This window comes from Aplidium turbinatum, chromosome 7 (genome assembly GCF_918807975.1).
Source record: "Aplidium turbinatum chromosome 7, kaAplTurb1.1, whole genome shotgun sequence".
NCBI lineage: Eukaryota > Metazoa > Chordata > Ascidiacea > Aplousobranchia > Polyclinidae > Aplidium > Aplidium turbinatum.
The window spans coordinates 7,710,765-7,782,853 of NC_137478.1; the positions used below are offsets into that span (position 1 = coordinate 7,710,765).

Genomic DNA, 72,089 nt, shown 5'->3' on the forward strand with positions numbered 1-72,089 from the left:
GGTTGACTTCCGAAGATATCACGATATCTGGTTTAGAGTTTAGACCTTATAAACTAATCCATTGCCTTTCAGCCCTTCAAGGTGTTCAGACTTCGTGCGTATAGTCACATAGCCTATCGTTACGTTGAATTAAGAGAACCTTTTTAGAATCCGTTTAATGTTTATAGAGATATTCAATGATAATAATTGAGGGGGGATCAGGATAATAATCACGGAGGGCTTGGGGGAGCAATCGCCCCCATAAAATTTTATATTGATCTTTCCTATCCCAAAAAATTGGTTTTTAATACTATTACAATACAACGTTTTCATGACAGTGTATTACAAGTTGAATGTTAGTAAGTAGTCTGTAACCTATCAACAAAAAGTTGAATAACGTTTCACAATATTTTTAAACAAACTTTATAGCTTATTTCAAATATTAAATATTTGCTTTCCAACAGTTGCTTTTGCCACAAAAAATGGTCTTTCACAGTTCACACGTCAGTAGCGCTTGGCTGGCATGGCTCAATGTTGTAGAACCATCAATCACATTAGTCAAGTTACATATTTGGTCATGCAATGGCTTTCTAGATAGGCTGTGTTGCAACTCGCAATGTCAATTAAATAGGGGGTTTTGAAGGCGACATTGAAGAAATGCGATTTGAAGATTTGTGACGCTTGTGGAAGTCAAAGATGCAGTTTCCTAGAAACCAAACCGAAGTGGTCTGTCGGCTACCAAATATGCGGGAGCAGTGAATTAGTATTATGGGTTGATATTTCTGTTATTCAAAAAACCGCCCTTTGACCTTTCATCATCAACTACTGTGCTGGTTTAAAAACAATCATGTTTATTGTCCATTCAGTAACATTGTTGTATATCAGATCCCATTATTGATGGTGCATCAAAAAACCCATCTTTGACTGAATCCTGGATGGCAACCTTAGCAAGCTTTAAGAAGTGTCTACTAACTTTCTTATGACCATACAAGCCTTTGGTAGCCACCCACTATCGGACATGTAATGTGATAGTAATTGATCGATGGACGATAACGAACAAAACTTTAGATAAGAAGATGCATACATGGCAAAATAAATTTGAGGATATGACCGCGCTAGCTGAATTTTCTGTAATGAGTAGCTATGATTTTACTTTTGTAGCCTACAAAGCTTTTAAAGACTGCAACAGAGGATTTTCAGTTTGACATAATAGGCCTTTGAAACTGTATAGCCTATCTTTTTTACCAATTTTTTTATTGTAGCCTATGCATTATGCAACGTCAGAGTTGGAAAGTTTTACATTACTCAAGGAAATAACATCAACTCGTCGATTTTCTGGTAATCAGGTTTTGATTACGTTTGATTCTTCATTTTTGCAAATGTGGGAAAATTGGTCGTTGTTGAACTTTCTCCCTACATAAATTAAGCAATTATAAAATCATGCAAATCTGAGAGAATCCAGGTATTTGTAAAAGATCTAATAAGATCGATCTATATCTGCTTGTGTTTACTCAGTTCTTCGACCTAAAAGTTCAGTTGTTTAAGCACCGATTTCGTACTCAAAGAAACCGCAAAATCAAACGGGGCTGATTCGACTCTCTTCGGGTGTGCGCTTGAGCAACGCACTGCTCTCCATGCAGCGGCACCAAGTGGATGGAATAATTCACAGACATCAACACGTCAACAACAGGAAACTTCACTTTGCCAACCAATTGTAATTATAGTTTGTCCGTGGTGACTTGGCCGGTTGTACGGTAAGACATTCTATTTCGGAATAAACTTAATTGACCAACTCTGATATAAAAACCCTGCTGCCAAGCAATCTTTAAATAAATGCTACCTACTTCCTGAACATTCCATTCGTGACGAAGCTTTTTATTTTGGCCTGTAACACGGGGAATCACCTAAAACCGGTCAAGCATGATTATGAAGCAGCGTCAAAACGAAGGTCAAAACTTTGAAATGTGGACAGCGCATGAAATGGCAACTGGCAAGAGAGGGCACTTGATCCATAAATTCTTAACATTGAGATTAAAATAAAGCAACAGCCCAATGGCGAGTCATATTGTTGACAGTTTAGTCAAACTGTGAGAGGGTGGTTGGTGTTTGAAACTTTATCCTCGGAACCGAGTGGAACCGAACAACCTAATTTGACAGAGTGAAGTTTCCGATTGTTCTTGAAAGTGTCGTTGCCGGGGAATTATTTTATCCACTAGGTGCTGCTAAGTGGAGAGCAGTCTTGAAATGCGTTGTTCAAGCGCACACCCCGAGAACCGAAGCAGCGCCGCTTGATCTTGAGTCGGGCATTTACCCACGTACACTGAGCTAACGGGGTGGACAGTTTGAATACATTTGGTTAAAAATAAAGTGTTCTATTGTTTTGAACCAAACCTATTTCATATTAAGTTATTGAAAGACTTTTGTGGACGTAAACGGAACATGCCAGACCTACTACATTCCTATAAGCAGTTCGTGATAAAGCGAAACTGGAAACTGGGCCTGCTATTTGATACCAAACGATTAGTTTTGTGCCACAGTTTTGACACAAAATGAGATTGCCAAAGGGATGGTTTGTCCAATGTCCATCTGTTACCAAGGTCTTCGGTTTTTCGTTTTCTTAGTTTGGTGGCTGAGCCAGACTCAAGACCAAGCTGGTTCGGCTCTCGGGGTGTGCGCTTGAGCAACGCATTTTCAGGATTGCTCTCCATTCAGCGTCACCTAGTGGATGGCATTACTCACAGTCAACAACTACGAAACTTCAGTCTGCCAGTCTCGGTAATTGGCCCTACGTCAGTGGTTCAAAAGGTTCAGGTATCGTATGTAAAACTGCCAGGAATAACCTATCAAAGGCTTTGTCATTTCGAGTATAAAAATTCAAAATGACTGCTTTTTGTTGATGCATCATAATAATCATTCATCAGCCCATGATCTTGTCATTCCTAATCTTGTTTAATTTTTGCCAACTAAGCACAGGCCGTATGGTTATAGGATAATAAACTACGAGCTTTGATTTAATGGGCTTAACACGAAGAGAGTTGGAATGTTTCAGCTAAAATAAAACTGTTATAGGTTATAGGCTAGCAAACAAAAACAGAAATTACAACTATCTCAGCTTGGCTTCATGTTCATGCTACCAGCAAACCAAGCAAAGGGTAAAAAGCAAAACTAACTTTTTGCTTACAAAAGCAAAAGATTGAAATAGCCTAAGCCTGGGGTGATTTAAACAAACAAGATATTCTGGAATGTCGTTTTTTTAGTTGAATGCAAATATTAATCTCCGCAGCCTAAGTATGAGACATTGAAAGTAGAAACACTTTTAGCTGATCTAAGTATTTGTAGTGCAAACATAAAAGACCTTAGCTGTTTTTTCACACCAGATCAGATTACAAAACCACATCCATGACTTTATAAACAGCATGTCGATAATTGTGCCTACTCTGGCTAAAAGAAGTCGCACAAGAAATACCGTACCGTATCTAACTTTGCTGTTTTCTGCACTTCGCCAGGTATTTGTTTCGATTTCAGAAAGGAGGTTATGACGCCAAATAAACATTGCATAGGAAATACCTTTGGCCTGCTGAAACCGTAAACACGCAGAAATCTTACTTTGTTTTTCAGAATTTGTTTTTGATTCTGAAATAGCCTAAACGAAAACACACACGGCGCAGTTTTTTTAACCTCAAATGAACTTTATTGCCTAAGCCAGCGTGGTCCAACTGCAGGCACGCGGGCCAAACCTGGCCCGCGAGCTCCGTTACATTGGCCCGCGATCTGATAGTCAGCTTTGCTTTAATCTAGCAATATCACTTCAATTTTTGTTTCTTTGTTATTGTAATTGATAAAAAAAACTTTGTGAATGATCCTTTGTGATGCATATCAATACCACTTTGTTCAAAAATTTTTCCCATGGGCCTGAGAGTTAGTACACAGCCCCCAGAGCAACTCCAATTACACTGGGCTACAAAAAGATTTTTTTTCTGCGGTTTGGACTTTGAAAACTGATTTCAGGTAAGTTGGGGTGCTGAACCCGAATCTGAACTTAAATTTTTACTATCACATCAAATTTTTGAGATATGATAACAAAAATACTTTATTTTTGACAAAAGTGAAAGAATTGGTGTTGCGTTTACTACCAACATATTATGCAGTGCTATAGCGCAAGGTTAGTGTTAGACAGGCCAAAACAGCTTATATAAGGTTACTGAACAAGCATCACCATAGGCCTGCTTAAATCTTTGTGGTTTCATGCAAAACATTGACGGGAGAGGGGGTCAGTTATAAAACTGTTAGCCCCCCTTTTAGCTGCCTTGTTCATAATGTTACTTAGAAATCAAATTGGTATCAAAATTGTAATTTGTGGGTGTATTTCAGCTACTTATGCACCACATGGCCTGAATTTCTGGATATAGCACAATGTGTATGTGTGATAAACGCAACGTCAAATTTTCCACTTTTGACAAAAGAAACAATTTATTGTTATCATATCTCACAAACCTGACATGATAGGCAAAATCTGAGGTCAGATTCAGATCCCCAATATTACTCTAAATCAGTTTTCAAAGTTCATACCAGAAAAATCGTGTAGACCAGTTTTATGTGAACTTCAGAACGATCCGTTTTTGCTATCAAAGAAAATGGAAAATCCTGAAAGCTTTTGGAAGTTAGTGTCAAAGGAGAAGTTTCCCCTTTTAATAGATGCTGTTCTGAACTTGTAGGCCACTCGATGTTTGGAAGTACATACATTTGCGAATGTACATTTTCGGCAATGAACAATATTAAAACCAAAAATCGAAACCAACTTGGAAACGAGGCTCTTTACGCTTGCGTTCGCATGGCCACAACTAGCCTACGATTCTTTTGGATACCAACGCTATTCTCTAAAAACAAAATCTAGAGTTGATAAAGTTAAAGATGATCCCCCTCTTCGGGTGAAACAAGCTGTAGAGATTTTAAAGAGTAGTAACTGTATGCCACAGGCTATGTATAATTTTGCAGCAGTAAGCCTATGAATCGCTATTTAAAAACATTGGCCCGCAAGATAAAAAAAAGAAAAGTTTTTGGCCCACGATGAAAAGAAGTTGGACCACGCTGGCCTAAGCATTAGAGTAGCCTATACAACAAAAACGTTATACGGCACACCCATGTAACAAATCAGTCTTTTTTCATTCATCAATGAGAAGTAAAAAACAAGAACTGATTTGTTAGTGAGGTAAACTGGAGAAATCAGTAAAAAATACTATCGTAGAAATTACGGCTGTTAGGCTACATAGACTGATTAAGACCAAAGAGATCAAAGCCTTTTTCAATTTGTGGATTAGATAGCCTACGAGCGACGATGACAATTGACGAGTTATAAAATAAAAACCGCACAAGAAACGTTCTACTTTATAAATTCCCTGTCAAAGACATTCAAATGATAACTTTTACACAGGGGCTCCGGACACTTCCTGAGAGTGGGGGGGTAATTTAAGCAGGGGCGGGAACGATGTCTTGACATCGTCAGGGGCTTATTGGATTATCGCATCACATATAGGGGAAGGTCGGGTTAGTTGAGCCACTGGTTAGTTGATCCACCCCTTTTAATTCTTAAATGTAGTGAGATAACCACATTTTATCATCACGTGATCTTAAAGTTTCTCATCGCGTGGTCTCCAGTCTGGTTTGAGTTGACGATTGATGTTATATGTGGTGCTGAAGTTAAAAAGTTGTGTTTTGACCTTGGAAAGTAGATTTTGAAAATATAGGTATGTCCAATAATATTTTTTTATACTTAGTTACTGAGACAGTTTCATTCAATTTGTTTGGTAGCTTACCAAACAAGCTACGTTCTGAATAAAAAGCGGCATAATGTGCCATGAAGTTTTGCTGTGGTTTTAACATTTTCATGGCGGTATAGTTTGAGGTGTTAGTTGAGCCACTGCCTTCGGTGTTAGTTGAGCCAGTGTAAAAAGGGCGTTATAATGCTTACGAAACCTCCACACACCTTACATAGATTGCAGCGGTCGGATAAGTCTGTTTACGGTCCAATAAATCTCTTTGAACTACATAAAATTCAACAAAGGCACATAAACTTGGTCAAGCTTTAATGAAATGGTGTTATTTGGATGCCGTAGCAATACTTTCATTATTTGATGTGTACATTGAGTTGCGAGCGACTCTTGGAATAAGTGTTAACCTGTTTTCATATATTGATATTATTACTTTAAATAGCAACTAAGGCTTAGCAAAGAAACACGTTTAAATTTGTGTTTTCAAAAATAATAAATGCGGCTCAACTAACCCTCACCGTGGTGTTAGTTGAGCCATTTGACTATTAGTTTTTAAACACCTGTGGACCCGGTTGTCGCCGTTCGATAAGGCTTATACTTCCTACAGATATTGTTTAATATACGTAGGATGTAAAGCACTGTGAATGAAGAAATAAAAGCAACTCATATAAAAAAAAATTGCAAAAATGCAAAAAGTGGCTCAACTAACCCGACCTTCCCCTACTTCTGAAAGGTGGCTCCCCAGACCCCGTTCGCATTACTGAAAGCTTCAGTTTCTTATAGGCTACAGCGTCCTAGGCTGCATGTTTCGCGCCGAAGGCGCAAAATTTTTGCCTTTCAGCACGATTTAAAATTGAAAAGTTCTTTCAACGAATCTGAAATCACGAGCAAAAGCTTTTTAACATTTGCCAGATTTTTTGAGATTTTGAGTAGAAGAGGGGACGTACGCAAAATCCCTTTCTGTATTCTTCCTTGGCTCAAGTCCTCCAAATTTTACACTTCAGACGCTGAAAGGTTAGATTTAAAAGGCCAAAAGCGTTAAAGTCAAAGCTATAATCTATAAAACTTAATTTACAATTACATGAATACAGCACGACAACCTATGCCATAACATCCACAGTGAAATGAAACGTTTCAGCATCTAGGGTTAGGCCTACAATCAACTCAGAAAAAAAAGAAGTTAAAATGCTATAACTTTTACAAGAACTGAAAATAAGGAGACATGTTTGTTTGTTTGTTTGTTTTTTCATATATTTACCCTGCATTGCGGGAAAGCGGACTTGAGCGCTATGCATCGGTGTACGCCTTCCGACGTACACCTGACCCACGCTGCAGCCGACGGCAATGTCTGTTTTCGATTGTCTACTTTACTTATGACCTAAATTTGGTACTACCCATTACTCGAAATCGATCACTGGGTAGAGGCAATTATCGTAAAGTTTCTTGCCCAGAGAAACAACAGCAAGTGGGGGTGGCTGGAGTCGAACATGCAGGCTCTCGACTGCGAGCCCAACGCGCTAACCACTCGGTCATTGCTGCCGACATCTTGATTGCTACTACAGGAAGGCCTGCCATCTGCACCGTATAAGAAATAACGCTAAACAAAAAATGCCATAACACCCAGGCAATACCTTGTGCCAAAGTCTCACAAAAACTACAAAGAAATAACATTATAAACGAACACCTCAACTCAAACAAAACACTGTGTGCACTCTGCTTCTATTCTAAGAAAAACAGTCAGAAGTCGCCAAGGACTTTAAATCTTTGTGCATTGTTGAAAAAAATTCTTTGCAGATTTCATCTACGCTTAGTTCATCCAAATACACTTAATGGGCATGGCACATGGCAATGAAATTGAGTCTTGAAGCAGTCATTGTGCTTCGAAGCCATGTTTTCAACCGGCGTAGTAAGCTAAACGATCTTTCAGCTTTTGCAGAAGAAAGGCCATCGACCAATAGCAATTTTACAAGTTTTTCCACACTGGCATAAAACTCTTTGACAATAATAGGCCTAAGTCCCATTAACTTGTTTGAAACATAGCACACATACTTGATCGGCCCAACTTTATGATGGAAGTGGCTTAAATCTTGGCCCAAAATTTTCACTTCGAAGCCATATCGCTCCAACGCTGTAACAGCACTGTCGTGACTGTGCCAGATGCTAAAACTTCAAGCATTCGGTGACTTTTTAATTCCTTCGCCATTGAAGCGGTGGGTGAGGCCTTGCACTATGCTGTCAATAGATGCATAGAACTGCCTTCTGTAATGAGAAGCGAGGTCATGGGAAGCACTTTGCTCATAAGCGCTTTCTTGAAATTTGGACTTTAGCTAAGCCTAAGCTATCTACTTGCAGCTGAAATTCCTTGTATAACTGCATAAATTGTTCTTCATTTCTAAGATTCTGGTAATTAACTTTTGAGTTTTTAACCAGCTCCATCATGTCGCTGATGGTATAAGACTTGATCTGCAACAGGCCAGTTATCTTTTCAAGTGGTTTAAATAAAACTTGGCAAAACTGCAATGCAAAGTATGTGTTGCCTTGCAATAATTGGGAATAAAGGCCTAATGATTTCGCATTGTTGAAATTTTGAAGTGTGTTTAGCAATGCTTCGTAGTTTGATAACACTAAACAAATGGCCGGTACACGTGTCAGCCATCTTGTTTGGCACAAAGTGCAAGCCATGGTGGGATTCCTCCTGCAGGGCGATTTTGAACTTGCCAGACTGATTTTGCAAACTAGGCTACTTAGCTCCTGAACAATTCCCATAGCATTATGCAGGTCTCTATTGCATATTTGCGTTGTCTTGCGAGTCGGAGTTTCCAAGCAAACAACTAAAAAGTTGTGCAACAAAATAAAAAAATGAAAATAAAACACAAAAGTAGAAAAAATATAAAAATTAAACTTTTATCTCTACATTAGTGGGGGGTAATTCTGCATTAGTTACCCCCCACTCCAATTGGTGGGGGGGTAATCACCCCCGCGGCCCCCCCTCTAACGGAGCCCATGCTTTTACAGACCTTTGGTGCAACGATATTTGTTATTTCCCAAAGTTTTATTCCACCCACAGGCTCCTCACATAGTTTGCAAGTCTAATGAGTCCATATGCGGATAACAAATGCAGAAGGTGTGAAGTTAACTTTACAGGAAAGATTCGAGTTCCCTGCTATTGCTAGTTCCAAATGAAGTTCCTATATCTTTCACCTTAAATGTGTACTGTAGCCTATATATGAAACCATACAGTATTATGCAAGAAACTGTACCGTAGGCTATGTAGAATTCAATTCAATTTGTGCAAGGGCGATTAAACTTTTTAACACAAAGAAAAAAATTCAAAAGGTGACAAGTTTCCTGAACTTTCGCTTTGTGAGTCATCAAAAGCATTTAAAAAAAGCGATGCTACTCAGCAAGGCAAAATTACAGGAAACCGGCTCAGAGTGACCGCACAAATTTTGAAAAAAAGTAAAAAAAGCAAAAATACGATTAAATATTAAAAAAAATACATAGGCTACATAGCCCTATTACAATTTTTTTCTTAGTTTTGCAAGAAAACAAAAACGTGCATAGCCTACTGTAGGCCTACTGTACAATTTTATTAAGATATTAACACTTGCAACCAAGGATGCCAGCGACAAATTTCCAATAAACTTAGATTGTGCGCTAAAAAAAACCCAGATGAGGCAAAAAAAACCCAGGTCCAGAAAATATGTAGTAAAGCGGTTAAAAAAACCTGCGTGCGCTTTCAGCACCATTTTTAAATCATTACACAGAAGCCTCAGAAAGCTACAAATAGTAACACGTAGCCTATATATATATATATAATTATACAATATATATACATGCTTATGTTGGTATGGTAGTTAATATATATGTAATATAACTATATACAAAAACAAGAGCTTGGTAGGCCTATATGGGCTCACAGCAAAGATTTTGGTTCAAAATTACCTTTATGGTAAAGCGTCTAGCTAGCAAGGTACAGTGCGTGTTTAACCAAAATTTCTAAAACTGACTAGACAAAACCAATAAGGTTAGTTTTGACTTTTGAACTAAACTTTTTGCTGTGTGAGTTGTAGACTGCGGCTGAGGAGAATCATCATGCCTGCTTACTGCTTGGTGTACAACTACGATAACTTGGTTCTTAGCAATAAACCCTGCTTAGCCTTTTTCATTTGAACATAATGTTGAAAAGAATAACTCAAATTCACAATAAGTAAATGTTCAGTCACACAAATAGTTGTACTACTCCAATTTTTAGTCATCCACATTTTCATAAAGTTGGATCATTTCTTTAGCATCCTGTACCTCACTGACTGCAGTAGCTGATGCAAAAAAAACATTACCAGTAGGCTACCTTATCATTTTTGTGTTGCAGTGTGGACCATTTATCGAAGATCCCAGTGCCTTAATACCGTGCAAGCTCTGTACAAAGTTAAAAACCAAAAAAACCTAGATTTACCTAAATTTGAAATAAAAAAACTTAAAACCCAGATTTGGTCAAAAAAACCCAGATCTAGGTGGAAAAACCAAGGTCTGGCATCCTTGCTTGCAACAAGGGCGATTTAAACTTTGCCAAATTCAAGACGTGAAAGTTTCCCAAACTTTTAAATTATGAAGTCTCAAGACAATTAACAAAATGAAAGTGTGATGTCATAAAGGAATGAGTCAGAGTGACAAAAAGTTACATAAAACCGGCTCAGTGTGACCATATGAATTCAGAAAAACAAAATAATAAAAGGTGAGATATAATTAAGCGTAAGAAAAAAAAATATATAGGTGCTATTTACTTTTTTTTAGATAAAGTTGGATTAATCAAATTCAATTCAAAATTTCCAAAGCTTTATGAAAATCATAAATAAAACAAGTTTTTTGCAATTTAAATCGATTTACAATGTCACCAAAAGGTCGAGGTACAATGTCACCATAAGTGATAAAAAGTTAAAAACAAGTATTTGAAAGCAAATTAGGAAAAAAGATTATTGTTCTAACAGTTTGCACAAAAAATTAAGGCTACAAAAAACAGTTACGATGATACGAATTTCAGTACATTATAATTGATCTAAGCACGTCTGGCAACACTACTTTCAAAACACAGGAGGCTAGTAATGAACCTTTGTTTAGTGACAGTTTAATAATAAAAATTTAGTGAAATTTAAAGTTCTATTTTAATCATAATGAATTGCAAATTTGTCTATAACAGTTTACTTTTTACAAGAGTCAATTTCCATTTGTAATTTCCATGTCTTTATCCACTTGTTGTTTCAGCAAATTTTTAACATTTCTTCAAATCGCTTTTTCTTCAACAATTCCTGATCAATTTTGAAAATTTTTTCTTTGCAGTAACCACAAACAAATCCTTTTATCAAAATTTTCCAACTTAATGTGTCTCCAGGCCTTGATTATTTATTAATCTATTTTTTAAAATTGGTCGAAGATGAAATTAGAACATTGAATGAAGCCTGTATTCAACCACAAACAAAGGAGCTTTGTGTGGTTATGTAAAGGAACGAGCAGAAAGAGGACAATCGTTGTTTTAAGCCTAAGGTCGTTGAGAAGATTTGGGCACGCTACCAATGAGATCCTCAGATCTCAAATTAAGACCTAAGAAAAAAGCACTAGGCTACATCTAAAGTAGACGAGGTAGCTTCTTCAAGTTTCCAGGACCCTTGGAAAGGTTGGGAGCCCCTTAAATTATCCCAGATTAAAAGTACCCACCTCGTCAACGCTACTATCTATGCCACAAGACATTTGCAGCTGAACACCACCCTTCTATGTGTAGACTGTAGACCTATTTCGCTCGCCTAAACTAAATAACTTGGTGCAAGGTAAAGAATATACACTTATAAGTTAAACAGTATCTTACACGGTGGCCACTGAAACATGACAATTCCCTGTAAGACACCATCAACCAATCAGAACATATGTTTAATGACTACCGTCCAATTGCCACCCCTCTAGCATTCAGCCAGAGAGTTGATCCTACTTTGAACGTTGTTTGGTAATTACAGAAGAAAAAAAGAGTTACAGTAGAATTCGCCTATAACGGCACGTCTAGGGGATTGCAAAAACTGACGTTATAGCCGAATTGACGTTATAGACGAACTACCGCAAACTATTCCAAAACTGTCTTTTGATTTAAGAAAGAGGTGTATAATCCAGTCAGGTTTACTGTGTACCACCAAACTGACAAAAGTCACGTAGAAAATACAGTAAACAAAGAAATTATTTAAAAAAAATAATCTACAGCGAAAGGTAGCCTACAGGAAATTTGCGCAATACAGCTCGTTACATACAGTAGTAGAGAAGTTCATTGCTTATTAGCAAAAAAGGCATTGATCTTCAGCTGTTTCGGTTTTGACACGGATTTCTCTACCACATAGCGTTCAGCTTTTGCTAAACAATGTTTTTTATTAATGGTATTTTGCTTCAGAGATCTCTTTCGACAACTGTACTGTGTAACACTGCGGTTTTTAATAGTTTATACAGTACTGCACGTACAACTGTTGCTTTGAGTTGTTTAAAGGTCAGCTGTAGAGCTGCTTTTTACACGTGATAGTTTTTCAAGCGGGAAAAAAGTTAATTCAGTTAATTTAAGTCCCTGCTGCGAACGACGTAGCAAAATAAAGGGAAGACATTTTGCAAGCAGCAGCGCTAACTGGATTAAAAGACTGACCGTTGGTGGTGAAGGTGATGGCTTAAAGTGACGTTATAAACGAACAAAAGACGTCTGGGGACCAATAAAGGGTGCTGTTACATGCGAATTGACGTTATAGGCGATGCTGTTGTAGCCGAACTACAATGTACGTAAAAGATAGGAATTCTGCCGGGACCGAACGAAATGTGACGTAATAGGCGAATTGACGTTATAAACGAAGCCGTTATAGGCGAATTCTACTGTATAACAAGGGTGGGAATCGAACCAACGTTATCAAAATGTACTCCCTAGCCTGAACCCACTAGACCACGGTGACTACGGCGGAACGTTCACTGATTTTGCTTTGTTAGCAATGTTGGAGTATTTTCTCGGTTTTACCAGTAACTTTCTGATTGGTTGAAACGCTGTTCCTGTAACTTCTGATTGATCCAATGATTCATTCATCTTACTAAAATTGTTTATGTTTAAGTTCCTACCACCCCACAGTAAGAAAACTCCTTGCAAAAATTTTGCCAATGATAAATGAAGTGATGTTATTGGACTGAACTTACTTTCATATAATTCAACAAGATTTGTTCATGTGCGTGTCTAAACCGATTTTATTCACGACAGTATGGCATACAAATGAAAACGCAGCGAGAAAACTGAATTAAGCGGAGGGGGTGAAAGCACAAGAGCGTGAAATAACAAAAACCGAGCAAAAAGGATTTCAGTCAAGACCGATACCGCCAAACAAAAGAATTAAGCGGAAAAAGCAGAAGCCGAAAAGGAGAAATTATTCAGCTTATGAGGATTCACCGAGACAAATTTCGCTACTTTTTTGTTCATTTAACGTTGCAAAACGTTAAATATTAACGTTGCAAAACATTAAATACGCGCAAAGCAACAGAAATTCAGATGAACACACTTTTAATCGAGCAAAACTCAAAAAAACTAAGTAAGCTAATTAATACACCATGCCGTTTCAAAGCTAGCAGAGCAGCAAAAGTTCAGGACAAGCAGTGCGACCTTTCGAATTACGTCAACGTTGGCCAACGAAAATGCAACGCAAAAAACTGCAATGCCTCTCCTGCAAAAAGCACCAATGAAGATATATACAATGAGGGGTCAAAATAAATAAAGGCAGTACAGGATTAAATGCGCAACGATATTACACGCTTGTTCAGAGTACAAGAAAAAATCAAGGGTCAAAACTTGGGGTCTTCTCCTTCGCGCTCTTCCTTTCATCGTCTGCAAGCGTTGCGAAAAAACTCCTGAACAGCCCTCTCAATTTCCGGCGTTCGATCAGGATTCCACTGGTTCTACCATTCCTTTCGCCCCTGGAAATACAGTCGGTTGTTTGCCCGGTGAACAACGATGGACTTGTAGGAAGATCTTACTTGACATTGGAGAAAAGCCAGTCAAGGTTGGAAATTACATTCTCTCAGTAGCGAACTGAAGAGACGCAACAAAGAACCGACAAAAAATCGATGAATGAAAATGAAAGTCATAAGCTAACTGAAAGCTAACTAAAATGAAAGTCCTAAACAGATATGAGACGTAACTAATGGAGTCTACAATGTTGATGTCGACTCTACATCAATAAAGCAATCGACTCGATTGCTTTATTGATGATTATGATGACTCCTCCAATCGCTTTATTGATCATTATGATGACTCCTCCAACTAACCTGCTGGAACTCTGTGTCAATGCTAGGAGGAGCACCAACCATGGATGGCATGTCCGGACCTACAAAATAGATGCAGAGTTATAAACATGGTGCTATACATCTATTCAACGTTGTTGATGAGTGAGATATATCGTTTACCGCAACAATGATTAAACTTAGAATGACACAACTGGCCAAATAAATATTTTGAAATTTTTTTCGATGCCGGTGGGGAATTGAACCCCGGTTTTCAAATTGCAACAGGAAGTTCGTAGTACAAGTGTTCATGATGACACACATCAACTGGGAGTTGCTTCACGTGTGTTACCCAGGTCTTCTCAAACTTTTTTGTTCTGCAACCCCATTATGGGGACATCCACGTTAATGACATTAAAACGGGATTAGTTCTTTTATCTCAATTTGTTTCGGTTCTTTTTGGCTTCCTTTATGATTCTCTTACTGAAGTTGTAAAACAATATCGAAAGGTAAAGTAAAGTATCGACAAGTAAATCCATATTGCAAAAATGAGTCATTATATTTTCTTTTTCTTTCTGACTTATCTATTGTTTTCTTTGTGCTTCCATTGTTACCACATGAATCTACGGAACCTAACCACTGATCCATAGTCAATTAATCTTGTAACTGCTTTAAACTTTAGTCTAGGTTCCTTCAGAAACTAGTTGCTAGGCTACTCTGAAATCATAATGCGAGCGGTAAGGTTACTTTTGGTCAGCACGTTACAGCAATGATAGCGTAACAATGCATCAATTGTTACGATTGGTTATATTTTATCGTTCGACATTTCACAACGACAGTTGCGGTCAATTGACATCATGGCAAGACTATAACCTACCGACACTAGACTAAATTAAACTATTTAATTACGACCCCAAAATTTCATTACGCGACCCCATTTGGGGTCGCGATCCATAGTTTGATAAGCCCTGACAGTTACACAACTGCCTTTCGCAGACGAGTAGGAACGACCAGACGCGATATGCAGAATTTGCAAATAAGATTTTATCGGTACCGCCGCAAGTACGTCGATTTAGAAGTGATTAGACACGTAATGAACACCCACAATTTTGAGCACCGGAAAGTTAATTAAACGCTTTCTTTTGATGTTTTACTTACACCGATTAGTATTAAAATTTAAACGATTCAAAGATAAAGCTAACACTTAGTTTCTTGCCAATTTTTACCTCCATTAACCAACTGATATCGCGGTCGACGAAAGTTGGGGTCCCAGTTCGTGTTGCTTGGTTGAGGGTTCGTAAAGTTGCCTGGCGCCATACCTTGGACGACATACTCATTTCCGCCGTCGTTGAAGTGCTCACTTTCTCGCAGACAACCGGTCGATACGTCGGGGTGGTAAACCGGATAAGACTGGTTGGCGTCGGTAGGAACTGGATTCGAGTAGCCATGAATAACGGGTCCCTGGTTGACGTTGGTAGGGATGTTGTTAGAGTAGGCTGATGGGGCAGAGCCATACATCCCGCTGGCGTTCTGTATCTCCTGTTGGTAAAAAAAAAAAAATCATTATTACGGGAAAAAATGTCAAGAACATTTGCATTCGGTCACAGCGGCTATTACTCGCAAAAACTAAAGCATGGTCGCCAGACTGCATGTCAATGATCTCGCAGAGTAAACAAAGTGTTCAATGATTCACTAATGGTAGGCAGTGGTTGCCGAGTCATGCTTTAGCCTCCTGGTATTGATTTATCTTAGTCGCTCAGTGAACTAAAAACACGGACAAGGAAATGACACGATTCAATAGCTGTGATGCACATAACGAAGTAGATAGAGACAGTCATGTTTAACTTTTGACCTCAGGCATGAGTATCAGTGGTCTGCTGCTATAGGACTAGAACACGGGTCGGCAACCTTTAGCATTGAAAGAGCGATTTGGTCTCGTCTCCATTAAACTAAAACCTGCTCTGAGCCGCACCATCTAATTGACTGCTTACAGCAAAAACCTAATGCTTGCAGGAAAGCCTTTTATTCAAGTTATTCTCTTCTTGCATTTAGCTATTAGGTCTATTGATGATTAATCAATACAAATCTATTCAAGTAATGGTGAAATTAAGTATTTAGCTATACTGACTAGCTACAAATTACCATTACTAGCTGCAAAACAAACCGTAGCTACAAAGGTGAAGTGTTGTTCCTCCTTGTCGCAACTATTCGGTTTTTGATTATTGCACCACAATGGTTTAATTGTGACACGAACTAGTAAAAAAAAGTATCACGTGAGCCAGAGCGCAGAGATAAAAGAGCCGCGTGCGGCTCCGAAGCTGCAGGTTGCCGACCGCTGGACTAGAGACAATGCGTGTGGGCTCTTAGATGGGCAACGATAAACGCTTCTAATCGACGAGTACCTAAAAACTTGCAAACCCAGTGTTTAGAAATAAATCATAATTGAATTACATTGATATCAAATTAATATGAAGATTTGACTGAGCTCGAAACAATCAAGCAAATTGAAAAATCGGCGAGTCACCAGCCACGGGAAACTTCATTTGTAAATCTGTATTAATTTGATGACAATTTTTCATAAAAGCCGTTTACTAAACAAAAAGTTGAACCGTTCCTATACAGACCTTGTGTTGATATGGATTGGCAGAGGGGTGGTGGGAGGGTGGGGGTCGGATGGAATGCTGCTGCTGTTGCCAGTTCATATCCGAACCCATGTTTTGTATGTATCTTGACATTTCAGGTTGTTGTTGCTGCTGCTGCATGAAGAAAGGTACATGCGAAGGGTAACGCGGCCCAGAAAGAGGTTGCTGCTGCTGCTGTTGTTGTTGTTGTTGCTGCTGCTGTTGTTGTTGTTGCTGTTGTTGTTGTTGTTGTTGCTGTTGATGTTGTTGCTGATGCTGTTGTATCGGATTACCAGGAAAAGTTCTTTGCATCTAAACGGAAGATCAAAAGTTAAATGGCGGGAAAGATGGTTGTTTCATGTAGATTGATTCATGACACTCAATAAATAGTTTATTTTCTGTTCAGTAATGACGCAGATTGGTCAGAAAATCTTGTTATTTTGAGACCATTTTCTTATGTCACTTAAATTAGCATCCTCATATAAATGGGTAAACCTCCCAAAATTTTTCTTTAAAAAAAATTAGTGCCGATAAAAACAAAGCGAAACGATTTTCAAAAGCAACATATTCGAAGATGACATTTGAACGAAAGTGAGCAAATCCAGAACGAAACTCTTCTTCTTATGCGGTACCTGCTGTTGTCCGTGCTGGAATGCTGGGCTGTTACGCATGTGACCGGCTCCACTTAAATGGGACCCAATCGGAGACAACGTCGTCTGTTGCTGTTGGGGACCAACCACACCCACGCTGCTGTTGCCCCCAAGATGGCTTCCTATTGGCGGGTGTGCACCAACCCTTCTGATATTGTTAGGGGGCTGTGAAAATCGGTTACTAGCAGCTGGCATGCGGTTCCGTACACCAAACCCCATATGAGGGGCATGGGGATAAAAGGGGTGGTTCATCATTGGCATGCGGGAATTGGGGGGCTGAGGCTCAATAGTGGGGGTCTTCGGGGACGAAGAGATTTCTGAAGCCATAACCTAAACAAGTTGAAAAAGTGATCATCGTGAAATCACAAAAGTCGGACAACAGTGTATGATAAAATACCTGCAAAAGACAAATTTAATGTGGAAAGTTATTTTCAAAAATGTTTCATAACATGCACAGGAACTCTGGCAAAGTTTTCCGTTAATTTACAGCAAAAGTATTAACGATTTTCAAAGTGGTAGGAAAAACAAAATGACGTGGAAAGTTAGTCAGATTTTTCATTCACTCTTAAATATAAAGTATTTCGATCCAGTTCTGTAGACATTGAACCAACGAAAAAATGGCGGATTTTGCTGTCTGAGTAGCCACTTAATAAACAGAACAAATAGTATCATCCAAAGTTATTCGTGTGACCGGAGTGAAGCATTTGCAGGTGACTGGCTCAAAACAAAAGCGTTGCAATGAAGGGTACCTGTGGCTTTTGAGACGAAGCTGTCGTAATGATCCCGTCATCTCGGCCAGGGGTTGTGGCTGTAGCCCAGCTCGGATCTGTAGAAAAGTCACGTTGAAAGAAAGTGGGGTTTTAAAATTTTCAAATCGGTATTTAGTTTGGAAAGAAAGCTGTGTTTCTTTTTTAAAAAAACTGATGGAAATGTGGTTAGTTCACCTTTAAAACTACTTTTTTAAAACTTTATAATCAGTAGTTAACACAGCGATTGCTAAAAAGCGTCTTACAACTCGTTGGCTCCAGGGGTGGCATTCCGATCTGTGCTGGGGGAAGCATGTCATATGACCATATGTTGGTGGCTTGGTGCCCGACTACTGTGGTGAGGGGGAGAGAGGTCGGGTTGGTCCTTCTGTGAAGTGCTGCCCTCTCCTGAAAAGAAACAAAGCACGTTATGGTTGACCTAACAGCTGGAACTAGTTTGATGAAACGACTTATACTCTTTTCGTTGTACGTTCAGTCATGTTAATCTTGCGATTAAATTCCATCACAGACATCAAGAATAACTAACAACTGAGTGCATGGCAACGTAGTCGAATGATGAGAGCCCACAACGCTCCAAAGGGTGCCGCTTTGACACCGCTCAAAAGCATACGACTGTGGCTTTAGTAAGGCACTTTATCACTGAAAATGGCATGCCAGAAGATGGACACAAGGATTGACTTCCTTGCCTTCCCATCCACTTAATCTAAATCTTCACCATCAGGCGTAAGCTTGGATGCCACAAAAAAGAACAACTCAATGTACGTTGTTTCATTGTTACGTGATAACTGTCGGTGCCGACATACCGTGCCGATGGGTCGTGGTTTCGCTGAATTTGCTTCGGCGCCTGTTCCTGACGATGTCTGCTGGGGTGTGGAAGTAGGTGGCGCGCTTTCCATGTTATTAGCAGTGTTTCCACTTCCTAAATTGGAAAATAGGTTAAACTTTGAAGACCAGAACAAAAATTAACTCAAAAAGCCTAACCTGATAGAACTTCGCAAAAAACAACTCGTAATGCTAAGCTATGCCTCAGCTACCGTGTTGTATACATAACATGTGTGTGTAATCAGCATTGCACCACGTATGAAAGGCCACACATTGGAAGATGGCGTATATCACGTTCAGACAAACAAGGGAAAATCACACATTATAGTCTTCAAGACCTATGAAAAATAAAGAAGCAATTCTACGTTTCGGCGAACTAACATGAAGTTGGCCTGTTTTAAAGACCATTAAACCAAAACTTCTGTTTTTAATATTTGTCTTCAGCTTTTGTTTTTAATATCAGAAACTGGGAACTTAAATGGTAAATAAACACAGCCGGAGATAGCGGTACACAAAAAAACAAAAACGAAACGAGTGTAAGTCTGTGAAAGAAACACCGGTCAAACCAGATCGGTTTGGTGTTTGTATTTAAGGCTAAACAACAAAAGAACCCAGACAGCAAATTAATCGTTTCTTACATTAATTCAACATCTGCAGACGAATCAATGTAAAAGAACGGTTGATTTGCAGTTTGGAAAGTAACGAATTTGACCTTGAACAGTAGCGCTCCCAATAATTGCGCTGTTTTCCACGGTTGGAGACTTGACACTCCCCCGATAACCAGGTGCTTTGGTTTGGTCGACCGTACCCAGGGGGGGCTCGGGCTGAATGAATGGTGGGGGAAGGTTTGTGGTGTTCTGCCCTTGAAATTGTGCAACTGAAAGAACATTTTTTGTTTTTTATTTTACGTTATTACAACGCAAAACGACGTCAGTAGATTCTAAGCATTAAGAAGCTTGATCATCTGCTCTCTCGACCGTGTCAAGAAAACTTCCAAGAGCTACACAAGCACCCAACCCAGTCAGCAATCAGTTCATTTTTACATTGATTCAACATTAGCAGACGTAAACTTTCAAAAAGCACTGATTTTCCACATGGAAAGGGCCAAAAGTTACAAAAAATTGAAGCTAGGTTGCAAGCAACTGCTGATTCCATTGGTTGGGGGTATGGTACCAAAATGATTTCGGTTGAGGCTTCCTGAAACAAAAACCGATTTGCTGTCTGGGCAACAACCTCGCGACAAACATGGACTGCAAAGATAACGCAAATTAACATAAATATAATACGACTCAACGTACCAGGCGCTGTTTCGCTGCTCCACAAAGCAGGGGAGCCAGCGTTCGGGTTGAACGAGCCGCTAAAAGGGGAGTAGGCAAGTGAAGACATGGGATTGTTCTCTGGGTAATTGTGGGGGGTGCTTGTGGCTGGATTGCCTGCCGTGATGGAATCTATCGGTGTGAGAGACAACAAGATAAAAAATAAAGATATATTCGGGATTTCTTTATCAAACATTGTTTAAATACAACATGTGACCCCTCTATTTGTTCAACTGTATTGTTGTTGAAAACCACCAATGGCTTCATGATCAGAGGTCACAACACAACGCCCGTGGAAGAACAATTTCTCAAACTCACTGCGCACAACTAGATTGATGACTAACATCTCAAAATCTCATGTCAACAGCTTTACGGTCAAAAATCGAGACTTAAGACGAGACTTAAGATTAAGCAAAACTGCTACGTACCTGGGTTGTCGGCAGGTGGGCCGTCCGAGAAACCGGGTTTGATGCCCTGAACTGGGGTCACGCCAACGTTCGCACCAAGATTCGACTGATTGGGGTAAGGTGGGGCAGAGGAGCTATGGCTTGATTGGGAGATAGAACTTTGCGCGGGTGTTCTGAAGCCATGGTTTGACATGGACGAGTTCGGGGTTGCAACAACCGGAGTACTTTGAACCGGCCGGCCGACATTTTGGTTCGGTGTGACCACGTGACTTTGGGACAAGCTACTGAGGCCCGAAGACATATTTCGAAATGAACTGTCCATGTTCTCTGGGGCGGGTGCCGAGTTGTGATTTGGGGTGATTTGGTTATGGGTTTGGGGAATACCTTCCTGGCTTGGTGACAAAACGGGAGATAGTGGGCCTTGGGTACGAGACATTACGGGGTACATTTGATGTTGAGAGGGGGTACCGGAACCGATCGGTCCGTACGACGATTGGGAGATTCTTGGGGAAATCCCTGGTGCGACTTTGGTGGACACCATGGGAGCTACAGGCTGCACGGGTTTATCTGCAAATCAAATTTTGAAACTGAGACAAGATCTTTTTCGTTACAATTGAAAGATACCTCACAAGTCAATGAAAAACATGTAAAGCACTGTTACAAATAAAAATATGGCCTTCAATCGATAAAATAATTCCGTTCTCAATAAACGGGAGGGGCAACACATTACCACCCACCTGATGGCTTGGATGAAAAAGTGACAGAAGGGGTGGCGAGTGTGGTAGCTGGGGGCTGCTGAGGGGCGACGAAAAGAGCTTTCTTCACGGTCTCAACGGTCTTGGCTTCAGATACTGTTGCCGTTGAATCTGCAATCGCAGACAGGGATTGCTTAGCCAGACAGTAAATCAGTCCGTTTTTTTTTTGCACTGATTCAACGGCTGTAGACGCGGAATCAATGGAAAAAACGATTGATTTACTGTCTGGCTAAGCTGACCGAAAAGTCTGAGTACTGTCTGGATAGCTCATCAAAAAGTTCAATTTTAAGCGGAAAGTTGTTGATACCACAAACTACAAAACTGATTCAGGCATCTCACAAGTCACGTCGCTTAACAAACGCATCAAGAACTACTTGTCTGCCCAGTGCCCAGTCATAACATGGTGATATTTAACATACTGGATGCCGCAGGTACCTGAAGCTGAAGGGAGCGGCCATTGTGTGGGGGCAGAGGGTGGAGCTGTAGACGACGACGTTGTCACGCTAACGGGAGGCGTCCACACACCGACGTTTACTAACGACACGGAGGACGAACTGGGGTTCTGCAAATACACAACGTTTGGTGTCTAGGATTTCCCATGGAACATGACTCAGCATTGTGTGTCATTTCAAATGCTCTGATAGTACATCAGCTTTTAAGCCTTTTCGTGTGAAAAAAAACACGACAATTAAAATAAGATAGTAGCTTTTTTTCAGCGGAGACTACACAAACACTAGCTAAAACAAATCGAATTAAAATTTCCACTAATCTAGTACCTGACGTGCGGATTGGGCCACAATCGACGGTGGGACGGTCCAGGCCGGTTTTGAAGGAATGGGGGCGGCAACAACTGTTAAGGTGGACCTTTGTGGCAGTGGTTTCGCTGGAACGTGGCTCTGGGAGGCAGCCTGCGCCTGTACCTTCGATATGATGTCTGTGATCTCATGGTCTGTTCTGTCTTCTTTGATCAGAGTTGTAATCAGTTGCTGGGCGTATCTGACAGCTTCCGCTGCGCCTCTGTGGTTGAATGTGTACAAGTTAGAGACATTGTCCATCATTTGAATTCATGTTTGAGGGAGCATTGGATGAAAGTAAATACTTTTAAAGACTTATGGTAAGATAAAGGGTGATTTGAAAACCGATTGCTAGCATCTATTTTGTTTAAACTAATGAAATGACTATCTTCCAAGCGATGAACACAAATGTAGCTCCTAGTCAACTCAAATGGGATCAAATGTCCAGTCTGAGCTGGTTATAAAGATTTAATTGGAACCATCAGAAACATCGAGAAAATTGCAACCAACAGAAACATCGAGAAAATTGAAACCATCAGAAACATCGAGAAAATTGGAACCATCAGACATATCGAGAAAATTGGAACCATCAGACATAGTTGTATTGGCATGTCGCTGGATCTTCTTGTGCCACCTTTGCTGTGAGTAAACCCATCCAGTGAGCCAGCTTCTCTTTAGATTCTTAAAGAAGAATTTATTTGCTTGCTGGGAAGATATCCCCTCTCCTGCAATGATTAAAAAATGTGATTTGGTAAACAGGATAGCGCGTCAACTTACTTGATTGTGACCGTTCGTTCTAGCGCTCCCTTCCTCTGCTTGTCGATGTCAATGTGTGCTCCAGTGACCTCACGAATGGCATTGATGTTGCAACCGGCTCGTCCAATCACACGCGAGATTAGGTTTGACGCAACTAGCATTCTCTTCCCGCTGAAAACAACAGATGACGATGTTTGAAGCCGTGGGCCATGTTTCAAAGCGGTTTTATCCAGAAAAAACACCTTTCAACATTTTGATGTTATTTGCTGCGGCATTGGTGTTTATAGGTTTTACAATTTGGGGATTGTTTCAAGTATTTTCAAAGTGCACTAGATTGAGTTGCTTTTAGCAGCACGATCGTTATTAACTTTACAAATGTAAATACAAACGACCTTTTTTAGCCTGATGCTGTATCTTCGAAGTACTTTTTTTGTGTTTGGAGTACTGACAACGAGTTAAATACAGAACCGCTGACAACCAATCCTAACCTGTTGGGATTTCCATACTTTCTCGCAGGTACTTCCTTCCAACCTTCTTCTCGACGTGGCGGTCGTTTGCTTGGTGTGATCACCATGGTACGGAATGGCGCAGTTTGGCTGCTGGTGGTGGTAGCAGTGGTGGAGTGGGCGGAGGTGAGAGACACAGGCTTCGTAAATGTGATGGATTCACAGATGACAGGTTTTGCGTGTACTGGCATTTCTCTGCGTGTTACAAAAGAAGTTAGTTGGCAAGTCTTCTTGTTTGTACGTTTACGTTTGGAAGAATTCGTTCAAAATCTGACGCTTTTACGTTCACGCGACGTTGGGCGACGTATGATCAATAAAAACGTCATATGACGTTAACTGTACGAATGAAAGTTTCGTGCTAACTAACTCAACTTAACTCATAAGTCGCAAACTATCTCATACCGGTTACTGGCAGTGGTTGGCCTATGATGGCTCACAAGCTTGCGATTTTTCCTTGCGGCTGAGTGTTGAGCGTTCATATCTTCACCAGATGTCGCTGCAGCGCTGCAAGGTTGCAATAAAAATGACGTATTATACAAGTCGATGTGAGCAGCAAACAATGTTGATATCATAATAACAATGAACGTACATGAACAGTAGAGATAGAGTGTAAAGTTTTCGGTAAAAACTGACCACACGTTTAGCACATTCTGATGCCATAACGACGGGGGTACAGCGTTGAAATTTGAAATAGCGGAACCTTGATGGATTTTGGAATCACTTTTGTTAAAGTGATGAAGTGATTGTATTTGACCTCATATCTTAATGAGATGATAATCAGGTAAAATTTGGGAGATAACTTTTATCCAAAACGCCACCTCAGGTCCAAGCATTTTGAAAACTGCAAATGGTGAAAACATGAAACCCCGCTTGTAAAGCACATTTTAAGCATGAGAAAAACTCGGTCTACATTACAACAACAGTCAATGAAAGTCTTACGCTTCCAAACTCTTCGGATATGTATCCTGTACGGTTTGATTCGTCTGTACGTGAGGCGATTCGGCCGGTCTCGCAGTGTCGTCTGGTACACGTTGAGATGTTCCTGGTTTCGTTTTTAAAGAAGCCGAGTTTGGTGAAGAATTCCGCACATCTTTGGATGCTGCGATACAAATGAAGTTGAAATCCACGATAAGAGCTCGGTAACCTACATTAGACAGAAAAATCCGTCATTTTACATTGATTCAACGTCTTCAAACGTCTGCAGACGTTGAATCAATGTAAAAATGACGGATTTTGCTGCCTGGGCCAGAGTGGTTGATAATAAGAATTAAACAACTTGTATGAAGACTTTGCTTTGCCTGAAGTGATTTAAAACCACCAAGACATACAACTTCCAAGATCGAAGTTATTACCTGGCAAGATAAGCATTTGTGCTTTTCAAATAAGCAATTTTGAGATGGAAGGGAGTAACAGAACAGACCTCAAACGTTGAAGGAGCTGTTATATGAAACTATTTCAATAAGTGCTCTTTAAAACACTATCACTTATGAAAAACAAAGTAACGTGGCCAAGTTTTCAACGATGTATTGAAACGAATGTCACTTTGTCTCCCTGTCATAAAACAATAAATATCCAGATATTAACTTACCACTAGAAACTGTAGCAAGCGTTTGAGAAACAGCAGCTGATGTTGCTTTCAGCGAAGCGGCACTGACGTCATCGACGTTCAAAGGGAGTGAAGAGATTTTTAACTTGCTGGTCGATGTGATCACGTGATCCAAGGCAGAAGTTGAATCGGCTTCGTCTGATTGGTCAACAACGCAAACATTTCTATTACTTTGTCCAATCACAGTTTTCTCAACAAAATCAAACTCAAGTCAGCAAACTGTCACCAGTCTCGGAATGATTTCAAAACTTACGAAGTGTTTGTTGTCATTTTTTAGTCTCTTGTTGAAACAAAGCCAGAATAATGATTGTCACAACGTTTAAAAAACATTGTACTTTTACACGGACACTAGGTGAGAATCTAAGTTTAGTAATTGAGAAGTGGCTCAATTTAAACAAATTATAACCCAATAGCAGCCTCATTAAAGCCCAATTAACACAGTGAATTCTGGATTTTATGTTACTACCCACAATGCTGCCCACCTAAACTGTTTGGAACCATAAATACAGTTTAAAAAACCTCAAATTATAAAGTAAAGTGATCTTACCGTCACTAGCGAAGTTCTCTTTATCCTCTTTCTGGTCTTCTTTTTTCGTCGACTTTTGCTTTCTTCGCAATCTTCTTCTCTCTCTCTTCCTCGCTGCCTTCTCTTTCTGGTCTTCTTTCTGGCTCTGCAATAAGTGCGGGAAAGCTGTAAATTTAACGTCACTAAACAATGGATCAATGTTAAAAGTGACATAACTGCCGAGAACACGGCAAAGGTGCAATTAGATTTCCGTCAAGTGAAGAAAACTTACAACTCAAGATCTTCACTCAAATAGAATCGATTCTATTTGAATAAAACACTCAAAAAGACTCAATTAAAGTGGAAAAAACTTCAATAACTGATATTAAGTGATAAATCTTGTTCCCTAGTTTGGTATATCCAAGCCAGAAAACCAGACCATTTTACATTAATTTACAGTCTGTGGATGATGAATTAATTTAAAATAGACTGATTTTCTGGATGGAATAATGCTTGGTTGCATCCGATATTTGTATCGATATCAGACAGCAAATTCCGTCGGTTTTACATTGATTCAATGTCTGTCGACGTTAAATGACGGGTTTAGTTGTCTGGGTGCAGTTTACCTTTCATAAAGTGCTTCTCTTTAAGACGGAGACCAAAGAATTGTTATGAAAAGATCATAACCACCTACTCTGTCATTGAGGCTCACCTTTTCCATGTCGAGTTCTTCAAGCAGCTCGGAGGCAAACTTGTTGGCTTCCTGAGCCTGTAGTTCCTTGGCTTGTACTATGCACTCCATGCACTGATGGGTTCGCTTCAGAAGGTCATGGTCTGTGATGGTGGCGATGTACCGCATGCACTCGGCGTCCGATGGGTACTGGGAAGCCTGCTTTGCAAGCCAACGCACAACCTGGAAAACGGCAATTCGATGGTTTTAAAAGCAATTTTTGAGCAACAAAGTAATTAAATAGTGAAGTAGTAGGATATATCACACAATATAATATCATAAACTATGATAAATATAATGATATTATTTATAACAGATCATAAAAAATAAAACAGATTAAATTGAATGCTTAGATATCAGCAGGGGCTCGTTCGCGCACAATACTACTTTACACGTACACCGTACAGTAGGCTACAGTATATGGCCAAAGTACACAAAGTTAACATTTTGATATCAATATGTCTAAGCTAGAAAAAAAAACGATTTTCCATGTGTAGTTGTTGGTTTACCTGGACATGTCCTTTCCTGAAAGCCGCCATTAGTGGTATCACATTCCTGTTGTCGGCTGCATTCACGTTGGCACCTTTGCCTACGAGGAGCCTGACAACATCCAGATGGCCGCCATTGCAAGCCAGCCAGAGTGGGGTATTCCCCTTCTTGTTGCGAACGTCGACTTGGGCATTCCTGCAAAGCAGTGGTTGGTGGTTGAAAAGAATAAAAACGAAAAAGAAACGCAGTAGACTGACAGGGAGCAACCTTTGCGCGTCATTTTCTTTATAGTGCCATTTGGCTAGCGACTGTCCAACCAATTTGTCATTGGTTGTACTTATAGATGCCAATATTCTTCTGTTACAAGAAGTCCAATAATACGCGAGAAAAATTTAAGATAGGTATAATAGCGCTTTATTTTTAAAGGAAAAATTGACTTAATATTACTAAAACACAGAATAATCACTCGGCCAACAAAGTTGCTCCTTTCTGTACTGATTTAACATCTGCAGACGTTGAATTAGTGTAACAAGGACCAACTTTGCTTAGTGGGAAACCAGACAGCAAAATCTGCTATTTTTACATTGGTTTAACGTCTGCAGACGTTAAATCAATTAAAAATGACGAATCTTTCTGCCTAAAAAAGCCTTTGTGAAATGAATTGTCATTCCGCACTTCGAGTGGATGCTCGTATTGTGGAGTAAGATGTTACAAGATTTTCGATAGTTGCATCACCTGTCAAGGATGAGATCGCAGAATCTATAGTGGCCTTTGTCTGCAGCGATTGTGAGAGCAGTGTCACGTGACGACGGCACAGGAGCAGCGTTTGGGTCAGCACCTTTATCGAGCAGGACACAACCGACCTGTAATCATGATAAACCTAACGTCAAAGCAAGTAACGAATGCTTCAGTTCACATGCTTAACCGCCCGAACTTTTAATGCTGTTTGCAGCAATGCGTTGAAGCAGAATCGAAAATTATCCAACAACGTTTAGAGAGAATATTAACTTGGAACTTTCGCCCAATCTGCTGCTTCGTTTTGTCCAAGATATAATTTTTTTCTATAATTTTCACTTCACTCAAATAGAAACACAAACAAAGAAAAACAAAGATATATGACCTCCGCGTATCCACCGGATGCTGCTTCCATAAGAGGAGTCAGTCCTGTCTTGGCACGATGCTCCACGTTTGCTCTCCTGTCCACCAGCAAGCTGACCACATCATGGCGACCTTGGAAGCACGCCAGGGTCAACGCGGTATTCCGGTTCGTTTCGATCTGAGGATGAAAACGTACGTGACGATAAGCGCGAAGCATAGGATGTTACGCGCAAAGCATGTGACTTTGAGCATAAACGCAACGCGTGTACACTGTACATTAATACGTAGAGCGTGCGGCTGTGTAAAAAAAAAGCCAGATGCACAGAAAAATATTTTCAAACGATAGCTGCAATAAAGATGGTCATAAAGCATTATACAAAAACTGGACAAATGATCGTACAAGAGTCTACATTTTCGTACGTGTGTTCGCCAAGTGATGAGGCACGGATAGTGTCCAGATAGAATTAGCAAGATATTTTACACAAAGAATTATGGTTCTATTCCTATAAGTTTTGACATGAGTGTTAAGTGTAAAACTAAAAGACCAGCACAGCATCAAAACATCACTTCATCTCAACTGGAGAGAAGTCGGATTTAATCCTCCACAACACGAAAAATACATTCAGCTATGCAAAAAAAAACTCTCCCTCAAGGTATGAGATCACAACACAAGAAACAAACAATGAGACAACAATGTAACCATGAAACTATACAAGCAAGAGCAATGAGCATGAATACATTTACTGCCGTATGGGAGTGCCGCGGGTATACCTGGCACATACCTGAGCGTTGATGTCCGCTCCCATGTCCAGCAATAGTTGGACAGCAGACGAGTGGCCGTTCATCGCCGCCAGCATAAGTGGAGATATACCAAGCTTGCTGCCAGTTCTAAAAAACAAAAGTAAAGTTATGTCGACTGCAAAGGATTGCCACCACCGCAGCAAAACGTCAATCAGTCACAAGTGGTGAGAAGTCTTGTACGACGTTCGAAAGGGCGCTGGTTCGACACCGCTCAAAAGCATGCGCTGTGTCTTGAAGAACACTTAATGACATGCCTAGGATTGGCTGTCTTGCTTCAACTACCGAGTGGAAGCATTGGAGGTACTTCCTTCCTCCTTTACAGGTGTTTGACAAGACGTCTTAACCAAATCTCTTACTTTCTAGATAAAGTTTGTTAGCTCTTAGGCTGAAAAAACTCCTGCAATTGATAAGGTGTGTGATGTAACAATGCAAATATGTCGACAAAAACAATTGTTTTTTGAACCCAACAACGCTTGATCAACTGAATAGATAATTGACAACAAGCCAATTGAGTTGTATAACGTTATTCAACCTGATTAACTTGTCATCAACCCCGGACAGCAAAATCCATCATTTTTACATTGTAAGTGCATGGCATGGCACATTACTTATCTTCCAAAGTACAGGTAACCTATTTTGGTCGAACTACAATAAAGTTACCTTGAATTTATCTCAGCTCCGCTCCCCAGCAACAACTTGATGATGTCCACGTAGCCTCCGGATGCCGCAAGAGACAGTGGAGTGTAGTCGGACACGTTCCTGTGCTCTTTGTTGGCACCCTGACGAAGAAGAACCCCAACTACATCCTAGTGAGGAACAAAGGATCAGTAAATTAAGAAAAGATGAAGATAAAATATCCACCATCACTGGGCATCCTCTGGAAGAGCTTAACATTTTTTTATGAAACTCGATATTTTGTAAATGACTTTTTCTCTTTATCACTGTTTTTAGCATATTCTTTGTTTGGAGATTTGAAAATCTTTCGGACTTTCTAGTCAGGCGACAAACTTACATATCTTCCACCAGAACAGGCCAAAGAGAGGGGTGTGTCCTTCGTACGTTCCGACTGTGCTTCAATGTCAGCATTGGCTTCCAAGAGGCTCTGCACCACTCCGATGTGGCCAGCGGTGGCGGCGAGGATCAGGGGGGTGAAGCCTGGAATGATTTAGATAAAAGTTATTTGAGGACAATGTTTTGCTTTATGTCACATGCTTTAAACATAACGCAAGCTGCACAGTGCAAAACTATGAGTTATCACAGATAACAATAACTCTCAGCAGCTGAGCTTAGCAAGAATTGACAGCGATAGACACGTGTTTTTCCCACTAGGCCAGGCTTATCAGTATCGCACCACTATTCTGCCACGCTCGACCGCTGCTTTTGCCAGTCAATTGAATTCGTCATCACAAATCACAATGATGTGGCGAATATTTCCAACCATGAGAAAGGTCACTACATTTGCTTTCCATCTTTTTATTTTATCTTCAGCTACAACTAGTTGATACTTTTTGGGACGCAAAGATAAACAATACAATGGACTTGTACAATGTACAACTGGTGGCCGACAGCTTGGTGCGAAAACCAGTGCGATATTGACAATGTCACTCTGTCTGATGACCGAAATGCGATGTCCATCTCTATTCTTGCTACAACATACATTCAACTACCACACACCAAATTATTCCGATAGTGTTGGATGATAACCGCGACCGCTTGGAAAAAGTTTCCAATGGATATTACCAAAGCTCGAGTCTATGAAACAACAAATCTCGCACAGAGTTAAATATTTCTTTATTCCTTTGAACTCTCACCTTTTTTGTCCTTGTGTTCAATGTTAGCTCCACGACAGATCAGTAGTTGGGCTAGGTCGTCGTGGCCCCCAGCCGCGGCAAGGGTCAGTGGGGTATCGTGGTTGCTTTCGTTGTAGCCGTCTATTTCCAGATGGGGGTAGGTAGTCATCATGGAAGACGGGGCAAAACCTGGGGCTGAAGGAAGGGGTTGTTGTGGGTCAATACATGGATCTAAATGGCAAAAGGGTGAAATGCATCTGAAAAATTGTGCCTAACTTTGGAAGAGGCTAATTCATATTAAAGAACTTTCAAAAGCCTAAACAAGCCTCGCTTTGTGTAAGAAACTTCACTCTAGGGATAAAGCCTTTTCCAAAGCTGAAATTTTGGCAATTTTGTTTATTTTAATACCGAAAAAGGGGTTCATAAACAAAATCAAATGGATAAATTAAATACCCAACTCCTACATGGATGCAACAAATAGTTTCTGACTCCCGGCAAGGCTTCACACAAGGATTAATCTTGCCGCTACTAAAATCTCTACGTGAGCACCTAACTTTTATACAATTTGATTCTATACAATTACAATTTTATTCTATTTGAATAAGACCTTCTGATGATCCGTTAGGTGAAACAATTTGTAAAGGCTTCAGATAGTAATAACTACATTTGATTTAACTTTTATACATATATGTACCTAAGCCGTATATACCTTCCGATTGAAGCTGGATCGGTTGGTGGCAGGAGTGATGATCACACTGGCAGTAGGTGTCTTCAATTGCTTTGGCTGGCTGTGGCAAAGAACCTGAGGCACCTGAGGAGATATTGATAACATGAACACATTTTTTCAGAGTAGAAAAGTTTTAATTTTTATACTGGTAAGTGATCGTCAGCCGATGATAGGAAAAGTTTGCCGCAAATGTTGAACTCAGAAAAAGAGTGTGTAGTAGATCAGGTTGATTATCACGTCCGATGATGTGGAAACCACAAAGAACAATATTTTACCCTATATCTGCCGCGTTATAGCCGAATAATAATGCAGCTTGCTTGTTTACGTGTTGCGACCACACGCGAAAAGCTCTTTGCTCATCACACTGTCTTCCGTCATGGCATTTTTAAAAGTAACTGTTTTATATCGTGAGGATGCACGTCAGCATGATGTGTGGAACATTAGAGAAGTGATTTAGTCAAACGAGGATTGTATAAAAATCTGCTGGATCTCATCTTTGCAGAGCTTGTCAACAAAACGTACCAGAAAGACTTACCATTGTTAAACTGTTGATTGATTGAGGGAGATATGGCAATTTGGCTATTTCCCACCGCGGTGGCACCGGCTGTAGTGGTGGAAGCTACAGGTGGTACCTGAAACATTGTGTTTGATTCCGGTTAAACTCTTATAACAACACGATGGCGCGTACAAAACCTGTCTTTAATGTTGATTCAATGTTAATTATTGCAAATGCTACTTTCATTGCCGGCTTTCGTATTGAGCCATAAATTCCAAATCAACGTCACTAACGTAAGCGAAGCCTTCACATCATCACGTCATAAACGTGAAAAATTAACGTTATGCACGTCGCCAACGTAAACATAAAACGTCGTCGCCAACGTGAGCTACAAAGAGTAGCAAACAGCGGAAGTTGATGCTGATTCAACGTGATGGTAAAATATTCACAAGATAAGACATTGTAACTTACTTTAATGCTGTCCTGTTTGGGCAGTGATGGAATTTCTGCGGAAACATAATTTAGATACAGTTAGCAATGGTTGTGCAACTGGACGAGAAAACATTAACCCGTAATGAACCGACTAAGGGAATAAGAAAAATACAAAACACAAAACTGTGACCTGAACAGGCTGTCAAAGTGACTAATCTCAAACACGAAGCACAAAACATGATTTTCCATCTGTTGTACACAAAACAATGCAACTCTCAATCAAGGTTCTGATGCTCAAGTGTGTCCCAACTCGTTCCAAAATAACTTCTAACTTTTATCAATTAATGAACTAACTACTGTATCAGTATTAGCTTCTCAATATATTTAACAAAATTAACTCATCAACAGAATGGGCCAAGAGCACGTATGGGTTAGAGCAGTGTTACTGTTGCCACTTCAAAAGGGCCAAATTATAACAATTGGTATCTTACTGTGAAGCCAGAATAACAGAGTTGCCTAAAAAAAAACTTAAATGTATTGAGAGTACTTACCAACTTGATCAAGACTTGGTACATCGCTTGTGACCTAGTTTTAAAAAAAAACTATCAACTGCTCTGTTGGCTCGATAGAACGTTTGAACTGATTATACTACAAACATTTAAAGTCAAGAGATATTCGTAAAGTACACTAGCATAAAACAAAAGTCCAACCATGTTGTATAGTTGAGAGTAATTTGAAATAACTTACATTTGTCGAAAGTTTTATGGCTTCGGTTATTTCGTCACCATCGGGTTTGCCTGGAAAACAAAAAATTATTTACATTCGAGTCCATGGTAGAGTATGCAGACCTTTTCACAAATATCATGTTTGTAACTCTCCAAGAGTTAACTCAGCCTCCATCCATCAAAACAAGGCTTTGCTCGGCTGAAAACAAAATGCAGAGTTGCTTGCATCATGCTGTCATATGTTTTCCTCCACTCGTACATTTAGAATCATGAAAACTTGAAATAATTTCAATGTTGCAAAGCTACCAGAATTTTCAACTATTTGTCCACTCGACAACTATTTTATGTTTTTTTTGTTCAGAACAACAAGAGATCTCAGCAACCAGCATCACCTCTCTGGGAGGGGTCGTCTTCATCTTGCTTCATCTCCATGTAGTGCTTCTTCAACTGCTGCTGCGTTTTCATTTGCAGTTCCCTTTCAACCTTGAACAACCGAATTTCGTGTTTAAAAAACAAATAAAAGCAGTTAACACTGGGAGAACAGCATATCACTTTTCAATCTACAAGTGAAGAATAAACTGTGAATGGCGAGCGCAAAAGTGATAGAAATTTGTCAAAACATTCAATTTCAATGGACTGGATTTATAAAATGTTCAAGTTCAATTGCCATCATTTAATCGTTTATCGAGTTAAATTGATGATGGTCACAATTTAGCCTCAAGCAATTACTTATAATTCAGTACAGGAAGCTGAAACTAAGAAAATAATTTAGTGGCCCATATGGGAGTGCAATGATGTCTCACCTTCTGCAGCTCCTCTAGAATCTTCTGCTTCTTGTAGATTTGCTCCTCTCTTGTTTTATACAGCTCTTCCACTTTTTCCTTCGTCAATTGATCCGTCTGCAATGGATTTAAACAGGGTTGCCAGGCGAAAGTAAGCTACACCAGCTAAATGGGTCGTTTCAATAATAAAAAAAATATGTCCAATGGATCTACTACATTATGATCTTGAATCATCTGGGTTTTAAATGTTAGGTGCAAACAGTTGATGAAGGGCGATAAAAATACGATATGAGACATTGAACTATCGTAATATGGTTAGGAATAGGGCGTGATTTTTCTTACGTTTTGTTGATTAGAAATGACTGACTTCTTCATAGAAGTAAATAAGGTAAAGAAAATTATCGTCGCTCAATTCTTTATCGGTAAATTCAGGTACATAATTTAACTCTTTAAAATCAGTCAGTGACGAAATGTCGAAGCAAAGGCATTGGGGCAGACAATACCTTATGAATGAGCTCAGTTTTCAATAGTTGAATTACCGAAAATGTTCTGAAGACGATGTTATTGTTAGACGGAATACACAAATGAACAAAGCATAGAATATACAAATTAGCAACCTGCATCAGTTCAATGCTCTTCAGTTGAGCATTTTTCTCAATTGCCTCTTTGATCCTCAACTCGAGTTCGGTGAGCTTTCCCTGCGCTTCTTCAACGATAGACTCGGCAGTTCTCGTCTTGCCTGCTAAACAAAAAGTACACGTGGCATATCAGTTATTTTTACATTGATTCAACGTCTAAGCGCTGCTTACTCTTACAATATGTCAGGTGAGTACACCACAATTGTACACATGATATACTGTAAGATAAGTAAATAAGATATGCACACAATGTGCAACACCAGACACAAAACGACAAAATTCTTGTTATTATTAACATGAAGTTCAGACAAAGCTCCAGTTTGTGACATGACGAACAGCAGTTTTTTACCTGGATAGTTCAAAGTAATTTCACCCCAATCATGGCGAAATAATCGCGCAAAGTTGCACTTGGCCGCAATGCCATATGCTACAGATAACATTTCCATCGTTCTTATGCTTAACTGGCTGCAAGAAATAACCTCTCTTTTCAATATATCATTTCTTAAATACTCAAAATACACAATAATATGTTTGTTACAATATCCAAAAAAGTGTCAACCAAGCGCCTCTCTACAACATTTTAATCTATTAATCATTACAAAATATTCGCAGCCAATTACTTTCATGTTAAAAATCTATCTAAAGGACTGCACTAACAAGAAAGCTACTTTAATGAAACACAGAGAGCTATGATTCTAACTGAATCCAGACAGAATTAAGTCAGTTTTCGTCTGCTTTTGTTTGAATAGTTTCAAACTAGGACACATGACAGAAGAACCAGGACAAAATGTTGCAATTGGAAAAAAGATTATTTATTGAAGTTGATAGTCTTAGTCAAAAATTTAAAGATTGATACTTTGGGTTGTTTATTTCATTTAACTGATTCCCGGCAGTTTAAAAACAAAGGAGGACTTTGTTGATATCCAGCTGAGATGCTTCTGCTGTAAGATTGAGACAAAGTGAATCTCATGAAAGTCTCAAGGAAACTAGATGAGCCAATGCCCAGCCAGCAAAAGCTGGTACTTTGACGTTGGTTAGCGTCGTTAGACGTTTAATTAACGTAAAAAGAGCAATTTATACGTGATGGCGAAAATATCTTAGATTAACCAGTTTATCTACAAACTAAACTTAAAAACTTTACTTTTTGTACTAAGCTTATTTTGCACTTTAGTTGCCGTACTACAAATATTACCTTCAACCACATAAAAATAACGAACTTTGAATGATGGGTGCCAGTAATTCAACTAGTAATAATCATTTTTGGTGGCAAAGCAAATTTCAAGTAACATCCTTCAAAAACGTTTCAAGAAATACGTTTTCATCAACAACAAAACCACGTTTTAAGCATTTGGTAGCGTCGGGTTCTTGAAACCTTCACCTCAGAAATTATACGATCATCATTCGGCAACTCAAGATGCAGGAGAGACTGTGTTGCTATTTTAAATCGAAAAAGCACGAAAAGTTGCTTTAGCGTTGCAGAAGTTAAATCTTTAATTTATAACATGCGGTCAGATTTTTATCAGGATATCTCAAAGTAATTTCACTCCGATCACGGCGAAACAGTTGCACCAGACTACACTTGGCTATAACGCTATATGCTACAGATAACATTTCCAATGTTTTACAATTTACACTTAACCGGCTACAAGAAGAAATAACCTCTCTTTTCACTATATCATTTATTGAACACTTAAAAACACAACAGTTTACTTCGTAGGAATGTACAAAAAAAAAAAACTGCCATCCAAGCGCCTCTTCACAATATTTCAACTGATAAAGCGTGATACCTTCATCACACCAACAGAACTATGATCCTAACTGAATCCAGACAGAATTAAGTAAAACTTCGCCTTCTTTTGTTTGAATAGATTTAAACTAGGACATATGACAGAAGAACCAGGACAAAAATGTTGCAAGTCAAAATTTTTTTTATTTGTTGAGGATGATAGACAGACATTTAAAGGTCGACCACTTTGGGTTGTTTATTTCATTTTCACACCTCTGGCACTTCAGAAACAAAGGAAGAATTTGTTGATATCCAGCTGAGATGCTTCTGCTGTAAGATTGAGACAAAGTGGATCTCATAAAAGTCTCAAGGAAACTAGATGAGCCAATCCCAGCCAGCAAAAGGTGATACTTTGACGTTGGTTAGCGTCGCTAGACGTTTAATTGACGTAAAAGGAGCAATTTATACGTGAGATGACGAAAATATTTGGGCGATCAGTTAATCTGCAAACCAAACCTATGTTACTATGTACTTCAGTTTTTACAAGCAGTAAATATCATCTTTAACCACACAAGAGTAACAAGTTTGATAGACCGGAAGAAGCAATAACCATTTTAGTTGGCAAAGCGAGTTTCAAACAGCATCCTTCAAACAGTTTCGAAAAAATAAGTTTTTTTTATCCAATAAAATCCCATTTTAAGCATTTGGTAGTGGTCGCGTTCTTCAAACGTTCCCTTCAGAAATTATGCGATGACCATTGGGAATCCCAACATGTGGGAGAAACTATATTCCAACCGACATGGTCAGGTAGAACCAAGTTAATAAAGTTACCATAAATCGCTAAACACAAAAATTGCTTCGAAGTTACAGAAGTTAAAGATTCAATTTCGCACAATCAACGTCTTGTGTGGCAAGCAGATCAATTCCCATCATCGTCGCATCGCACCAAAACATAACGTTAAATCAACGCGTCGATGCACGCAACCTAATTAGTCGAAGCAGTCCAGCAGCCTGCAAGAGCATTTAATTATAGAGATTAAAACGAGGCCTATTTAGAGCAAGCTGCCAACCAAAGAAAATTACAGTTGGCAGACAATCTCGAAAACAAAGGCACCACAGAAACAAAAGATGACTGGCACTGCAGAAAGGACAGTGAACATTGAACAATAAACAGGTTTTTCCGTTTTATGCAAATGTCCACAAACAATTAACAGTTTGACTGACTTGTGAGATGGCGTTTAAACAGATAATTTAAAAAAAGGTTTTAAACAAGTTTTTCTCACTAGATTTTTCGAGTACAATCCTGTGCATTTCATCTCTTTGCTTTACAAATTAGAAACTTTACACTGTTAGACTCAAGCTGCATCACAACGGGTCTGCTACTATTCGGTGAGTCCGATTCAGTGAGTTCCTAACCTCTAACCCCTGACCCTAACCCCTAACCCTAAAACGGCAATGATAATTAGGCTACGGTACCCGATAATTCAAAAAAAAATTTGAAAAAATCCCCCGTTAAGGGATCGGACTCACCGAATCGGACTCACCGAAACGGGCCATTCCGATCACAACAAATTAAAAATTTCCAGCTGCAGTTTGCGCAAAAACGACAAAAAGTCATAGAAAGAAAACAACTCGATAAAACCAAACTCAACTCACACTAACCCAGGGGCGGATCTATAATATCTTTAGGGCGCGGGGGGAGCAATTTCAATAAAACACAGTGATGTGTAGGTTGACATTAATTCAACCTTACAAATGCATCATGAATAAAGTTACTTTTCTGTGTTTCAGGGGGAGATCGCCCTTCCTCTCCCCTGGATCGGTCACTGAACTACCTTTATTAATGATGACACAACGTAAGCGACAAATCGTTTGTGTACGAACCCACAGCGTCGCTCGTCATTGACCGAAGGAAAGACTCGACAGTGATGGCAACGTCCTTGTCCACGGCTGATTTCGTGTCCGGAGTCAACTGGTCCGACGCCTGGGACAGCAGGTTGCCCTGTTGGATCAAGTGGGTCACCAGAGCAGTGGTGTTGAACGAGGGCTCATTCCGGGCCCCAGTGGGGTTTTGTTGTTGAAAATATTGCAGCTGTTGCTGGTACAAGGCTTGCAATTGACCTGTTGAAATTGATAATGACTTTACCGTTTGGTTGCAACAGGCCACAGTTGTAACAAAATTTCTTTAATTCCGGTAATCCTTAATCGATAATTCTACGTCAATCCAACTTCACCAGACGATTAATCAACGTAAAAACATAAAATTTACTACTTAGTAAAAGGTTTTTGCTTCAATGATACCCGTTCGAAACGGATGTAGGCTAAATATTCATTGCTGAAATGAAATTTTCGATATCTGAACAATTCTGTTTAGTTTTATTTCTATTTAAATTTCAGAATTGGAAAAATTCAAAGATATCTCATGGTTTCGGTGTTATGATCGTATGCCGAGAGCATGTGCTGCATTCAGTGATTGAGCAAGCTGCTCTGAGTAAAAAGGCTTTACTTCCACAGTTGTATACATGTATAGTACAACAGTTATTGTCAAACCTACAGTATAATTTGCACATACTACTATAGAAATATACAATGCCAAAACGCAGACCAAAGACACATGGTTGAGCAAAGTCAAAACTCACTTGTTGCTTTTTCATTATCTTGCGGAATTCTCATGTCGTAGTCACCAGAGACGTGCGTCAGCTCTGGGGGGTAATGTTCGCAACTGCTGGGTAAGGATAGATCTGGCGCTAGGTCGGGCTCCGGTGGGGGTACAACCATGGGTAAAGACTGGGTGGGAACGCGAGGGGCCAACAGCTCCGGCGTGGGAGATGTTACCTTAATTTGAACACAACGTGGTCTAACGTCAAGTAATTGAAAAGCGTAACACCTCGCCTGTATTTGACGTAAAACGTCATCACGTAAGTTTATCGCTACAACGATTTCAACCCGAACTTGATGCAAAATGTGCAAATAAGTTTGTTCATCAACGTGTTGTCTCGATATGACTTGCAAAGCTAATGACAACATGACCACACTTTCAGAAAATAAGGTCTCCTAACTATAAATGTATGCGATACTATTTGAAACTACATCTTCAAGTCTTTCATAGTGATTCTACTTTGCACTTACAAAACTGCACCTTGGCAAAAACCAGTGCTATTTTAATGATGCCAGGTTATAAAAAAAAGCGCGATAGCTGACGACTTCAAGGTGGTGCTGCCCTTTGGTCGTACCTGGTTTGTGTCAGGAGGAAGTGTCATGAAGTTGTGAGGAAAGTCCAGGAGGAGCTGCACGACAGGAGTGTGGCCACCTTTAGCTGCCTCCAATAGCATGGTGGAGCCATCCTTGAGCTGGAGGAGACGGAAGTTGAGATGTGGTGGCGAGAATATTGCGAGTGTGACACAGAAATAAACATCAATTCCGCTTTCTTGCACGTTGAATTAACGTTTAAAATTTACAATTTTTCTCTATGAGAAATTCATGTCATTCTTCAAAGCAAACAACGATCTTTCCGACAATTGCTTTAACCCAGCCAGCAAATTAGTCCGGTCCGTTTTTATATAGATTCAACGTCTGCAGACGTTGAATCTATGTAAAAAAAGACTGATTAGCTGGTCGGGAAATGACAGTGGGACAAAACTTGAAGAAACTCATTGCTTCTGTTATATTATTAAAGATTACGTAACTAACGCTAAAAAATGACATTAAATCAACGCAACTATACGACTGGATAAAACCCATCAAACAACCAGACACAAAATCAATAACACAATCCAAGTATTCCATTAGCGTTGATCGAAAAGACTTACCCAGACAGCAAAATTCGTCATTTTTACATTGCTGCAGACGTTGACTCAATGTAAAAATGACGGATTTTACTGTCTGGGCGCTACCTTGTGTGTGGGATCCGCTCCTTGGCACAGCAGCAGCTCCACGACAGACAAGTGGCCACAGACGCAAGCCAAGGACAGGACACTGTGCTCGTTGTTTCGGGTAGTGCGGTTCACGTCAGCACCTGAAACAGAGATATTTTAACGTCAGATTGACAAAAATTGCATTTTTTGACGACTTGATACTTCCCAGACAACAAAATCCGTCATTCTTACATTGATTTAACGTCTGCAGACGTTAAATCAATGTAAAAATGATGGATTTTACTGCTTGGGTTACTAAAAGACTGTTGAAAATTTGAACGCATACAAACTCGTTGTTGCAACAACTCAAAGTTTAAATGAGATCAAACTGGGATTTTTGCTTTCCACTTCAAATGAGTCCTTTGAACGCTATGCCCCCCCAGACAATCGGCTAATGCCGTACAATTTCACACGTCATGACATAATCAAGCCGAGTCAGTTGGTTGAAACCGGGGGATCATTGCAATAAACCATCAAGTGAAGTAAAATGAAACTGAGCACACAGCAAGGTATAACTTCCGCATTGATCTGTAAAGGACCGACAACTGGTCAAATGTGTTGAAATAAATGGTTTGATTTAGTACTTGGGTTGATACAATTTCTGTAAAGTCAGCATTTCTGCACTTGCCCTTGGTTGCTAAAATTATTAAGTATGTTAGTAATGTACAAGTGAAGTCAACCGAGTAACATCATCTTCCAAGCTAGCAAAACATTTCCTTTTCACATTAATTCAACGTCTGATGACATTGAATCAATATAAAAAACAAAAGTTTCTTTTCTAGCTGCAATGGTATCAAATTGGTTATTGAAGGTATGGTGGAAGGAAGTGCATGGGAAGAAGGAGACGAAGTTGGGGAGATGATGTAAAACAGTGGGCTGACTTGTCAAACATCGGAGAAGCAAAAAGAGTAGCGGAAGAACATGACATGTGAAAGCAAATGACAGCCAACCTTAGGATCGGAGACGGCACGTGATGATGATGAATGGTATCAAAACATCTCCACAATCTCAAGTGTTGCCATTCTTTCTTAAATTTACTCAGCAAACCTCACGTGATCCGAAAATCATCAAAAAAGTAAAACTGATATAAATATAAACTTTCCCCTGAAACTCACCTCTAGAGATAAGAAACTGGACAGTGCAAAGGTGGCCCGCACGGGCGGCCTTCATGAGAGGGGTGCGGCCCACTTCACTTTCTTGTTCCAACTCCGCTCCAGCAGCAAGGAGATAGTCGGCCACGTCTGTGTGACCGTGCTCGCATGCATAAGACAACGACGTATCGCCGCTAGATGTCATCGCATTCACATTCGCTCCTGGAAAAAAATACGAACGGTTGAAATTCTCTAGCCTGAGAAGTTTTATTCTTAGTCAAAGTACATTTTAATATTTTTGAGATATATTGCTCGTTCACCGGAGTCACATGCTTTTTTGACTGGATGCCTGCGCCCAACTCCAACAGAGTATTTACCAATCCTTGCAGGCATCCAACCTGCTGAGCTTCGCCGAAAGGGAGCCATCATACACCTGGCTCGCCGGGCGGGGGGATCCTAACCATTTGCTTCATGCAAAACTCAACATCCCACCTCAGGAATCTCCCCGGCAACTAAAGTCAAGACACCCCTTTGTTCCAGCTGCTGTTGAATTACTACATCCATTCAGCGATCATGCCATCAGCGCAGCACACTTCATGGAAGACACTTGGAATGCAGCGTGGTGCGCCACCGACACCAAACTACATGGTTTTATACTCCACCCGGTGGCGCGCCCCCCTGGTGTGGACCTGTGTCACCGTTGTCTACAGCACCGTGTCAGATATAGCTATAGTGGATTCTCTAGCACTCTAGCAGTAGAGTTGTAAAGCCACATGTGCACACGTATTGATCTAGCCAGTGATACTTGAGACAAATGCTATCAAAGCTACGTTGTAATAATTCAATTTAGGAGCAATAGTAAGATAAAATGAAATTCAATTGCATTCTGAGCAGTTAAAACCAACATAGATTCAACGCAAAGACGCACTACAACTGGCTGGATAGATTTTTTATTAGGGTTTTGGAGAACACTTCACAACGCTTGAGTATATATTAAGCTTTCCTCATGTCTCGTCATGTACTAAGGGAGGCTTAGTATTTGATTGGCGGGCGATTGGACATTGCAACCTTACGAGTTGCTACTAAGAGGCACGAACAGTCAATGTTCTGGCGTTTTGTGCTTTATATTGTGATTGCGGGCAAAAGAATCGTTGACAAATAGATTCAACACTTGAATTGAAACTGATGGCAAGCATGGGATATAAAAATTCAACCAACAAAACATAAATATTCCCACGGGAGACTAAAGGTCATGCAAAGTGCTTGTGATAAGCTTCTTTATATTACGAAAGCCCTTTGTCTTTCTGATAAAGTTTTCAGCTTTTAGCTACAGAATATTTCAAAGCTATCACAATTGCAATCTTTTACAAAAACGACCTAACAGTAGTTCTTTCCCGAAATAATATCACCAGCAAACACAAGAGTTAAAAAAAATTGGTTTAAAATTAAGTGAATGAACAATTGAACATACCTTGCTGGATTAAAAACTTGACCAGATCAAGTTGGCCCTCTTGGGCGGCTTCCATCAGAGGTGTGGAACATCCTGTCTCTATATTGGCTCCGGCACTGACCAGCATTTCCGCACATTCAAGGAAACCACCACAACAGGCTAACGTGAGGGCTGTTTCTTGAGTCTCCTCGGTTCTAGCATTGACATTCGCATCTGCACAGCAAAACGTTTCAAAACAAGGAAATATCAATTTTTTTACCTTTATTTATCGTTTTTAAAACAGACTTTTACCATGGTCATACTTTTCGCGTTAAAACCTGTAGATTCATTTTCCTTGCTTCATCGAATTCGCACAAGAGGCTACATCATGAGGCTAAGATTGCTTATGAACTAATGTAAAGTATCTACTATCGTACAAAATACCTTTTGAAAGAAGGAGAGTGACCATTTCTTCATGGCCTTCCCTCGCTGCCTCCATAAGAGGAGTGTATCCTTCATCATTGACCTCTTCCATGAGCGCTCCTCTATGAATAAGAAGTTCTGCAAGTTCGACATGTCCCCCACAAGCAGCCAGAGTCAGGGGGGACTCAAAACTATCTTCGGGCATGTTGACCCTTGCTCCGTGATCAAGAAGTAGTCGTGCCACTTCTACATGGCCATCCTGAAGAACATACTAGTGTTTAAGACGCAGGAGAATAATACTCTAGGTATGGGGTGATAACTGATTCAGGCATTGAAAACTATATCACCATAAAAACGTCAATTTAGGGAACTTTTTCCGCTATAAGTGAAAACAACTTGACATTTCATGGAAAAAAAATAAACAAGACAGTTTATTTTTAAAAATACCTGTTGAAACAATGAAATTTCAGAACAAAACTACATCTGTTTGATTTAAACTTCTTCTATGAGACCTACAAGTGAAGAGTGTTGTTAACGCTCACACAACGAGATTGTGGTGTTGTTCAAGTCTTTCCTGCTGGAGGCCTGACATTGTTAGTAGACGTTAACAGAAGCACGGTTCATAAACCTGCGCCTTGCAGATAAATCATTGACTTTTGAGATTGGTTTGGTTTTAAATCTTTACCCTCGGACTGACAATGCCTTGATAGGTTATTCCTGGTAGTATACTTGTAGAGGTTTTTGACACAGGGCCATGTACCGAAATTGGCAGAGTGAAGTTTCCGATTGTTGAAATGATGTTGCCAGGAAATTATTCCATCTACTAGGTGCCGCTGAATAGAAAACAGTCCTGAAATGCATTGTTTAAGCGCACACCCCGAGAGCCTAACCAGCCCCGCGTGATCTTGAGTCGAGCGCTTAAAATTGAGGCATACAACATCATACGATGCAACAACAACGTTGAATTCGAAATAGCATGACTCACCATAGATGCTTCCATTAGCGCTGTGTGCATTTCGTCGGTTTTATGTTCTTGGTCGGCCCCGGCCTCCAATAGGAAGCGAACCATTTGTAGGTGGCCTGAAGAGAAGCGTGAGGTGAGAGAGAAACTTCCAGAGTTGCAAATCCTATACTTTTTGGTGCAATGAACATGACGAAACAAGCAAGCCAATTATTTTATGCTTTCTTCAAAAACATGAAGTGGGAAAGCATATGTTGCAGTCTTGAATTGCTACCTATTTTCTGTCTCGTTGAAATCTAGATTCTCGAGTGTTTTCACCACAAATAATAATTCATCAAAAAAGCAATACTCTTCGGGAATGCAGCGTTATTGTTTTGAACTAAAACGAACAGCTTTGCTTTGTGTTCTGACATGACATGCCGGGTAGAGTGGTTCAAAATTTTGATTAACTCAAGAACACAAGGAAGTAGATTGGCTTGTGTACGTGTATACACATAACGTGTGAGATTTTCTGTGCTCTCAGAGAGATAAACCAGTAACATACACAACATGTCATAAAACATAAGATATGCAACGGTGTTATCCTTAAAACTACAATTAAAGCATACCTTTATAGCATGCTAAGGTGAGCGCTGACTCCTTGAACTCTTCTGAATGTGTGTTAATGCCTGCTCCTTTCTGTAAGAGGACAGCGGCAACGTCTACATGACCTCCTGATGCAGCTTCCATGAGAGGAGTGTGTCCGTTTTCATTGTGCACCTCCAACAAAGCGCCTTTGCTGATTAGAAATTCAACAACTTCCACATATCCCCCACAACAGGCACAGATCAGGGGGGTGTTTCCTGAATGAAATTATTTAACATTGGTACACACTCTCATAAAAGCATGGCATGAGTAGACAGCGCATGTTGGAAAACCGAGTAACTTCCTTCCAGGAAAGTGCCGCCGGTGAACCGGCAATACGTAACCTTCTCTGGCCAACAATACCGTATGTACGTATTTTCAAAAAGTAAATACTCTGCAGAAAACAGTGCAAAATGAAGCCATTTGCCACTAAGCGCCTTGATAATATACTTGTCGAAACTCAGCAAAGTGGTCGTTTATTACATTGAGTTAACGTCTGTAGACGTTGCAAACGTAAAATTAATGTAAATAATGAACCGCTTTGCTAACTAGGAAAAAGTACATTACTAAAACAATACACAATCTACCCAACAAAGAAGTCTTCACATCAAAAAAACTAGGCAGTCGTGCCAAGTAATGTTACGTCACCAAAAAGCAACAACGAGTTAAAGAAGAAACAGCAATTCACATACGAAGAGCAGACGTAATATAACGTAATTGCACTTGATATTTAAGCTGAAAGATTTGGCTACCTGATTTCGTTTTTGCGTTTATGTTGGCACCGTTAGAGAGCAACAACTTGACAATGTCCAAGTAACCTCCAGACGCGGCTTCCATCAAAGGCGTACATTCGTTATTGGCCGCACTCCCTTCCACGTTGGCATGCATAGCAAGCAAAACCTGCATAGTACCATAAGACTCGGTCATAATGCTGTTTCTACTTGAGTATGAAATTAAAGAACCCGTTTTGACGGTGGCAAAAGCTTTTTCCTATAAATTATGCAAGTGTTCGGACCTGGCTGACTTTATTTACTTGTTACAATTAATCGTTAGGTTGCATCCTAAATGAAGGATCCTTGTGCAATTTTTCGTTCTCAATAACATCGAGAAACCAGAACAGACACCAGCGTCGACTTCATTACTCTTAACACCAAGTGCCTGCAAATTGGTGGCAGTGGAAATACCATGAAAAAGCCAAGTTAACAACACTCAGCCTGCATGCCAACCAGTAACAGTTAACGATTAAGTTGTGAGCGACCTTTGAACCCACTGGAATAGCCATGTTATGATGTTTGGACATCGCACAGCGGAAGAGAGTGCTAAAAACCACTTGTATAAAGAACTAAGAATCATTTCTAACAAGTGACGTCACTGTAATTTTAATAACACAACAATCATGTTGGCAGAGCCGATTTTTGATGTAAGTTACATGAACTAACGTTAACTTCCTCTAACTAATGTCTTAGAACAGCATCGATAAGACAAAGTGGGACACTGATGGCCCACAACCACTACAAAGATACAAAATATCCCAGCTATCAAAATCCTCTCTTTTTACATCGATCCAACGTAAAAAAGACGGTGCTTTAACTAAATAACGTAACGAGCAGTGCAAGCAATGTGATGCAGCACAATCGTGGTTTGATATTGTTTGACTGGCTCAAAATGACACGGAAACTAGAGGGGGACACTAAACAGTTATTTATCAAGTTTAAATTGTAAAAGCAGTGAAGACCAAAGAAAAAAACTCTTGTTGCAAAAAGAAACTACAATTTGCCTTGGTTAATTGCTGGTTTAACACAGTGAGGTATGCGGAATCGAGTTTGTTTCGTAATCTTTGGCTAGACTCGTTCGTGAGATAGGTCGAGGGATCGGTGTAAGGTGGAACAGAAAGTAAGACCTGAGATAAAAGAAGAAACAAGCAATCAAAGATAATAAAGATAGAAAGAAATTAAAGTATAAAATGACAATCTGAAATAGGAAACAAAAGTAGAATTTCCTCCAAGAGCTTGTGATGCAGAATTATGAAGCCCGTAAATTCAATGGTAACTTCATAGAAATACTTGAAATCTGCTACGGGGGTTCAATTTTCAATCTACATTTAAAAAATAAAATAGTGGAATTGTCATAGCCCTGTGATATGAAACCAGAAAAACATTTTTACTAAACACTTTTCGTGCTTTTAGTGGAATTTTAAGTTTTATCTTTGACATCAAATTAACAACATTTTACCAGCATTGAAAAACATTGCATTTTTTATTGAAGTATATCAGCAAATAGATTTAATAAATAATTTTAAATATTCATATTCAAAAAACCGCAAAGTATCTTTTTTTTAAGTAATTTGTAGCCAGATTAATAAGCCGAACAATCTAACAAAATTAAAAAATAATCCACGCCTTTCTAAGACACATAGCTCAAGATATAACCAAGTTAATTTCCATTCAAAATTGATATGAAAAGCATCGAAGTTTGCAGACAACGCAGAAAAACCCATTTCACACTACACAACGTACCTCTACAAGTTCATAATAACCGGCAGAGCATGCGAGGCATAACAGACTCTCTCCGTCTTCGGTGGTTTCATTAGGACTCCGGCCTTCGAAGAGGAGCTTGCGAACCGTATTCACATCACCTTCACTGCATGCTTCCACTAAGGACCTACAATTTGCATCGTGTATGTCAGAGAAAATGTCACTGGTAGATCAAAAAAAACGAAACAGAAAAACGCGGAAGAATAACAATACATTCAGCCGCCGACTGATCAACATTTTTGGCGATTATACCCAAACAGCAAAATTCGTCATTTTTACATTGATTCAAAGTCTGCAGACGTTGCATCAATGCAAAAATGACGGATTTTGTTGTCTGGACCATACGAATAACTTTTTCTGCGAATCACATAATCCAAAAGCATTGCTATAGCTTTTTTATATCTGTGTAGTATGGTATGTGTAAAAATTTGTGCATATCTCAACGTGTTCAGACCACTTCTGGCGTGTTTTTCGTATATTTGCAGAATCAATAAAATAGAACAAAATGCAAAACAGTAAACGAAAATCATTCCGAAATTAAGGGACGTCACTAGAAGGGTAGTTTAGTGGTAGACTTGCCCGTTTCAAAACGATGGTCTGACGTCATGATTGACGCGCGGCTCTACGCAACGAAAACGAAATTGCATCGAAACGTTTGCAAAGCTAGCAGAACTAAATTACGTCAGCACGTTTACGAATGAGCATGGTATATCTACAATGTATATATATTGTATGTATTGTATATCTTATGAAGCCGGTAAAACATTCTCAATTGAAAGACTGACACAGCAGAGCACGGAATATACTCGTAAGACTACAAACAAATGCAAGTTTTTGACCCAGGAATGCCCTCTAAGGCAGGGTTTCTCAAACTGTGGTCCGCGGACCATTGGTGGTCCGCGACGACTGCACAGGTGGTCCGTGGCGATATGACAAGAAATTAAAAAGTCACACATAGGTCTATTCGTTGTACAGTACGTACCCTGTCAAGTATCCTGTTCTGTGTGACTACATTACCAACAAACCCTTAATTAATACAGAGTTGATTTTCTCTGACGTTACACAACATTTGGAATTGCTTTCTGCACATTTCAAGAAGTAGCCTACTTTTTAAAAGAGACATAATGAGAATTTTGACTGGATTTCAAGCCCTTTTGTTGTTACAAAGACATCTGTCAGGACTCGAAGAAGAAGAATTGGCCGAATTATCATCTGATTGAACTTTAATACGATACTTAGTTTCAAGCAAACAGCTATTGCTTCTTTCTGGTTGAGTGTTGTGGAGGAATAGGCTACTCATTGCTATCGCAAAAGGCAACTAAAATTTTATTGCCTTTTGCCACAACCTGCATGAGTGAGACAGCATTTTCAGCTCTTACCAACATGAAGACAAAATACGGGTCCAGACTTTCCGTGGATTCTGTATAGTTAGTAGGGCCCCTTCCTAGTTCAAATGGGTGTTGTTATATCTTAACCGTCATCGACAGATTTACTCGCTAGCCAGGAGCCATTCCCTTCGCAGATGTCAACGCGAAGAGCTGCGCAGACGCATTCATACTGCATTGGGTCTATAGATTCGTAGCCCCCGCGTTATATCATCGGACCGTAGCAGGCAATTCACCTCTGTCCTATGGCACGAGATGGCCACATTCATTCACGAGATGGCCACAAATAACACCGAGAATTGATAACTTATGCAATAAGAAGCCATCTCATCCGTCCCATTGATGTCAGTTTTTTAAATAAACAAAATTCGGTTTTATTCATTTTTACTTTTGTATTGGGGGTCCGCGAATAAACAGATTCACAAATAGTGGTCCGTGGCCCAAAAAAGTTTGGGAAACCCTGCTCTAAGGAACCTCTTTCAAAATTGAACAATACTGGTGGGCGTTGGTTAGTTGTTTTTTTTTTTGCGTAAATGTTACTCTTGCATAAGAACTGTGTCAAATTTTATAGCTTGCTTTAGTTTACATCGGCTTCATTCGAGCACGGCTGCAAGAACGTGTACATGGCGCCAGCTTGAGTGATGGCAACAGCCTTGCAGAGCGTCAATAATAATAAATTGTTAATTGTAAAGGATCGTTATGCTGCTGCATCGTCACAGCAACAAGACACTTTGTGTGCAATGCAATACGAGTGATTCCGGAAAACCAACCGAGTCAACACTCCTTCTTTGTTGCCCAGTCTTTTCACTGGTATGCCATTGCCTACTAGAATAAGCAAACACCATAGCAAATACTCTAAATGTCTTTGCACATATTCATTCCCAGACAGAAAAACCGGCCATTTTTACATTAATTCAACGTCTGTGGACGTTGAATCAATGTAAAAATGACGGATTTTGTAATCTGGGTTGAAGCTTCCATGTTACGTCAAGTTTAAGCTTAAAATCTACCTTTCTTGTGCTTGAGCTTGCTCAGCGGGGTTGTCGTTGTCAGTCTTCATTTTGGAGAGAGCGGCTGCCGCTTCGTCAAGCGCGCAAGATACTGAGGAAGACAGTCGACGCAACACCTCTGGATCGGCGAACGCTTTCCCGTCCGAAGTGGACAACTTACCGATGCCTTCGATTGAAAATTTGGTGAAGGAATTTAGCCTACTGCAGTGCAATTGAAAGAAATGAGTTGTTTACAACCATATCAGCTTAAAAAAAACTCCTTTTTGTTAGCATCAAAGTAGCACCTTTTTAAAGCCAGGATGAATAGTTTCATGGCATAGATTCCATAGAACATCAAGGTACAGCAGAGAATAAAAAACCACATGTGTTACAACCTATTTAGTGGGACCTGGCACAACATACAACCTGGATAATTATCGCGCTAATAAATCCACTCACCTGCTGCTTCAAGTAGAGCTTCAAGCCGTGCCTGTGTTTCGGCGTCGACCGATATCTGGTCATCAATATTTGCCGTTCCTGGTGAAGAATGGTCGGTGGCAGCAAGCAATGCTAGCTTGGAGGCGAGGGCTGAGTGGTCACTTCCGAAGCTTTCTTGGTCAAGTATGTAGGATTCAAACTGAAATAAAACACGAGATGGACGTTTTTGATAGCCATGGTCTGAATATTGCATGCTTGCGACTTTTTTCTTATCATGAAATCTCTTAGGAAATTACGTCATCTATCACGTCATGAAAGCGCAGGTAAATCTATTTAGATTTTCTTATTTTCAATGGTGCAAATATAAAAACTTACCTCACTGCACAGCAAATCTTACGTAACACGACAAAAATAGTTGAAAGCGAAATAAAAACAATGATACACCGTACTAGTAACTTTTAGTTAGGTCTAAATTATAGGATCACTAGTTGTACGATATGTGTAAGTTTTGTGACTTCTGTATTATGTAACAGCAGCAACTTCTGTAACAGTAAACAACCATACGGCTGCGTTACTGCATTGTTAATTTGCAGCTACCAACTGTGCAAACGCATGAAACTGACTGAACTGTGACAACGAAATTCGAGTGAATGGCGTAAAGCAGATAAAAATAACTAAGTCCTATTTAAACAACAACTGTTGAATACGGTTTACCAATCACACGTCTGCTAGTGCTACAATTGGTGACGTACTATGACCGTGGTAGCAGACTTACGTCTTGTGAAGTCATGTCGTTTATATCAACATCGTTCAAAGCGATGTGTTTTCCAAACAGAAACCTCTCAATCTCAGCAATGTTGTCTATGTCAATGGTGGGTTGCGGGGGGCGCCAGGACAGCACGTCTTCAACAGACATAGGAAAATTCACTTTTCTTTGGTCACTCATGTTTTTAATTACTAGATTTAAATACCTGATCAAAAATTTAACAACAAACATTTCAACAAATGTGACATGCTAGGTTGCTATTGATCCAATTTCTGAGATAATCTACTTGTACTTATCCAGTGTCGACATCAGATCGACACATACATGGTAGTTGCTAATTGTAATATAGACTATAGAGCAATGTGTGTTCTGCACTCAAGTCAAATCGGTTGTGCCTGCTTTGAAGTTTGTAAAGCTCATTTCTTGTGCAATGCTACTTATCATTAGATTGTCACTGTTTAGCCATTTTTTTTATTATTTGGCCAAAATGTTATGACAAAACAATATGTACTCACATATGGACTGACTGTGAGATATGTAGATATTTGCGCCTTAACTAACAATGTAATTAAACGAGCAGTTTCATACCACTTACATACAACTTCGCTGAAAACAACTGACCGGTCATATTCTGCACACCACACCAATGACTCATCTCCATAGTATATTTCCAAAACTTATCTTGAGAACCTTCATACCAAGTCCTTGTTTAATTTTAACTTTACATACACATTTGTGGTGGTCTGCACTTTACATTCTGAAATATGACCAATCTTTATGCTAACATGGACACTCAATGCTGCTGCTTTGGTATGGTATATATATGGTTCGAACTCCTATGACCCTGCAATTGATGCTTACTTTTATAAAATAGTTTAATTCAACCAAAAAATTTAGGTTCAACAATATATGATATCTTCAAATAAAGACTACAGAAAGTAGTCCAGCGGATAAGGTTCTCACTACTAAACAGTTTGGCAACTTTCAAACTCCAGTTTCTGATCACAAGCTAAGTCCTTTTTTTAACAGTCAATTTGCTTAGTATTGAAGCGGCGACTTGTGCTTGACGTGATGATATAGTCTGACGGTCACTGCTGTCTTTTAATACGAGTTTAGAGAAGAGCATGTGACTGAGACAGTTGCTTCTGTCAATCAAAATCTGCTTACAATGCGTGAGCTGTTATAAGTGATCACAAAAGACTAAGGACCGTCACGAAAATCTGCAGAGATTACAATTATGAAAGCCGGATTAGATTATGTCTCGGAAGGGTAAAAAATAAGTAGGCTTTTTAGCACTCCTGATAGACACAGGGAAAGTTTTTTTTGCTATGGTATGCACATATACAAAGAGACAGCAGTGGTATTATGATGCTTTTGATGTTTGCATTTATTACAAAAATAATTCTGAGGAAATACCGTTATATTAGAATATACAATACTGTATTGTATAGATGCAAGTCTAGAAAAGTTTAGTAAAACTCAACTGATATGCAGATGAAATCATCAAAATAAAGAGGCCAGGAAAACAAGAGCAGAACATTATTTTGCAGTCTATTTTCACATGCATAACACGTAAGAAACAACAAAATTCTGTCTTAAAGAAATCAACTACAGGGTGCGACAGAAAAACCTACCACATTTCAAACTGTTATTGTACCAAAGCTGTAGCAGTCTGACAAGAGGTTGAATTGATATTTTGCAGCAAAGGACCTACCATTTGTGTTTCATGTTTTAGTTTTTATAAGTAAATAATGTTTTGTGCACATTTTTAAAATTTTGTATCTGTATGTAAAATGGCCTGGACTGGCGAACACCCTGCATTTATTGTGGAAGATTTCATTAGAAATGAGGAAATTAAGAAATTTTAAGACTCATTTCAAACTAAACCGTAACGATCCTGGTCCCAATCGAAAATCTGTAATGCTCTGAGTCAAAAAATTCAGAGCTACGAATTCAGCACTAAAGCGACCGCCACCTGTAAGGCCTCAAAGTGTTCGAACTCCAACAAATATCCTTGCTGTAAAAGAGTCAATTTTGCAATCTCCTAATCGTTCAGCTCGCAAGCACACCTCGGCACTGAGGCTTTTGAGCGAAATACATCAAATGGAAACCTTTTGACTTTGAGATGAGACAATAAATGTTTTGATTACTTATAAATTTTGTCTCTTTTTCCTAGTTTGAAATGTGGTAGGTTTTTCTGCCGCACCCTGTATAAAGAAATAACCAATACCCTTCTGTCATAACACAACAGTAATAGATTTAAAACAGGAAGGTGCAATCTTTAGCTACACCTGTACAAACACCATACGCCCTTTATGATTTCATAAATTTTGTTGGCCAGACTACTCAAGTTTCTTGTATTTCTAATTTTAAAGCCCAATACAAAAAAGCGATTTTTACAATATAATCTAGAGCTGGGTTATATTATCGAGTGTCTGCAGTAGATTCACAGTTGAAGTGCTAACAACTAAAAGTCTGCTACAACCTAAGTGGAACCAATATTCAACCTGTCATTGAAAACACACATTGCAAGATCTTTCATCTCAATGTTATGTACGGACAATCCAAAAGTCACCTAAAGGGTGTTTTCCAGAAATTATTTTTCCATCTTCCTGCTTAGGTCAATCTGAATTTGTAGAAGTGTCTGTTTTTATGAATAATGTTTGAAAATTACCTCCTCCTCACAAAAATACGTAATTTACATTCTCACAATTTTGTTAAACTATGGAACTAGTTAAAAAGAAATGCAGTGGAGTAAAAAGGCCACTTTTTAAAGTGAAATTCGATCTTGCAACTGCAAGAAAAATAAAATAGACTACATAATAAATGAAAAAAGCATCTATATATAATCCCCATGCAAATCCTATGTAACAGAGATGTTCAAGGCACACAAATTTAGCGTGGGGGCCACAGTGCCACACAGTTTGCACAATGTACAATTGTACATTGTACAACCCTGATGAATAACAAAACAACGATGCCCTCTAATATCAAGTATAAAACCAGGATGAGATCAGTAAACAAATAGGTTTGAAAGAAGTTAGTTCAAGTAGAATCAATCAAATCCAGTTTCCTGTATTACCAATTCCCAAGAGAACATCTGAACTCTCACAATATAGTGAGACAAGGAATGAAATCAACTATGCGACAAGTACATGAGTAATCTATATACATAAAAATAACAAGACACATGACCGATCACAATGCCACACTTCACATCCTAAATTTGGCTCTTTGTCAAATAATAACATTGCTTCAGCTGAGCCAGCATTTTTATGAAAAGAACTTAAAAACTTGTCATGGATGGCTTGTGCACTATGTCTAGCTTACTCAATTCAATTGATGTGGTCAAGTTTAAACTGTCTCCATCACTCACATAAAAGCAGGCATAAATAACATAAAAGTTAATCTTGACTAAACCCTTTGAAGACAAATTATATATGGCTATCTTAACGGAGCATGCCTTATAGTGGCAGACAGTTAGGTGCCTGCAAAATAGGTGGTTGATGGTAATACTGCAGGACAATGGCGTACGCAGGATTTTCTCAGGGGGGGGGGGGGGCATTTGAAACGCCTTTTCAAATAGAAACAAAAATGAATTAAAAAAAACACCTATTTGCTAATTATAACCAGCGAGTTATATTGTATAAGATTAGCCTACCAAACTTGGCTGTATCCTGCTTGGCTGTACTTGCATAGTCAGGGACTGCATAGTAGACCTCCCCAATCCCCGGACTTTCTTCTGTTTTCTTCTATATTGTGACTTTTCTGCATGGGTTTTCAATGCTGATTTCAAAAATATGCATAAAAATTTTTTTCGATCAACTTCTTGGAAGTTATTTGCTGTTGCTTAGCAACAAATTTTCACAAAAACTACAAAATTCCCCTTTAAAACCCCTTTACTTTTAACCTAGTATGTTGATATCTAGATTATCTGAAAGCACTTCTTCAGCTGAAGAATTTAAAATTTTTTTTATTAAAATTGGACAATCGGTACCAGAGTTATGACCGTTTAAGTACCCAGATTATGCAGTCACGCATGACTGATTTTTGTTAACTTATTGCCAAATGATACTAGAAAAATGGTGAAAATTGCTGTCAAGGGGTTTTTGGGGGTAAGGAGTTCAAAAAATATATTAAAAAGTGTCTCAGAGCAACAGAAGAAAAGTTATTAAAAAATTGATACGAACAGTCATGCATGAATGATTTTGTTGCAGTCGCTTCATTCCTACAATGAGATGTATTCCTTAGGCACCACAAATGTTAAATGCCTGGAGTCATATACAGTATAACGTGGAACCGATCATCTCAATGTAGCTTACATCTGGGTAACCATTGCACTTGATGTTAAAATACACGCTTCATTGCTCGGAAAGAGCTCTGATCAAGTGCAAGATGGTCACGGTCCGCCACAATTTCAATAGCATCTCTCACCCAGCATAATGTAGTCTATGTATCTAAATCATGTGGAAAAAATGGATTAAGTCAGCTGAACTTAATGTTATCCTTCTGTGATGCATTTCAGGTTTCACTATTGATCAGTTAGCATTTTCTACTTGTATCTTGTATGTATAACGTATTGTATACACTTCTGTCTAATATTCCGTGTGTATTCATTTATCCATCATGGAGCTGAGGAAGAGTAAAATGAACAATGGTGGTTTGCTTGGTAATTTGCAGCCTTTAAAACATTTTAAGGAAGGACAATTTGGACCAACTACTGGAGATGTTCTTCAGAAATACATATATCATCTTCAATTAAATCCTCGTAACCACCAGAGTGGGAAGCTTGCAGCTTGGGATACAGCAGTATGTCTAGCAAAAGTATGGCAGCCCTAAATTTTACTTAATTTTCGGCATTCTTAGCAGATATCATAAATCGTGTTGTCAGTGTTTCTCGAAATTTAATTAAGGCAGCAGATTCCTTTTTGGCATGTTTGTATTTCTTGTATTCATCAACCAAACGAATAATTTTGTTTTGGATATTTTGTTTTGTCATCAGTGGAATGCAAGCAGGCTTGTAAATTGCAAATTACCAAGCAAACCACCATTGTTCATTTTACTCTTCCTCAGCTCCATGATGGATAAATGAATACACACGGAATATTAGACAGAAGTGTATACAATACGTTATACATACAAGATACAAGTAGAAAATGCTAACTGATCAATAGTGAAACCTGAAATGCATCACAGAAGGATAACATTAAGTTCAGCTGACTTAATCCATTTTTTTCCACATGATTTAGATACATAGACTACATTATGCTGGGTGAGAGATGCTATTGAAATTGTGGCGGACCGTGACCATCTTGCACTTGATCAGAGCTCTTTCCGAGCAATGAAGCGTGTATTTTAACATCAAGTGCAATGGTTACCCAGATGTAAGCTACATTGAGATGATCGGTTCCACGTTATACTGTATATGACTCCAGGCATTTAACGTTTGTGGTGCCTAAGGAATACATCTCATTGTAGGAATGAAGCGACTGCAACAAAATCATTCATGCATGATTGTTCGTATCAATTTTTTAATAACTTTTCTTCTGTTGCTCTGAGACACTTTTTAATATATTTTTTGAACTCCTTACCCCCAAAAACCCCTTGACAGCAACTTTCACCATTTTTCTAGTATCATTTGGCAATAAATTAACAAAAATCAGTCATGCGTGACTGCATAATCTGGGTACTTAAACGGTCATAACTCTGGTACCGATTGTCCAATTTTAATAAAAAAAATTTTAAATTTTTCAGCTGAAGAAGTGCTTTCAGATAATCTAGATATCAACATACTAGGTTAAAAGTAAAGGGGTTTTAAAGGGGAATTTTGTAGTTTTTGTGAAAATTTGTTGCTAAGCAACAGCGAATAACTTCCAAGAAGTTGATCGAAAAAAATTTTTATGCATATTTTTGAAATCAGCATTGAAAACCCATGCAGAAAAGTCACAATATAGAAGAAAACAGAAGAAAGTCCGGGGATTGGGGAGGTCTACTGCATAGTGCACACTGATATGTTTTAAACTGAAATTCACTTTGTAATACAGCGGGGAGAACTCTCACATAATCAAGCATTTCTGATAAATGGTTATGAGTCTAATTTGACACACTGAATAGCACCTACATGACTGTGTGCCACACCTAAAAAGTAAATATCTTGAAGCCACAGTGTGCACACCTATTTCGCAGGCAGCTAACTGTCTGCACCTAAACGATGTGAATCTAATATTGAAATAAATTGTTAATGAGTTAATCATAAATTGTATCAGATTGTTGTGCAATAATAGCAAAACAGACAAAACATTTGAACATTTATCCAAACTAAAAAATGAAATATTACAAAGCAAGCTAATCATTTTTGTTCTGGTATTGTACTACGTTAATGCCCACCCTATCCCTTATATTTATAACATCATTGAATATAATCACACCACAATTTTGTAGTTGTCAACTGAAAGGGTCTGCTACTATTCAGCGAATCCGATTCGGCGAGTTCTCCATTCGGTGACAGCCTTTTTCGACGAGTTCCCTATTCGGTAATTTTTTGAAAATCCAATTACCGTATTTTACGGACCATAAGGCGCACTTTAAATTCTTTTTTTTCCTCATAAATTGATCGTGCGCCTTATGGTCCGATGCGCCTTATGTATGGATCAAGTACGGTAGTGCTTTATTGCCTACACTCAAAACCAGTACCGATATACTATTATATATGGTCCTGTGCGCCTTATGGTCCGGTGCGCCTTATAGTCCGGTGCGCCTTATGTATGAACAAAAAACTAATCAAAGCAATTTATTGACAGTGCGCCTTATAGTCCGGTGCACCTTATGGTCCGTAAAATACGGTACATTACATTCAAAAGTTTTGTTGACATCAAAAATTCTTTGACTGTTTTGAGTTACAGCATCGTTTTGTGGAAAAGGTTGTTTTAATGTAAAATAAATTTGAAATATCATATAAAATCAATAAATAGCTCAGCGTTATTTAAAAAATGAATGACATGACGAATGACATAAACATGGCGCAAAGAAGGTAGATGACGTAGGACACATGTCAATTTTATGTGAGCAAACATTTTAATTTAATAGTTCAAACATTTTTTGCTAAATTTCATTTTAATTTATTTTTCTTTGCCGGAATGCAAAAGAAACGATAAACGATATACAATAAAATACAAAATTCTCTAAATGAACCGAAGACGGCGTTGGATTCAGAGAAGGCGTTGTTGAATTTACAGAAGACATTGTTGGATTTACAGAAGGTGTTGTTGGATTTTCAAAAAATTGCCGAATAGGGAACTCGTCGAAACGGGCCATTCCGCAACTGAAACAAGCTCTACAAACTTTAGCAATAACAGCAACACTATACTAGCATTAACTCTTAAGCTTTAACAAAAAATTGATAACAAAAACCGTAAAGTTAACAGTGATTATTTACTCACCTCTGAAGTTTCTTCTTCGTCAGTTTGTGACATTTCAAGCATTCTCAAAGTAAAAAATATCTGGTTTAACTCTATTTTTGAAGTCCATAACTTAACACTGCAATAAAATAATTAAGAAGTTAATTAACTTTCAAATTCAATTGATGCTGCCAAGATACGCCACAATTAGAGCATGACATTTAGCAGCAAACATCAGAAGATCTAGGTGCTGTGTCACTGTGACGTCCGCTGATTTCAGCTCTATTCCAAAAAAAGTGTATATATATACGTTATACTTAAGTAGTTGCAACAATGCAACAGCACAGTATATGCTAGAATCTAGACTAAAAACAACAATATGACCAAAACTGCAGCCATGGATATTATTGATATTTTCTACTTTTCGTTGGTGACAAATACCCACCATTCATTTGTTTATGGTCAGATCATCCTCTCAATCTTTCATAAAAAACAAAACAATGTGGTAAATACTAGATTCAATGATGTATGCATTCATAAAATATACCATGCTGTCACAACCACTAAGAAGTTAAAAAAAACACTTTACTCAAAATCTAACCTAAATCTATCAGCATCACAGTAGGATAGCACCTAAATAACCCAGCACTACAGTGAGGCTGTCAATGTGTCTGCAAGTAAATGTTGTTTGGTTGGCGTAATATTTTGCATTAAATGCAGCTCCAATAGTTACAAAGGTAAATCAACCTACTTGAGCAGCATCAAAGATACAATGCAAGCAGTAGAAGTTCTAAGTGATAATGTGCCTTCTGAATTGCAGAAAGAATGAAAGTGCATTAAAGGTTTGAAAAGTGTTCAGCTTAAACGAAAGAGTCTAGTTTCAGTAGTACGGTAATTACAGAGTTGAAGTATTGAAAAAAAAATCAAGAAAATAGTCCAAACTAGAGATGCACTTAAAACATTTTATTTTAAAATTGTCCAAGCAAAATTAAAGTAAAACACAAAATTGCAAGAAGAAAAGTGCAGTTAGTTAAGGTTAACCAATAATCTCCATTTCAATATTTTAATTATATAATATATATCATATATGTTATATTTTTTGTGTGTAATACATTATGTTGAATCTGTTAAAGTTACTTTGTTTTGTCTGTCTATATTTCAACAAAGCAAACTCTCTACCAAAGGTTTATGATCCCAATACGTTTAACATTATGACAAAATTGTTTCAGATTTGAAAAATATGAGTTTTCATGTCAATATTAGTTGTTACATATAGAGTTTTGCCTTGTTTGCATAATGTATCAGTACCATAAATAATAAATATGTCTAATTTAAATAGCAAATTTAACACATCAACATTATTAATACTTCTTGTGTTATTGTGACATGTCAAATGGTGAATTTTATCTTCGATCAATTTAACCCATTAACAACCACAAAAGAAACACTTGATAAAAAAATTTCAAATTCAGAGGGCACTGTTCTTATACTTTACTTCAGAGGTGTGCAACGTGCGGCCCGCGGGCCAAATGCGGCCCGCAAAGATGTGCCAATTTTGAATTGTGTGCGGCCTGCGAAACGTGTTTATAAGTTAGTTTAGTCTGGTACGTGCGAACAATTCACTGTACAATGGATTATTGTACATTTCGCACCTTCTGTTAACCATTTTAGAAATCTCTCACCGGCCACCGCTAATCCGATTGTATTTAATTATTTTGAATGTCAGTAGATCAGAGGCACAGAATTGCACAGAAAATAGCTGAACTATGAAACCGTATTATGATGGTAATTTTGTAAAGCAGTGTCATATCAATGTCGCAGAAGAAATGTGCCCTAAAATGAAGAGTGAAGTTTGAGAAAATAACCTGTCACGGTGGACGATAGCGAGGCGTATCGATGATCTTGCTTGTGATATTAGTGACACTCTCAGGGATAAGGTGAAGAACTTTGTTTCATGGAGTTTTGCGATCGATGAAAGTACGGACCAGAAGGACACAGCACAGTTGGCCATATTTGTAAAAGGGCTGGACAAAGACTTGAACGAAACGGAAGAGTTTCTGTCACTACAGTCAATGAAGGGCACGACAACTAGTGCTGACATCTTCACTGAAGTAATTGATGCTTTTGACAAGTTTGAACTGGACTTGTCCAGCTTATGCGGAATCGCAACTGATGGTGCTTGATTTATCTCCGGAACTGGCATTGGATTCATAGGTCTCTTGAAGTCTGCCTTGAGGGAAAGAAAAATCGATGATGACAAAGCAATTTTTTATTATAAGTTACCATTCACCAGCAAAACCTGTACGCGAAATCCTTGAAGTTCAAACACGTCTTGATCCTGGTTATTAAGACAGTAAATTTCATTCGAGCACGAGGGCTCAACTATCGTCAGTTTCAAAAGTTTCTGGATGATCTCAACACGCACATAAAGATCTACTGTACTTTTCCGAGGTGCGTTGGTTAATGGTTAAGCAAGGGATGCATGTTGCGACGATTTTACAAACTGCGGAAAGAAGTCGTGAATTTTTTGAAACTTAAAGGGCACTCAATAGCGGAAATGAAAAACAAAAATTGGATATGCGATCTAATTTTCTTGGTTGATATAACTACGCACCTGAATGACCTCAATATAAGACTGCAGCGAAAAAAAACAATATGCTAATGAAATGTATGGTCACATAAAAGGCTTTATGAACAAATTATGACTTTGGAAAGCCCACATACAGACAGGAAATCTTTTCCCCTTTCCAGCTTTGAAAGACTATGGAATGCATTTTGAGAAGAAAACTGAATTTGCAGACCAACTTGAAAAAATAATTAACATATGAATTTTTGGCTCGTTTCAAGGACTTTATAGCTCATTAACATTTCTTTGATATACTGTATTCTCTTCGCCATTCAACACGGACAGTGACAAAGTACCAGCTGATATCCAACTTGAACTGATTGATCTTCAAGAGAAAATGGATTTGAAAGAAAAGTATTTAGAAATGAATCTTGGCGATTTTTACCGAAAACATCTCAACCAAGATGACTTTCCACATTTGAAAAAAATCATGGCTTCAAAAATAGCTCTTTTTGGCTGAACGTATTTGTGCGAACAATTGTTTTCTAAAATGGGTGTCATAAAATCTCAATATTGATCGGTTCTGACAGACAAACACTTGGAAAATGGACTTCGAATTGCGAGCACTTCCATTAAAGTAAATTTGGAAAAAGTTGTCTGAAAAACACAGCCAGCTACAAATTTCTCACTGAACTCGTTTAAAGTCGGTGTGACAATAAATTTGAATAGCAGTTTTCTTCAGAAATTTATGCGTCTTAACTTATTATTTCTGCAAAGAAACCCTAATAATGCCATAAGAATAACATGAATAACAAAAAAACTACTTTTTTGTGCCTGCAACTACTAAAAAGCATATGTTAAATAAACGTGCGGCCCGCGGTTTCACCCAGATATTTATATCTGGCCCTCCTGTAAGAAAGGTTGCACACCCCTGCTTTACTTCACTAAGCTCAGTGATGAGAGGAACAACTCTTGTTACAGTTCTGCCTTGAGCATCAACTCCTTTCCTTGCCGTTTGCTGTTCACGACTTCTGCTAAAAGCAAACGTCCTAATTTAGTTTCTCTCTCTTTTGTTGTAGACGCTCTTTCAGTTAGTGTTGTCAGCTGTGAAGATGGTTGTGGTTTGGTGTAAACTATACGTAAGAGTATCTTATTGTATTGTACCATACTTTATGTTTTCAGATGTTTCGTTTTAAGTGAAAAAAGCCTTATGTTAGGTTAATCTTGAGTCTACTTTATACGACAAGCTCATTTATTGAAAAAAAATAATGATGACCCATAACAAAATAACAAATCCATGTGGATCCTTTGGCGTTTACGGCAAAATTAAAAAGTTTATTTTTTAAACTTTTTGGTGGTTTTATTTTGTCTTTAAATGCTTCTTAAATTCAAATGTGCATTTTTTATTTTCGATTAACGCAGACCCAGACATTCTGCTAATATGTTAATTTTTCAGGTGGGGGCCCTGCAAAAATTAGAATCGGTTCAGCCTGTCATAACATGCAAGCATAACAACAAACAAAACCAATGAAATAACAATAAACAAGATAATAAAAAGGAAGCATAAACAAGCTTATTCCACTAATGCAAAATATAAAAATTGAGCATTGTTTTAGTTATATTTCTAGTTAAAATGCAAAATTTGCATCAAAATTGTGAAAAGTTGTTCAACTTTTTTTGCTTTCATTGTAATACACCTGAAATTAGATCACTGCGTTTAACGGAATAGCAGGATATGAAAACAGAGGTGGCCAAACTAACGATTTCAAACAACAATGGTGGGTTATTTTGTGTGGTAGGCTAAGCAACAAAACAGTTTTTTTCATTGCTCAAGCATAGGCAAACCAAGCACTTCATACAGTATACCCTGCTGCCTGCTTTGGCCACATTTACAAAGTTTGCATTTTCTTTTGTCACATTTGTACTCTGGCCAATGGCTTACATTGTCAAAGCGGATGTCTGCAACCGGAGATGGCATTATAGGGGCTTTTGCAGGGGTGCTAGATATACCACTTGATCTCCGCTTCATAGGCCGGCCAACTCTATTAACAATGGCTCTGGAATGAATTAGTGCAGAAGCAATTCATCATCATCATCATAATCCATCGTCGGTTTGTTCCCCACTAGTGGGGGTGGCCGATTGTTTCCGCGCAGCAATTGTTTTAATCCCTTTTCTCCATTTCACCCTGTCCCTTGCATCTTCCTCCTTCAGTCCGACTTTTTTAAATTCATCCTTCACTTGTTGTTTCCACGTTCTTCTTGGACGACCGCGTTTCCTCTTCCCATCCACCTTTAGATCTAGTGCCTTTCTAAGAAAACTTCCTTCCTCCCTCCTTATCACATGTCCATACCATCTTACTCCATTTGCCCTTGCCAGTTGGTCTATGGTCTCTCTCATCTCTAGCATATCCAACAATTCTTCAGTCCTTTTTTCCCTTCTCGTTTTCACCCCACACATTGCTCTCACCATTGACCTTTCCGTTCTTCTCAGGATTGCCAGTTCACTCTCTCTCAATATCCATGTCTCGCTACCATATAGCATTGCAGGCCGCACACAGCTCCGATATACTTTCCCTTTCATCCTTAGTGAGAAATTACCAGTGTAAATTTGAGCAAACTAAACTGCTTTTTTTAGGCATGCCTAATTGTGTGCAATGTTGGCAGTACGGTACCACAAATTTTTAAAAAACTTTTTATTTCGGCTGCCGGGCATGAGAATTTGGCCGCCAGGAAGCAGCTCTAGTAGGCCATGCTTGGTTGCCAGAAAAATAAAGGAGCTTAGAGGCCTGATATTGCTTCCCTACAGACGTAGGTTGTGGGTGAGTCTCAAAAGCTCTCACTTGACCATTAAGCTTTCCTGCTCAACCATGCATCAATGGCAGTGAGTGATATCTTTTTTTCTTACACAGATACTAAGGAAGTAAAGGAACAGACTGCAGACTAGCCTATACCGTACTGAACCATCAACAATTGCACCATCTTTAACCTATCTAATCAAATGGAAGGTTTGTTTTGTCTTCTTAAACAACTTATTTGATTATTTCAAATAAAAATCGAAAGAAAAAGAGGGGTGGTGCCTAAAACATCTGTGGGATTGGCTCATGAAGCAAAAAAAAGTATCCAAAAATCGTTTTGTTTACACTTATTTCAAATAATTTGATGAAAGAAACCAGCCAACATAAATACGGCACTTTCGTAGACATATCTCTGCTACACTAGCATGCCAACCCAACTTTCTAAATCAACGAATTCTTGAAAAGACCAGAAAACAGTCAAACATTGATACTTTGGTGCTCTTCCACAAGACGCCCTGTTGGTCAACCAGACAAAATGATGACGTCACACATTGGAATGGACTATTATGAAGGAGGAAGTGCGGGGTGGAAATGGAACGAAATACACCAGAAGGAAATTGTCTCCCATTCATTCATTTCTTGTTCAATTTCAACAAATTTGCTATTGTTGGAAAGCACAAGCATAGATCTAACCAACTAAATTAATACCAAGTCCCAAAATACTACTAGCTCCATCTGGTGGCCACCTAAACTTGACCAAATTCAAACCATCACCAAAACTTCATTTTAAATGATAAACAATCTAAATCAAATCTAATTAAAAGAACATGTTACTGTTTATTGAAGTGCTAACTTTCATTGTTATATCTTATTCAATATGCGCGCAATCGTTGTTCGAAGACAGCCCCCTAACGAAGCTTTTGCCCAATGCATTTCAATGGCGAATCGATCGTCTTCCAATTCACGCCCTGCATGATCACGATAATTAATTGTCTCCCATTTATTCATTTCTTGCTCAATTTTAACAGATTTGCTATCGTTAAAAAGCACAAGCATAGATCTAACCAACTAAATTAATACCAAGTCCCAAAATACTACTAGCTCCATCTGGTGGCCACCTAAACTTGACCAAATTCAAACCATTATCAAAAGTTTATTTGCAATGATAAAAACATTAAACGACAACCAATTAAAAGAACTTGTTACTGTTTATTGAAGTGATAACTTTCATTTTTATACCTTATTTAATATATGAGCAATCGTTGTTCGAAGACAGCCCCCCAACGAAGCTTTTGCCCAATGCATTTCAATGGCGAATCGATCCTCTTCCAGTTCACGCCCTGCGTGATCAATGGTGAATCGATCGTCTTCCAGTTCACGCCCTGCATGTTCACGATAATTAATTGTCTCCCATTTATTCATTTCTTGCTCAATTTCAACAGATTTGCTATCGTTGAAAAGCACAAGCAGGGATCTAACCAACTAAGTTATAACCAAGTCCCAAAATACTACTAGCTCCATCTGGTGGCCACCTAAACTTGACCAAAATCAAACCATTATCAAAAGTTTATTTGCAATGATAAAAACATTAAACGACAACCAATTAAAAGAACATGTTACTGTTTATTGAAGTGCTAACTTTCATTGTTATATCTTATTCAATATGCGCGCAATCGTTGTTCGAAGACAGCCCCCCAACGAAGCTTTTGCCCAATGCATTTCAATGGCGAATCGATCGTCTTCCAGTTCACGCCCTGCATGTTCACGATAATTAATTGTCTCCCATTTATTCATTTCTTGCTCAATTTAAACAGATTTGCTATCGTTGAAAAGCACAAGCATAGATCTAACCAACTAAATTAATACCAAGTCCCAAAATACTACTAGCTCCATCTGGTGGCCACCTAAACTTGACCACATGCAAACCATCACCAAAACTTCATTTTAAATGATAAACAATCTAAATCAAATCCAATTAAAAGAACATGTTACTGTTTATTGAAGTGCTAACTTTCATTGTTATATCTTATTCAATATGCGCGCAATCGTTGTTCGAAGACAGCCCCCTAACGAAGCTTTTGCCCAATGCATTTCAATGGCGAATCGATCGTCTTCCAGTTCACGCCCTGCGTGATCACGATAATTAATTGTCTCCCATTTATTCATTTCTAGCTCAATTTATGAATGAAAGTTAGCACTTCAATAAACAGTAACATGTTCTTTTAATTGTTTGTCGTTTAATGTTTTTATCATTGCAAATAAACTTTTGATAATGGTTTGAATTTGGTCAAGTTTAGGTGGCCACCAGATGGAGCTAGTAGTATTTTGGGACTTAGTATTAATTTAGTTGGTTAGATCTATGCTTGTGCTTTTCAACGATAGCAAATCTGTTGAAATTGAGCAAAAAATGAATAAATGGGAGACAATTAATTATCGTGAACATGCAGGGCGTGAACTGGAAGACGATCGATTCGCCATTGAAATGCATTGGGCAAAAGCTTCGTTAGGGGGCTGTCTTCGAACAACGATTGCGCGCATATTGAATAAGATATAACAATGAAAGTTAGCACTTCAATAAACAGTAACATGTTCTTTTAATTGGCTGTCGTTTAATGTTCTGATCATTCCAAATAAACTTTTGATAATGGTTTGAATTTGGTCAAGTTTAGGTGGCCACGATTGCGCGCATATTGAATAAGATATAACAATGAAAGTTAGCACTTCAACAAACAGTAACATGTTCTTTTAATTAGATTTGATTTAGATTGTTTATCATTTAAAATGAAGTTTTGGTGATGGTTTGAATTTGGTCAAGTTTAGGTGGCCACCAGATGGAGCTAGTAGTATTTTGGGACTTGGTACTAATTTAGTTGGTTAGATCTATGCTTGTGCTTTCCAACAATAGCAAATTTGTTGAAATTGAACAAGAAATGAATGAATGGGAGACAATTTCCTTCTGGTGTATTTCGTTCCATTTCCACCCCGCACTTCCTCCTTCATAATAGTCCATTCCAATGTGTGACGTCATCATTTTGTCTGGTTGACCAACAGGGCGTCTTGTGGAAGAGCACCGATACTTTCAGCTCAGGTCACATTCTTGCCTCCTCACACTCACCAGAATAAAATTCACAAAGAGTGAATACTTTCCATTAAAGAAAACCACAAAAATCAAAAAACTACGTCCTCTATTTTGAATCGTAGTTAAAATAAAGTTTGCTTTTGTGTAAGGGGAAATTAAGCCCACTGCAACAAATTTCACTGTGATTTTGCAACGCTATTTGCAACGCTGTAAATTTTTTGGGCTAATAATTTTTTATAAACTAATACCAAAATGACTATGACAAGAAATCCACTTGTTTGAAAACATATTATTTTATTAAGACATGTAGTAGAGTTGATTAATTGAGTTGATTAAGAGAGTCGATTAATGACGAAAAATAAAATGATTGATGATTGATTGATTCCTCGGACTGGGAAAGCTTCTTGCAGAGCTTAATCCTGGAAGTTTCGCATACGGTACTTGTAGCAGCTTTGAATCACTGACACAGGCCCGGTCGCCGAGATTGACAGAGTGAAATTTCCGATTGTTGAAGTGTTATTGTCAATTGTTGTTGTTGAAATTATTCCATCCATTAGCCGCTGAATAGAGGGCAGTCCTTAAGGTGCGTTGCTCAAGCGCACACCCCGAGAGTCGAACCAGCTGACTGGGGTCTAAAATTATCGCTTTACCAACGCAACTTTTTATCAAAGCACGCTTGATATCTTCAAGACATAACTTCCATGGGTATTTGAATTTCCGCAAGATGATGATGTTGTTTTTGCTAGTGGTCACAGCGGTAAACCATAATCTCTTTGTGGGAAAATTGTAACATAAGATTCCCGAATCCGTTCGTCTGAATGTAATGACCGAACAAGAAACACTCCTTTGAAACGTCTATTCAAACTTGTATTTCTGTAAAATTAGCCCGCGGCTATCGAAATCGAGATGCAACGCCGTACACCTCTAAAAAACTGTCACTACAGAACAAACTACTTAGATAAAAGACGGAAAATTTGTCCAGCTAGCAAGCACCAAGCAAACAGTTAAATATGCGACTGACTTCCAACAAACAATTTTACGAATGACTAGAATAATTTGCGATATCTCAAATGCACGTACACAGTAACTGTGACGCAATAATGAAAGACATTGTCAAGCAATTCAAACCCGTGTTCAAAGCGGCTGATGCAATATTTCATCAGGTCTTACGAACGATGGTGCAATATTTGGACATTTTCTAGCAATTTCCATGACGTAAGATGCCAGCTAGGTTAAGTAGACCATAACGGTTTTTATATGACGTTTGATTTGGTGAAAATTGTCGGGAACATAGCGGCCCCTAGTTATGACAGTCTGACATGGCATAACTAAAAAAGAATTGACGACAATTGTGAGCCAATGAATAAAAACACACGATACACAAATTGTTTGAATCACTCACGTTTAAGTTAATACGTAAATACAAAGGGCATGCAAAGAATGAACAACAATACGGAATAATACACGACGATACATGAAATTGGTACCATAGGTACACACTAAAATGACGCTATATACAATGGTTGCGATAATAACCGACTGTTCCGGGCTCAGACAAGGGTCGGCCACCGCAGACAAAACCAGGCTCAAACCCTAACACTTAGGTGTTCTTTACGGGGGCGAGGCACGAAATATCCCTCACGTAGTCTACTTTCACTTTCCCCGTACTCTCATCGTAATTGCAGACGGCAACTTTGGCTCTACGAACCACAGGCTTCCCTTTCCTAATTTGTGGAACTACCTCATGCACCCTCCCAAGTTGATACTTCCCACGTTTACCAATGTCTTGGAGAGAACCTACCACTACAAGTTGACCAGGCTCCAAATTCTCGGCCATTTTTAACCATTTTTTCCGGCCCTGAAGCCCTGGCAAGTAAAAATCGATCCATTTGCTCCAAAACTGCTGAGAAAGTGACAAATTGAACCGATAATCCCTTCTTAGTTGGTCACGATCATGTGGTTGCCCAACAGCACAGTATGGGTCTAAGAATGGGGTCAAAAGTGAGGCAGGGGTGATGACAGTAAAATCCCTAGGGTCGTCACTCAAAGGTACCAAAGGGCGTTCGTTCACGATCCGAACGGCACTGCCTGTGTACGTAAGCAGTTCAATAAAATTGGGCTTACGTATTGAAGAGTCCAAAATGTGAAAAAAGTACTTGGTCATATCGGCCACGAAACCAAATCTGCCAAGCCGCAATCTAGCCAAGAGATCTGCCAGAGAGTTTAACAAATCAGGACGAGAAAACATTACCTCATTAACACAAGTTCCTCGAAATTCAGATTGGTTTAAAGCCTTCTTCCTTAAAGCAGCAGCTCTATCTGACGCCAAAACAAAATTGTTAGGTAAATCAATATCTTCCTTCAACGGAACAGGTATCTCAAATCGACCATCTTTCAACAACTCAATATTCGGTTCGACAAGTTCTCTAGCCAAATTATCATTGCGAGACAATTCACAGGTTTCATTTTGCAACGTCAAATCCTGAATGACTTTATTCAGGTCTGCTATTTCCATATCACGAGACTCAATTTTACGCTGAAAGCCAGAGATGACATCCGACTCTGAAGACGTCTGCACTCTGCACACATTAGCAACGCTTTCATCTAAGGGTGACTTACCATCACAAGCCAACCAGCCGAGAGGAGTGAGTAGCCTAAAGCATGCGGTTCACTACGATTTTCACCAACACGCTCTTTTTTGGCCCACATCAAATAAGCGTTATCGTTGCCAATCAGTACATCTACAGTACTACAATCATTCAAATGAAACATATTCACGTCATGAAAATGACGAAAACCACTTAAATCCTGCTTATGTGGTAAAGTTTTAACATCGTCAGCCCAAGCTGGGTTAACCACCGAAGTTATATCACAAAACAGTTCATCTGTCTCTAACGACTGGATGTTGAGTTTAACAAGGTCAGCACAAGTAGCTTTCTGACCAGCCAGGGTATCCATTTTAAACGACGCTTTATCGTACGGTTTAAGATCAAGTTCACACACCAAATCACTCGAAACAAACGTCAACTGCGAACCAGGATCATGCTGACAATACACCAACTTCGATTTGCCAGTCATTGGATTCAAAACACGAGCAGCAGTAACGCGGTTAAAAGCTGCTTTAACATTTCCAATCTTAACATTACGCACAGGAACTCTGGCACCAGCATCATCTTTGCTGATCGAATCCAGAGAATCACGTGACGTCACATAAAAATCATGCAGAAGAAAATAGTGTTTCCTATCGTTGTTAGGCCCACACTGACGACAGTTGTTTGCATGATTACAGTCCCTAACCATATGCTGGCGCAAACAATTCAGGCATTTGCCAGCTTTTACAATGACATCTCTCCGATCTTTGGGTGTCAAGCGCAAAAATTCTTTACAATTAGACAAAAAATGATATTCAACTTGACCACGTGACGAACAATAAAAACATGCCGGTATGTCACTACGTCTGGCCACACCACCGCGCGGTGCGCCAACAGCAGTCGAGTACTGCGAACTCCCTGAAATCACATTATGATGGGGTTTTACCGACGTCTGCCTAACCGGACAAGAAGGCAATTTTCCTTTGCCAAACTTTTTAAAATGCAGCGACTCACCAGAATCGCCCATTAGCATAATGCTAAAATCAGTCGACTTGCGCGTTTCCTCACTTACTACAAAATCAAACAAACTCTGAAAAGTAGGCTCATCAGTACCACCATACTGATCACCTAAAAAGTCAAGATAACGCTGCTTAGCGTCAAACGGGAGTCGCTTAGCCAAATCCAAAACAAAACGTCCTTCCAATTTGTCGCGCTGAAAATAAGCTTGCGCGTAAAGTAAACACTGCGACAATTCATCTTTAAACTCTTTCAAATCACTGGAAGAGATAGAAGTCAATTTGCTACCATAGCGATACTTTCTAATTTCCGGTTCGGCGAAAAGACCTCCACGAACCCCAAAACGTTGGGACAAGCGAGCTAACGACATTTCTATCCTGTCTTCTTCTGACAAGCCAGGAGTGTCGGAAACCAAATTAGCAATCGTTTGCGCAGCTGTTCTAACACAAGCTGCTTGTAACAAAGTCAAACGAGTTCCTTTAAAGGGTGAAGCTGCCATTAAGGCCGTAACACGATTTTCAAAGAAGATAAATGGCACATTATTACCATCGTAACCAATCAAGGTCGCCTTATCGAAAAACGTCCTACTATTTTGGTATTCAAAAAAGCAATCCTGTTGTTGAGAACTCGATTTAGCGGGAGAAGACAAACTATATCCCTTAAGGGGCTGAGGGGGCTCAGTCACATGCACAGCCCGATCACGCTCCTTACACACATTAAAGTCGGGAGACGCGATACGCCTCTCACAACCACCCAAATTACGTGTTGCTGGGCGATCAAAACCTAGCGGCGCAGAAAACTGTGGAGGGGGCAAAGCATTACTGCTAATGGCGGCCCCGTGACCTGTACGCTCTGGGGGAGGAGTTCGGTTATAATTCACAGGCCTTGGCTCTACAGCCTTCGGAAGACCCTTAGCCGCGGCCCCGAGACTTCCTGAAACAGCTGGAAAACGTGTGGATTGTACTGGACCACTTACGGATTGGACAGGTGTCTGGAAAAGGTTATCTAAACTTAACCGCGATTGATGTTCACTTCTGGAATGCCTAGAAGATCCCTTCTTAGAGCTACGCCGGGAGCCCACATCTGATCGATATTCAGCCAAAGCTACCTCTTTACGTTGTTCAGCCCTCAACTGTGCGTCTTTGAGTGCGAACTCAGCAGCTCTCACTTCGGCTCTCGCGGCAGCCTCAGCTCGTATGGCTTCAGTTCTCGCGGCGGCCTCAGCAGCTCTCGCTTCGGCCTCAACTCGTATGGTCTCAGCTCTCATGGCGGCCTCAGCAGCTCTCGCTTCGGCGTCAGCTTGTATCTGGAGCTCCTCTCGTCTTAGCTGCAGGTTAATTTGTGCAACTATCCGTGACGAGCTCACAGACATCCTAGTGCTTACATTTGAGGCGCTATCCTCAGGATGTATGTCAGCATCCAACCTATCTGAGAACTCACTTTCTTTTTGTTCGAAGTTATTTTTTAACGAGTTAAATTCGGGATCTACCCTATCACGAAGTTCTGCCAAGATTGCAGAGTTAACAATTTTACTCAAAAGAGCATGGAAATGCCGTAATTCCTCTTCCAAAGTAGAGAACTTAGATCTAAAAATTAACAGTTCCTGCTTATCACTCAAAGAACCTAGGGCTACAGAAAGTTCCCCAATTTGAGTCAAAATATCCCGTCTAAGATGCCGGGCCTCTCGAACTGACTTAGCCTCATCGTTACTGGGTCCCTCCCCAGAATGGCCTGCCCGACCGCAAAGAACACCATCAGGCTTAAACTCAGTCGAGTCGACGGCGGTCGAGTCCCTGTCGCCACCGAGTGTAGACATATTAAATCTTGGGGCTAAATTTAACAATTAAAAAAATTAAGTTACACAAACACACAAAATTAAGTTATAAAAAACTTAACTGCAAAGACCGTAAAAATACAAAAAAGAATTTAAATGCATGATACCGTAGTTGTACGGGTATATGAAGTCCTAGAGTTCCACAAAACTTGCTTGGGTTCGTTCACTTGAATCTTCAAGCACAGATCGATTGTCTTCAATCTTCTTTCTTGCCAATAAATGTCAATGTTGTTTTTCTTCAGTACCAAACTGAGAAGAAATGTCTTTAATTTTCTTTTGCTTCTGTAGACTAC

The 72,089-nt window shown here is 39.1% G+C and overlaps 1 protein-coding gene across 1 annotated transcript; it reads right to left on the reverse strand.

The window, feature by feature from the left end:
- Positions 1-12,976: 12,976 nt before the first annotated feature.
- Positions 12,977-50,667, reverse strand: LOC145774038 (ankyrin repeat domain-containing protein 17-like). Its single transcript, XM_082585173.1, has 50 exons — positions 50,527-50,667; positions 49,773-49,950; positions 49,335-49,500; positions 46,922-47,066; positions 45,158-45,305; positions 44,390-44,623; positions 43,806-43,900; positions 42,842-43,079; positions 42,440-42,631; positions 40,993-41,190; positions 39,857-39,978; positions 39,197-39,313; positions 38,603-38,798; positions 37,848-38,084; positions 34,217-34,341; positions 33,621-33,716; positions 33,210-33,300; positions 32,840-32,889; positions 32,644-32,677; positions 32,132-32,166; positions 31,700-31,796; positions 31,147-31,248; positions 30,459-30,668; positions 29,660-29,802; positions 29,308-29,453; positions 28,629-28,734; positions 27,869-28,024; positions 27,484-27,611; positions 26,769-26,943; positions 26,242-26,442; positions 25,572-25,695; positions 25,007-25,162; positions 24,358-24,517; positions 23,821-23,922; positions 23,401-23,613; positions 22,934-23,083; positions 22,139-22,379; positions 21,798-21,924; positions 21,345-21,473; positions 20,629-21,174; positions 20,183-20,332; positions 19,597-19,761; positions 18,866-18,981; positions 18,308-18,449; positions 18,045-18,121; positions 17,278-17,625; positions 16,649-16,957; positions 15,251-15,563; positions 14,070-14,128; positions 12,977-13,718 (listed from the first exon to the last, which is right to left on the reverse strand). Exons 1-50 carry the CDS (start codon positions 50,665-50,667, stop codon positions 13,701-13,703), a joined length of 7,947 nt encoding a protein of 2,648 aa, XP_082441299.1. The 3' UTR covers positions 12,977-13,700.
- Between the last annotated feature and the right edge of the window lie 21,422 nt (positions 50,668-72,089).

Bases quoted from the DNA above. Each gene is read 5' to 3' on its own strand.
- LOC145774038 (XM_082585173.1), bottom strand. From the start codon at position 50,667: ATGTCTGTTGAAGACGTGCTGTCCTGGCGCCCCCCGCAACCCACCATT. The intron at 38,799-39,196 runs GTACGACCAAAG...GTTCAAATTAAG, and splicing joins TTCCTCCTGACACAAACCAG to GTAACATCTCCCACGCCGGA. The intron at 26,944-27,483 runs GTGATGCAACTA...ACTGCTTTGCAG, and splicing joins TGCGATCTCATCCTTGACAG to GAATGCCCAAGTCGACGTTC.